The 60,948-nt window shown below is 39.1% G+C and overlaps 1 protein-coding gene across 2 annotated transcripts; it reads right to left on the bottom strand.

The window, feature by feature from the left end:
• Positions 1-851: 851 nt before the first annotated feature.
• Positions 852-50,895, bottom strand: baiap2l1b (BAR/IMD domain containing adaptor protein 2 like 1b). Of its 2 annotated transcripts, XM_042504256.2 has the most exons (15): positions 50,698-50,895; positions 50,484-50,601; positions 46,419-46,494; positions 44,732-44,818; positions 32,903-32,964; positions 30,549-30,620; positions 28,504-28,638; positions 21,920-22,072; positions 20,777-20,932; positions 18,837-18,951; positions 17,448-17,664; positions 13,027-13,089; positions 11,101-11,320; positions 1,928-1,974; positions 852-1,843 (listed from the first exon to the last, which is right to left on the bottom strand). In XM_042504256.2, exons 2-15 carry the CDS (start codon positions 50,532-50,534, stop codon positions 1,771-1,773), a joined length of 1,527 nt encoding a protein of 508 aa, XP_042360190.2. In that variant the 5' UTR covers positions 50,535-50,601; positions 50,698-50,895; the 3' UTR covers positions 852-1,770. The 2 variants fall into 2 exon arrangements, with proteins under 2 accessions (XP_042360190.2, XP_042360189.2); XM_042504255.2 differs by having other exon boundaries at positions 50,484-50,895.
• Positions 50,896-60,948: the final 10,053 nt, after the last annotated feature.

Here is a 60,948-nt window from a genome sequence, read left to right as displayed (position 1 = left end):
TTTTAGATCTCTTCCTGCTGCAACACAGCTGATTCAAATGATTAACTCATTGTGAACTCCTGAGGCTGTTTGATGACCTGCTGATCATTTGAATCAGCTGCGTTGCAGCAGGAAGTGATGTAAAGCATGCAGGAAAAGTGGCACTCAAGAAGAGGTTTGAGAAATGCTGCTGGAGGTAATTAATTTCATCTAATGTTGGTGAAGATTTTCAGTCATCCAGGTCATGGTGGTTTTAAGTCGCAGGCTGGTCCATCCTTTAACAGAGCAGGTGGCCTATGACAGCACTTATCAGCCACTTACAATGCAGCTGAGTTCCCTCCCCAGACAGCTTAACACCCATTCACACCTGGAGGCCTCTGACCCTAAAGACAAACATGTGACCCGAACAACTCTGAAACTCAGAGCTCACACGTGACAACTCTACAGCTCCACACTCACACAGAGTTAAAGGCATAGTTAAGTGGAGTTTTTTTAAATTGGGGTTGTATGGGCTAGGCTACTTATCCATAGTCACTCAGTACACTCATGCACAGTTTAGTCGAGCTATGGTTATAGCTCAGTTAGGCCATTTAATGGACTACTTTTGCATTGAAACGAGCTGTATAACACAACACTTTCCTGCTGGAAACCACTGTACAAAGTACATTTCGTTGCTGACCCACATTCACAACAGTACATTGCTTAGCATTGTTTTTTTCAAGTTTTATTCTCAGTAGCATTTTAAAAAGGTCTTAAAACTAACTTGCCCTAAGCTGAAGACACGCTCTAAAATATACTGTTGCTTTTCATGTAGGCAACATGAATAACATTCAGACAGACACCGTGTGTACATGACAAACTCAACAGCAAACTGAAGAAATAAATCTTTATTTTTCATACAGCAAATTCTGTTAAGGTTGTAATTCGGGCCAACAAGTGTGCTTAAAACACCACGTTTAATGATTAAAGCAGACATGACTGCACTGTCAATGCAAAGATGACACGATTGTCCACAACTTGAAGAATACAACAGGTAAATTACATTTTTACAGTAGTTATGTTTGTGTCATTAAGGCAAGAGTCCTCGCTCCATGATCATCTAGCTCTACAAAAAGTTAAATTAGATGGCAAAGGACAATATTTATATAATCTGTTGTGCAAATGTATATACAAGAGGGACTAAAGATCACTTGTGAGCCTTTTTTGGATGAGTCTGTTAAAAATATTTGCATTTTTCTCTCCGCACGGCAACAGTCAACATCATGTAAGTATCGACACCGGATGCAAAGTTTTCATACGGACCTGAAGGTGAAATGCAGAGGTCCTCCTCTATACAGTACATTCTTCTACTGTCTGTCCTATGGCAACAGAAAAGATTGCTAACAGTCATTTTGACAATGAACAAGCATAAAAACATTGCAGTATTTTCTCTGACCATATTTATTCATCCATTTCTCAAGTGCAGGGAAAGAATGTGGTCATTTAAAACATCACCACCACAAACAGAGGGACAATAATAGACATAGAAAATATATATATATATATATATTAAATATATGACCATCTGTTGTGTAAAATAAAACGGTCCCGAAATACTTCCATGTGAGGGTTTGCAGCAGTGAGGGGATCCCAGATTCAAATGGCCTTTTTTTTCTTCTTCTCAGCAAGTTCTGTGTTTTCCAAACAGACCAGGAGAAGCTGATGGACAGTAAAGGCAGGACAGGGCTGCACGTCACGGGTAGATGACACAAGAAGGTGTGGGAGTGGAGGTTGTGTGAAAATGTGGATAGATCAGATGACCGGTGCGGAGCGGTCGTTGGTGACGGTTGGACGTAGCCGGACTGTGGCGAATGGGTTCCCTCCCCTGTGAAAACGCAGCAGAGATGAGTGATGGGTGTCTGAGTGAGAGAGAGGAAGATCATCGCATTCATGCTCTTATTTGACTTACGCGAGGTAAGCAGGCGGCGGTCTTGAGGTGCCATTTGGCTGCATCGCCTGTTGAGAAAAGAGAATAATTATCACCTCTGAGCCACAAGAACAACACACACATAACGATGACACGTTTGCACTCTGAACCCCAGTCATAGCTCTTTCTGCTGTGTGTGGTGCATTTAAATATGTTTGATGTAAAGCGGAAATGTAATAATTTTCCAAAAATGTGTTAATGTCTGAAAATGTAATGAAATTTGCAATTAACATGATTGAATATGTAATAAAACCCAATAATGTAATAATGTGACCAATAATGTAATAAAATGTCCTGAGTGATATTGACATTATTACCATATGGCCTTTTAAATTGTTACAAATGTATTACACAATGCACAGTGCTGCAAACTTTGCCTTTTCAGAAAACACTGTAAATTAATGTAATTAACCAGGGGTGTAAAAAAGTACCCAGAATCCTCAACTTTTTTAGAACTACAAAATCTATAATTCATTTCCCATTGACAACGCACCACTTGCCTGTTCTAAATTTAAAATTCTACTTAAAGCTTAAAGTTTACAAATCCAAAATATGCAATGGGTGCCAAATGTAAGTGTGATTTCAGCCTCCCAAAAACACTAACAGTAATGTAAATTTTGTATATCGACACACTTTATATTTCTGAGAAAAAAAAAATTCTATTTTCCATTTTATTACATTTTATTTTATCACTAGTTTTGAAAAAAAATTAACACCATTTCCTTATGAGTCAAATGTTATTATAATTTCAGTCAGAACATTTTATTACATTATTGGTCAGGTTACTACGTTACTGGGTTTTCATGCATTTTTTTAATCAGTTTTATTACATTTTCAGGAAATTATTATATTACTGAGTGCTGAAGACCCCTTTTTTATCATTGACCAAACTGACGACCTCTCACTATAAGACATATTATATTTAATGCATAAAAATAACAGTGCCGAACAACTGGTAAACTGTACAATCATCCCAGATGGTAAATGCAATAACTGCAGGAATTTTGTGTAAAATGAGAGATTTGGATGAATTTTGAGCTGATTATTTCCTGTGAATATTCCATCAGAGATGATATTCGTAGAAACTCTTATACTGTGGGTATTGTGTATTTTTTGACGAGGCTGTTTAACAGAGAGTAAAGCCTCTGACTATGGATTATGTTCAAGTCTTCAACACACCCTTATCTTGTGAGATTTTTAAAAAGCTTTTATCTTGAATCATCTTAACTTTAAAAATAATAATTTAATATAGTTTTTTTTTCACAAAAATGAGTGTCGTGCTGAGATAATGTCCAACTGCATATTTAAAAAAAAAAAATCTTACACCCCTTAAAATCATGAAGGCCTCCTGTAAGTTTTTGGTGGACCCTAGTTGAATGCACAGTATGAACCAACACACACGCACACACGCACGCACGCACGCACACACACACACACACACACACACACAGGCACACACATATTTTAAGCTGCTAAAGGATCAGACACACTTGATGAAGTGACGAGTGAGGGAAAGCGTGAGAAAGACAGTGTGCTGCGCCACATCACGAGACGGTTTGTGGAATCTGGACCTTCTGGAAATTCAAGTCTGTTCCACAATCAGCAGCATTAAGTTTTCTTTTGATAGACACGTGTACGACAGAGTTTGCTACTTAATGTGAGGATTCTGTTCAAGGCAGCTGCCATGTCCTAACAGAAATAAAACTGTCATTGAAAATGTGTTTTATGCAGAACTATTATAGATGGGTTACAATGTGCAAGTATATGGATGTGCACTTTTGCACGCATTAGTGTGTGTATATATTTGTATATGTGTGTATATGTGTTCATATGTGCATGCATGTGTATGTATGTATGGATTTTTGTGCAGATTTTGCTTTTATTTAAGGAGGATCTTCCCCTGGCTTTTTTGTTTTCAATTTGTTATTGTGTGTTTGTTGTCCACTGGACACATATGTATCATTTTGTTTTCATTGTTCTATAGAAAGTAAATAACCAAAGCCAAATACAGACAACCCAAAACTGCATTCTCAATTAAATCCCCAAATGAAACATGGCGGGTAAAAGCAAGTGACCGTCCTCACCTGAAATCATCCTAATCATACTGATCTTGGGCCTTATCACAATCATAATCTCTTCCTGTTGCAAGAGTGCTTAGGGTTGTCCTACTGTCAAATTGTCAAGTGCATGACAGCTCAGCTGCAGACATTTTATGCCCTCTAAGCACACTTTCCATAAGTCCGCTTTTCTGCAGTCTTTGCCTGAGGGACATACCCACTATTCATAGCCATGTGTCGTTAAAATTCAGGGTTACTAGTGCAGAAGCAATTAAAAGGAGAAAAAAAGGTAAACATGGCGGACAGTCACATGGGTGTTCAGCCTGGCATATTAAATGTGCACAGAAACTCTACATTGACATCAAGGATTTAAGATGGTCCTTAAAAACACACAAAATCAGATGAATGGAAGCAAAAGCGATATGAAATAGCTAGTTTGCACATCATTTGTATTGATTTTGCTTGATGATGCCGTATGATAAAAACAAGCAAACTGATCATTTGACCTCCACTCAGAAATGTAAACACAGGCTGTGTTCACACAATTGAACAAAAAAAAAAGTACGTTAAAGATGACACAAAACGGCAATAAGTCATAAATGTCAGAGATCAAAGCTATGGTTGGTAACTTTTATAAAAATAACAGTCATCTTTGCAGATGCTTTGACTCCGTCCACAAAGTATAACATGAGACAGAAAGTCTGTGAAAAAAAATTCTTGTTCCTCTGACTCCTGTTGCTTCTGTGGTATCTCCAAGAATTGACCACGATTCACAGAAAACAAGGAGTTAATGTGGAGTCTCTAAAGCGGCTGTCAATCATGTCAATCAGCGCTCGTGAACTGCAGTTTAGCTAGGCAGCGCTGATCAAACATGGATCGAGATTTGGTCACTGCACTGCCTAAACCTTGCCTCAAATGTTTTCAGAAACATATTCTGGTGTACAGTTTTTTTGCTGCTGTTCATTTTACAGCCTAATAGTACAGAAAGATATTTCTGAAAGTGAAAATAAAAGTTACAAACTAAACCTTTAAGTGCTGAAGCTAAACTGCTGATCTCTCTGACAGCACGACCAAACGTTGAGTTATCAACCTGCAGTACCAAAGAAATTCCACAAGAGGCCAGAAGTGGATCGAGTGACAGATGTCTCTGCTCAGAGTGTGTCAGCACTGTAACCATTGTTACTCCCAAGTAGAAGTACTCAGTTAAGTCAAAGTAAAAATACCTACATTACACATGCTCCATTACAAGTATAAGTCCTGAATTTAAAATGTCTCTTTAGGAAAAGTACAGACATATGTAACTGAGGTAGCAAATGTGCAAATTTCACATTGTTATAGTATTATAGATTGTATTGTTACAGTTTTACAAGAATCAAGATGACTTTGTTTCTGGGGAAATTTGTATTAGTCATAAAGGCTGCTGCATAAAAATACTTATTGCAGAAAAAGACAGTGTATTCAAATATGTGTAAAACCCTCATTCACACCCTTGTTATGTCCTGAGTTTAGGAGACTCAATCACGTAAAGTTTTATACTTACTGAAGTATCTCGTCCTTCTTCCTGTATTTTTATGACTAACAAATGCATGTGAGAGCATTTTTATGTTGTTAGATACTTTGTGTACTACTGGGTAGATCAGTAGTACAATATTGCATCATAACGTATGTTTCTTTATGTAAAGAGCATCTACAAATTTAGTAGATCATATCCCTCTGAGATGTAGTGCAGTAGAAGTTTAAACAAACTTTCAGAGACAAAACTTTTCCATGACTTTTTAAGCACCCGCAACCATTTTTTTCTAGCCCCACTTGCCCGACGTTTTAAAACATTTAAGAATCAAACTCTATCCCAGCTACAAGCTAAAAAAATATTTATCTGTCATGTTACATTATGTGGAATATTATTCATGGAAGATAACTGTAACAATTTTATTATACAAAAACAAACTGCATTGCAATTTTCAATGATTCTGAAACTTTCCCAGGCCTGGAAAATTTCCAGATTTCCCATGACTATGGGAACACTGTGTAAAGTAACATAATATGGAAATACTTGAGTAAAGTACAAGTATGTCAAAATTGTACTTAAGTGCAGCGTTGGATTAAATGTACTTTCCACCAGCGACCTCAGGACATAAAGAGTTCAACATCTGTCCTCCTGCAGATGTTTGGATTACAAATCACGCAGCAACAGCAGCTTAGAGGTCAAAAGCGTCTCTGCTCCTTTAACTTTCTCTGTAGATTTCTCTCACATTTCTCTCTCTCTCTGTTTGTCTCCGTTCTTTAAATGTATTCATTCCTGTGAGTCGTTATCTTTTCCTCAGCAAAAGAACCAGTGAGGGTGCATTTTTCTCTCATGGTGACAGTGCATTCCAGGGTAACGCCACCTCCCCCGGCCCTCCCCCGGCTCTCAGGACAAACAGTGAAAAAAAAAAAGGCTTTGCTGAAACACTCCAATTAGTTTGATGGGAAGTAAAATAGCACTGAGGGATTAAAGATGTTTTGGCTTTGGCTTAATGTCCACTTCTGTTTAGAGCATGAGCAGAATTACAGACTAGTAAATAGAAAAACATACAGTATTATGGGAAAATTAGGCTGACTTCCTTCCAGTATCAGCGCACAGGAAATAAATATTTATCACCTGAGAGGCACAAAAATTGATGAAGTACATGTCTCAAACTGACATCAATATTCATGAACGATGCAACAACAAGTCCCTCATTAACCCAACACATGTGCACAAGCATGTGCACACACCAACACACAGCCTCGGCCTCCCACTCACACACTGAGCTGAACATAACTCAGAGTATTATTGCAGCAGCTGAGAACTTTTTTCATTCTGACATCTGTGTGTTTTCTGAGTTAAAGTGGGGTTTTTGTGAGATAAACCTCCCTGGAAGTGACCCTGCTTTACTTTGGAAATGGAAGTAGGGACGAGCAGAGAGAGGCATGCACTGAAGATGGAGATAAAGAGTGCAGATGTGGAGATAAACAGACAAACAACGAATTGAGAAATGTAAAGAATGAAGAGAGGACGAGAAAGAGGGAAGCAGCTGGGTATCGGGTTCATCCAGAGTGGAATTCGACCATAAAGGCGCGTCAGTGGTGGAGAGACGAGGGCTGGACGTAGACTGACAGGCCCAACAGTGGAGACACATGCGCACACAGAAGCCTGGTAATCGTTGTCCCAGTGACTGTATGTGTGCCCGCCTCTGTGGACCAAATAAGCGGTAAATACCGAATACTGTAGAGGCAAGAGAAAAGTATCTCTATTTGCCATCTGACCATTGAACCTCTCTCTGGGTCAAACATCACAGTTGACCGGAATAACCTCATCATTGGCTGTGTGTGTTTTGTTTGTGTAACTTCACTACTGTGGCTCAATCCCAATACACTACGCACCTACCACTTAGCTCTTACGCTGCCGTTTTGTGCGTTCATGTCTAGGGGCAGGCTGTCTCGATTCTTGTTGGGATAGAAGCATGGGGTAAAGTACGAGGGCTACATGGCTCTTCAGCGGCACAATTCAAACGGCGTTTTAAGATAAATCATCGGCAAGACAAATGCAAAAGCAAAAAAAACAAAAAAGGTGAGCCCCTGGGCACAAATCAGCAAAAGACTCCACCACCTGTCCAATACAGGAGCAAGACACACAGTCTTTGTGGTGGTTTTTGTAATCGCTTGGGTCTCTCAGAGGTAATTTTGTGTTATATTGAGACTCTTTTGTGCCTCTTTAGTGTAATTTGCATCACTTCTGGTCATTTGTGTTGCTTTGTAGTCCTTTTGTGTCTTCTTGTGTTTTTGGTTTGTTTTTTTTTTAGGTAATTTTGAGTCCCTTCCTGGACAGTAAGTACTTATTTGAGTGACATTTTCAGGACCCCTGGGCCTGTGCCCAGTAGGCCAGTTCAGTAATCCATCCATGGTTTAATGTCATTTCAATGCATTATGGTTCTTTTCTTCATGACAGGCATTGCGTAAGAAATTGTATATGCTGATGTATTGGTATCTAACTAGCTAGCTAATGTTACTTTGTTATCACTCTTTTTTGGGGGCTTTTTGCCTTTTTTGAGAGAACAGCTTAAGCATGAAAGGGGGAAAGAGAGGTGGGATGACATGAAGCAAAGGGCCAGGGCCGCTGCGGCAAGGACGTGGCCTCTGTATATCGGGCACCCGATCTACAAACTGAGCTGCTGGGCATCCCTATAGTCTTATATTTTGACATATTTTCATGTCACATTCCCTCCTTTGGTGGCATATGATACCTAAGATTTGACTCGCAGGGTAGGAGCAGGAGGCTGCTATTGTTAGCCTGCAGAGCACCACTAGCTGCCTGGTAATCAAACAATAATCTTGATTTTCAACTAAAAGCATGAAATTACATTTTGAACAAATCTTGTGCTTTTTTTCAATTGATGAATGGCAAATGTCATTGTGATAATACCATGACTGACATATCTGTTTACATAAACGCCATTGTTGACGATGATACTGACTATGCATGTCCAAAACGAGGGGTAGGGGTAAAAGTAAAACATGGGATTGGGTCTGTGTCTGACTAAAACTTTCATGTATATAAAAAAGATTTATAATAATCATATTTTATGAAGTGTATTAAATGTAAATTTAGGAACATGAGACTTGATTTGACTCGCAAAACAGTGAGTTACAGAATATTGACCACATTTTCCAATATGTCAGTTCTACACCAGATGGGATATGAATGCAAATCAATGGCATGTACAGTATATAACTTAAATCCCCTATCTGTTAGGGATCAATAAAGAGTTAACGAGTCTCTGAGAAAGAGATAGTTAGTGTGAGCTGTTTTAAACATTTTAAATAGCGAAAATGCATAAATGTGGCAAACATCCCACCATGGCTTAGAGGTGTGAAATGTTTTTAAAAGTCTACATGGAGCTTAAAAGCCGTGTTGTCTGATGTCGTGCAGAGTAATCGTGCAAACAGGGCAGGTGCATTTAACCCTGACGAACCACAACACATTTACATTTAATCAGCACAGGCCAACTACAAAAAAAGCTTTCACAGAGGGAAAACCGCAACTTTGGTAAATGCTTTGCATCGAATGCAAACAGGAGAGCACTCGTAAAGTAATGACTACAGCCAGGTTGGTGTGGAAGATGGCTGCAATAACAACAGCATATCAAATAGGAAGAATTTTATGTTAACATTCATAGGATGGACATATTGAAAAGCTGCTGCTGAGCTACAGAAAGCTTCATTGTTAAATTAGGTGAAGATGTGCTGTGTGTTTACTGCAGACCCAGACTCTATTCTCGTTTCTCTCCCGGTGTCACTGCCTTTTACAGCAGAAGAGACTCTTTATCAACACACTGATTATTGTAACAAAGGTGATCCTGTTTACAGCTGTGCCCCACTCAGCCCCTGCCTTCATCCCCTGCAACCATGTCACGACCGCAATTTTGGAAAATAAGACTGCAAAAAGATTGCAGCACCCTTTATAATACATTCTTTCTTTTTGCTTCCTTAACAAACAGAGTTTCTCTGTCCATGTTAATCTAAGAGCCTGTTTATACCTGGTATTAACAGGCTTTTTGGGATCTGAACACAAGTAGACAGCCAAGACACATCGCTGTATGCACATGTGCTTATCATGCATCTCTAGCTGACCACTCTAATTCAGATTTCGTTATTGCCCTGTGCACAGTTAATTCATTCCACACTTGCTAAATGCTTTGTAGCATGCTCGCTAGTCCAATTAGCACTTCTGTCAGTACAGTTGGAAATGTCCTCGTCAGCAGAATCCTTCCATATTGCAAAAAGATGGACGAAACACTCCAACTCAATCCAACAAGAACTGCGTCAGTAAATAGACACATCAGGACACATTAACATTTAAAATACAAAAGATATGTGGTCATATGAGTCCTAGACCACCTCAGCAAGTGGGTTGGGTGATTGGATTACAATGCATCTTTGTGGTTGTTTACTATTTTATTTAACTCTGTGCACTTGTGATCAAATCACCCAGAACACAAGTTAATATCAAGTATAAAAAGGGCCTAAGGTGGATCTTTATAGTGATTTTTTGGGCAGTCTAAATAGAATTAAAAATCCAGCCTTCTCAAGATGTTTTTTGTTGTTTTGTTTTATTTGGTTTTGTGCTTCCCTTTTCATATTAAGAAAGTAAGTAAGTAATCCTTCTAGTTTGTATAACTACTTGTTCTGTTAAGGGTCTGGGGGCTGGAAAGCACCCAAAATACCCTGGGCGAGAGGCAGGGTATCCTCTGGATACAGAGGACTGCCAGTGCATCAGTGGGCCAACACACACAGACAAACATTTCAATTTGGAATTTCTAAACCAACTGATTGTATTTTGTTTTTTTAAATACAAGTAATCTACTTTGTTAAGGTGTCTTGCAGTTAACCTTTATATTTAATGAAGGTAAGCAACACCTTTGCTGCATGTATATACAGTAAATAAGCAATTTTCTAGCACCTTTGCTCCATATTGAAACAGAAAAATCCCTGCTGTTGACTGCTTCTCAAAAATGACATTAGGTATTTCAATTTCTTAAAAAAAGGCTTAAAGCAGTACAAGCAGAGAACGAAAATACTCATGAAATATACACACCACAGACATTGTAGAAACAGCAAACTCAGTGTTAAACTGCCTCCAAGTCCCAATAACTGATTTTTTACTGTGTATGTCAGCCGACACTGAGAGTGTATCAGAGTGTGTTCAGGTTTCCAAGGCATAAAAAGCTCATCTGACACCACACACAACACAAACACACAAACACACACACACACACACACACACACACACACACACACACACACACACACACACACACACAGGCACTGTCATCAGCAGTCAAGATAAGGCTGCAGAGCTGAGGGTACAGTAGGTATCAGGTGAGACGGAGCTTCACATTGCCAGTTCTATCACAACGTCACGGCCGTGTCATTTCAGCACTGCAGAAAGGTCTGATAGGAGAAAGTGTTCTAAAACGATTAAACGTCTGAGAACAATCATTTTTAACTGTACTAGGTTGAATCGGACATTTTATTGGTGGCTTAAACTCGAAACTTAAACCAAATGCACTGACTGACCGTGTGATCAGACGAGGAGGAGGAGGCTGCAGAGGGCGTTGGGGAGTGCTGGTGGTTGTTGTTTGTGGTGACGGTGGTGTTGGTGTTGTTCTTTATGGCGATGCGCTGCGGGCTGTCACAGTAGTCCGCCGGGGGGAGCACCATGGTCGCCTCGTCCGTCTCCGTGTCCTGGTGGTGGAGGTTGACAACGCTTCGACTGCGGTACGGGGCAGCGGACACACTGTGGACAAGTGGGAGGGGACAGGTTCAAAACAAAGACAAAAACATAGCACAGATAAAAAAAGGAAAAGGATGGAGTGGAAGGAGAGGAGTGAAAAGGGAGAAGACTAGAGGAAAGGGTGAATGAGGCTATTTAAACTAATTTGCATGAGTCTCCTTGCTCCTGCCTGTGTTTCCATCTTCAAGGCCTATTTCTTATAGAAAGGTTAATCTTTAAATTGATGTTTGGCTCATGGGCAAGATGTTTGAAATTAAGGTTTTGGGGTACAAACTAAATATGGTCAGTGGGGGGTCCTCATGAGGACAAAAAGACAAGCATGCGTGCTGTTGTGTCCCCCAGCGCTGGTTATACTTAAACTTTCTGTAGCAGTTGGCTGGCAGCCTCTCTGTGGGAGGTGCAGCACATTAAGATCTAATAAATTAATCCGACAGGGATTAGTCTCTTTGAAGAAAAGGCTGGAGTCGACTCACTGAACCTTCTCTCTCTCTCTCGTCAGCAGCAAAATCTTTTCATCAGCACAAAACATCCTGTTTCCTGATATTTTGCTGGGCTTATGTGAAAAAAAGTCCAATTTTAGATTCATTTCAATTACACAGATTTGATGGTTACACAATATTTAGATGAGCAAAACATACTTGAAAGTTTTTATAGGCTCTGTGAATCCTTAAAAAATACATCAGTGGTTTCATGGATGTTTTCTATAACACAAAACGATTTAAACCGAAATGTTTCATACAGCTAAATGACTGAGGAGGTGACTGAAAATAGAGTGAGATTTAAAGGGAAACTTTTTTGGGGTTTTTTTCTGTAATGTTCACATACACTCACAATAACAACATGACCCTTTCTGTTGCAAAAACAAGCAGTTTTAATGCATGTAAATTAATGGTTGACAATAGCACCTGGGAATTACATTTACTGTAATATCTCACTGTTAACTTTATATCTAATCACGTTTACTTAAAATTTAGCTGTATTTACTTAATTTGCGAAGTTGATGCAACTTAAAAAAAGACAAGTGAAATTCACTTGTTATTTCTTGCAACTTCGGGTAAACCAAGTTAGTCTGACTTAATTTAATCGTGACAAAGAGGATTTTGCAAATGATGAAGTTAAGAGATCTGCAAGTTCTGTTTTAACATGTTTCAAGAAAATACAAATATGACTGAAGAGTTTGCAACCAGCAGAATTCAGATATATAGCACAGTAAACTTGGTTTACTGAAGTTGCAAAAACGTAGTTGCAACAACTTCACAAAAAGTAAATATAACTCAATTTTAAGTAAACTGTTTGATAGATAAAATATAAATTATTACTAATAGTTCTATCTACTTAAATTTTTCAAGGCAACCAGTTGATTTTTACAAGTAAAATCAACTGGTCAGATTTTAAAGTGTTGTAGCCTCTTTTTTTTTTTTTAACTGCTGTGTAGTTACAGCGATCATTCTTAATATTGGACCAATTTCTAAAACTGTTGCATTAATCATTTGACACAAAAAATAGAATACATAGGGTCCAGGTTGAAGTTCCCCTTTAAGCAAAGCAGGAATCAAAGGTTGAGGAATGGGAGAGTCCCCCATAGGATTAGAAAGGTTATCACCCTAACAGGAGTAACTAGAGGAAACACTGCCAACAATACAGCTGGCTGCAACATGAAACCTGCTGGTGTGTGCGTGTGCGTTAGCTGGAACGTGGAGTCTCCTTACCTGTTGTTATTCACGAGAGGTTCGGAGAGAGCACGGCAGTAAGATGAAGGGAACCAGCCCCTCCTGCAAGATGCAGACAGAGAGACAGAGAAGCCAAGTTAGGGATGATTACATCTGTGGTCTCTCCTACTGCCAGCTTGCCTATCAGCTGTCATTGCACAGGAATCTGAAAGCCTCTCTAAATGATTAGGAAAGAGCTCTGCTGCTATGTCCTCAACGCAATGATCTCCAGAATCTCTTAATCAGAAGATACAGAGACAAACATGCTTCTTTTGCTCCACATTAAGGATACTATAGAGTTGTTATTGTTCTCTCTATTGTTGTATATACTGTGTTGATGTATTTCTACAGTAACTATAGTAGCAAAACGCTGGAATTCCTCACAGAAAAGACACCCCTGTGAATGGATGCCTCTGATTCATGAACACAGATCATCAAAGGGTACCATTTCAAAAGCCCCTTTTCCTTTGTATTGATGGATTTTATCTTCTCTGACAGCAAATCCTCCCTGTTGGTCGGGGACTGTTTATATTCCATCTTTTATGAGAAGCAAAGGAAATCAATGTCCTGAATGAATCAAGGTCTTCTCTCAAAGCTGCTAAGCTGACACGATCAGTGTTTTTTGGGGCTTGAATGAATCTTTGCGCTGCTTTAATAAATGAGTCAATTTTTTCCGCAAGACTCCAGAGACCTATGAGGTTTCTGGTGGCCTCAGTAAGAGAAATCAAACAGCCATTTGTTCCCCCCCCCCACACACACACACACCGAAATAACTTTATCAAGGAGTTGAAAAACATAGTGACAACATGACAAAGCTAGACAAATAATTGAATTAAACTAAGGTGCTCCAGCAACTTCTCACCTTGATCTGATAAAAATGGTTTATTTCAGATTGAAAACATATTTAATTTAAATGACAGAGTGAAAAGGTTAACTAAAGTCAGTTCATCCTTGAGTCCACATGGACGTTTGTGCCAAATTTGGAAAAATTACTTTAAGGCATTCTCAAGCTATTACATTCACAAGAATGACACAGATGCATGGTCACAGTGACCTTTGACCTACAACCATCAAAGTCTAATTAGTCCATCCTTGAGTCCAAGCGGACATTTGTGCCTAATTTGACGAAATTCCCTCAAGGCGTTATTCAGATATCAGTTCACAAGAAAGGCCGAAAAGTGACATATGTACACACAAACGGACGGACGGACAACCTGAAACATAATACTTCCTGCCTTTGGTAGTGCTGCGGCATAAAATGTAAAATAAAATCAAACAGCAGTTAAATTAACCTTCACTTCCACACTGCACAAATTACAAAAAATATCTGATATTAGACCTCCCAATTTTTCCAGACTTTACTGTAAATGTAACAAAAAATGCAAAACTTTTCTCCAAATTCTAACTGACTGAGGCAACGGTAGAGCAGCAGTTCTCGTAGTGAGGTAAAAATGACTGTTTTTGTCCATGGAGTCTGGCTTTGTAGAGCGCATACTTAATGTTTGGGAGGTACATTTAACCTGATAAAAGTCTGACGGCCACAACACTAAACAATTTACTTAATAATAACGTTTTTTGCAAGTAATAGGACAGAGTGTGGGAATTTGCTCTTTTTCTCATCTATGGACAGTTTCCTCCTATGCACCTGTCCAGGTGAACATTTGTGCTAAACAGTCGGTAATGTAACAAAGTACTTTTGAATATAGAACATAAGGATTTTTGGGGAGTATTTGGACTTTAATTGAATATTTATATCTCTGTCAACTTTCACTTTTACTCCACTACACTTCACCCACTAATAAGAAACCGAAGAAGGAAAGGGGAAATGGTTAAATAAAAAGTATGGGAGGAAAAGAATAACTGGATTTTTTTTCTTTAAATTTTTTATATTGTAATAAGACCTTGTTTTTCTCCAAGTTAAATGTAGCTCAATTTTAAGGTGGTGTATGCTAAAAAGAAATAAAGTTTTTTTATCACCAACATTTACTTGTTCTTTTACTGCCAAAACATTAATTATCATAAAACTACTTACTCAAGTAAATTTCTTATAGGTGACTTTGACCAAAGTATTTTTCTGTGAAAATATCTGTGCTTTTACACAAGTTCAGCTTTCAGGTGCTTTATCCACCCCTGGTGCTAAATTCCCTTAAGGCATTTGGATGGAAACACCGTAAGCATGATGCCTCCAGCCACAGCGATCGCCGGCCACGGTGCATAATAAAAAAATGAGTCACAGCTATCAGGAGCTCAGGCCAAGGACTGTGTGTCATTGTGCAGTTATGGCACAAGATTGTCTGCAATCAGTATGTAGCTGGTCAGCCTCGCCTTTTCAGTGGAGTAATGTTAATATTTACACATTTGGCCTGGAGAATGGGTGTTTCCTTCATGTACCAGCGATAAAAACACTCTTACTGACTCCCTTAATATTACTCATTAATAACAGCTTTTATTTATTTAGGGAAAGGTTTTCTACTGAGAACAAATGCTTGTTTCCACTGCTGGCTGCAGGACAGGTTCACTCAAACAACATGGCATTGATAAAAAAAAAAAAGCTCAAGGACAACCCACAAGTAGCCAGCGGCGTTCACTTTCCCCTACTGACTTTTCCTGGACAGGAAAGATAAACACTAACAAGCCTGTTTGGGTTATTAAACAGTGGGATCTAATTTATGTAGAAAAGGTGACCATGATAATAACACACAGGCTCACATGTCAGATGCCATTATTTGTCAATTGTTGCCGTTTTGTATAATTTAATACTAGTGCCTTTTTCCCTCACTGTTTAGCTGACATTCATCCCTCCGTCCAATAGTGTGTGTTGGTATCAGAATCAGGCTAGGTGCTGGCAGGGGAGTTGCCGGAAAACACTATCAAAGCTGATATAAGACAAAGAGAGAAACTCAGCGAGAGACCCAAGAGCATCAAAGCCAAAGCTCCTGCAGGACATGAAGCTCTTCTCTTCAGACGCTGTGATCTGATAAACATGATGGTATACACTTTTTAAGCCTTTAGGCACTATAGCTCGCCCTGCTTGCAGCAGTGAGGCAAGAGGACCAAAGTTTAACTGAGGAGCAGTCTCACTTTTGAAAGCAGCTCAAAAATGATTCCTCTCTGCCCTTGATCACTTTTATATACATACATTTGCCAGGTTATTTCCCTTGATAGTGATAAAGATCAAACCTGATGAATGATTTAAATTCAAAAACACACTTTCAGGAGCTTCAGATCAGAATCCCTGTTTAAAAAGTCAGACATCAGAGACCTGCGGAGGGAGGGGCTTGGTTGGCGCCTGTCTGTGTGGGAGAGCAGGTGCTACTCTGAACTCGCTCTGCCTCACTCCAGTCCGCTATCGTACATCCCACCCTCAGGCCATACTTTACTTTGATTTCCTTATCAGCAAGTGCTCCAGCTCAGGCAGCACTTGGCGAGCCTGGAGCTGTGTGCGTACGTGTACATGGTCAGCATCACAACCAGGCGAGGGACCATCTGGCCAGTTAGGACAGTGCGGTCCATCTCATGTCAATCACCTGACTGGTAGGAGGGCGGAGGGACATGACAAGCATGTTTGGAATAACTGATGATAAAGCGGGGTAGGTGCGGTGGTGGAAGAAGGATTCAGATCCTTTACTTACGTAAAAGTACTAATACCACACTGTGAAAATATTATATACAAGTAAAAAGTTCTGCATTGAAAATGTTTACTTAATTAAAAGTAAGCACGTGTATTAAAAGTAAGAGTACACACTGCAGAAAAATCTGGAAAAAAACAAGCAAACACAATACCCCAAAATTGTAAAGAAAAAAAGAAAAAGGAAAAATAAAAGCACTTAAAAAAAATGTTTTAAAAACCACAACACTCAAAACTTAAAAAGAAATTGAAAACAACCCAAAATCTTAAAATTGTTTTAAAAAGAAGAAAAAAAAGACCCCCAAAAACTCAAAATTATTGAAACAATAAATTGAAAAAGAGTGTTTATCAAAATAGTTGGCAATTCATTTTCTGTCCTCGTATAAACTGTTTGGTAATTTAATTTTTAAAAAAAGCATATTTCATAAACTTGTGTTTTTTATGCAAAATCTTAGTCTGTAAAGTAAGGTATTACGATAAATGTAGTGATGTAAAAACTGCAATATTTCCCTCTGAAATGCAGTAGCGTTTAAGTATAAGTGGCATGAAAAGAAAATACTCAAGTAAAGTACAAGTACCTCAAATTTGTACTTAATTACAGCACTTGAGTAAATGTACTTAGTTACATTCCACCACTGGGTAAATTCATGCATAAAAATAAATAATTTCTTAATTACTTAATATTCCCTGAAATATAAGGTACCTGAGAAGCAGCTGAGTGTGTGCATCACACATGTAATCATGTCTCCATGTAAAGTACATGTGCACATGCCTTTCCTTATTCATGACTCACTTTCCATTCTTCTCCAGCTCGCCGTACATCCACCCGTCTCTCTCGTCAGGGATGAGCAGGGTGATGACTTCTCCCTCGTCAAAGCTGAGCAGTGTGCTGTTGTTGCCGGCAGTGTGGGGGAAGATGGTGCGCACACGTGGCCTCTTCACCATATTGTTGAGGCCGGTGGCGACAGACACAGACCTGGCGAGATTGTTATCCTCGCTGTTCCCGTGGTCTGGAAGAAGGGTGAGGATGAAGAGTAACTGTGAGAATATGACATTAGACTGAAAGACTTTTGCACACCCAGACTGCATTTTTTTGTCCCAAATTGCTACATGTTTAAAAATAAAAACAAACTCACGTTGTGTCAATCATGTTCAATTTTCTGCATTTTTTAGTATCTATTAAAGCTTAGAGACAGATGGCACACAGCATTATTTCATAACTCAGATAGCTCACATTCAACAGGTCAGATAGTGATATTCAGGTGGGTGATGAGGAGGAGGAGGATGTAATAGAGGAAGAGATAATTTGGACACAGAGAGTTTGGAAGGTAACGTCAGTGGAGGAAAGCAAGGGAGTATCTTTTCATTTTATCTTGTATTGCAAATTTTGAAAACCAATAGAACAGACTCAGTGTACAAGGTTTCTGAGTTTTGTTGGATGATGGATTAAAAAATGAATACAAAAAAATTAACTTGGTGTGCAAAGGCCTTCAGAGTCTGAACAAATCAACGACCTCACATGCTCACAATGATCATGAGAATCAATGCAGCATTTGCTAATTGAAATTCAACACAAAGCAAAGCTAGAACCGATGTCATTAGTTTTGCAGCTCATAAAACAAAGAACTAGACAGATTTAAAATTCAACCTGAAGTTCAGGGTTGGTGAAAACAACGTGGATCAATGTGATCACAAATCACAGTCTGGGAACTGCGAATGTCTGTACCAAATTGTACGGCAATCCATCCAGAATTTGTCAAAAAACTGTATATTATTCAAATATATCAACCTCATGGTGGCACCAAAGCAAAGTCAGAGGAACACCAAAGTCATAAGATGGGAATCTCCTTAAATATCTGTACCCAATTTCATGACACCCCATTTAATGGTTGCTGCAAACTCCAAAGCATGGCTTAAAACCAACAATCATTTTTTAAAATAAATATAAATTTTATTCTAATAATTTCATCTTGGAATGAATGTATGTAGTAATGACAGGGCAGCAAAACTGTAAGACAAAATTACTACCAAAATCGCAATTCAAGAGAAGCAGATGGTTTTGTTTCTGAGGAGGATAAAGGCCATTCATGTTTTGGGACAGAACAAAGCGCACGCTTCAAGCCTCAACGGCACAGAGGAAGGTGCCTCCTGAAAACCAAAGCACTTTTCCGTGCCATCATACCTATGCTGTTGTTTGTGGTGCTGGTTACAGGGGTGTTGTTGTTCTCCTGGGTGAAAATGGTAGCCAGAGGACTGACCTGAGCCTTCAGAGGCGGGGCCGGCGGAGCAGACATGTTCTGACACAAGAAAAATAATGATAATGTTAGCATGTGTAGAAAGAAAAAGATAGTGACAAATACACTCTATGTAAAGTAATAACACTCAAACAACTGTTTACCAAAGAGACCTAATCAGTTGGGATTCTGTGGATGAACCGACGATAGTCATTCATGAAAGATGTTCCTGATGTATCAGTATAATTAAAGTTTTATGCAGGAAAATGGCCAATGTAGAGACGTGATCAGCACATTCAGAAAATATTTGGTTGAGGTCAATGCTGTAAAATAAGGTTTGACTAGTTACTAGAACGAAGGATTCACTTTCTTTTACCAACCTGACCTCGAATATCCAAGCAGACAAGTAAATAAATACACAAAAACATGCAAATTTCCTTATGCCTCTATTTCAGTCAGCAGAAGCTTGTCCATTATTGTAACTTTGATGCATATCAGATCACATTTCATGACTTCATTATGCAAAAATACAGGGAAATTCAAGAGGTGTGGAGCCAGTGCTAAACAAATAACCTAAAATGACAGCAGACCAGGGGGCAGTTTATAAATAAACAATAATATAAATCAGTATATGTAATAAATGCATTGCTTGTTTGCCAGTTATGTTTGCTACCATCACTCATCTATGACAAGAAGCAAATCCAGCCGCAGCAACACGTTTAGAATTTGAGGACATTCGGGGCTGACCTCTGTCAGGGTTTGGGGGATCCTCCCTGGAACTTTGTTTTGGGACAAACAAGCTCTACTGTGATGCTTTTCTGCACTCTAGCACCTTATTCACATTTAAAGCAAGAAAAATATCCCTAAAATAAATTAATGTTTTTTCACTGTGAATTAGAATATGGTTGGCGGGGGATGCTCGGTGGCTCAGTGGATTGAGCAGGCGCCCCGTGTACAGAGGTTGTGTCCTCGCCACAGAGGCCACGAGTTTGTTTGCGGCCTCTGCCTTTTGCTGCCCCACTCTCTTCCCCTTTCACACTGAAGCTTTCCTTTCAAGTAAAGGCATAAAAGCCAAAAATTTACCAGTAAAAGCAACAGATCCTACACATTGGAAGATCTAATTAAGAGTCATTTTAACTTATTATTGACTTGCAGTTGTCAAGACATAAGGAGTTAGATTAAAATATTCTAGGCAGGAGTTTCCTTAAAATAAATAAATAAAACAAACTCAAGCTGAAATAATCCCTCAAGTCATCACCTATGACCCACTAGAAGTGTGTGGTGGTGTATTTTTCTGCAGAGACTCTTCCCTCTCCCTGCACTTTTCTTCTTAAGTTCTGTGTTTGGGATGTTTATGGGCATGTACACCCGCAGAGCTCAGGTGGGGTGGGGCTTTATAACAAGATAGCAACCAGGTGCCACCATTAGCAACAGGCATCCAGGAGACACAGCACCGGAAAAACGCAAATAGAGTGAGGCGAAACGCCAAGCGAGACTGAAACTGGGGTTGGGCTTTTACTTTCTATTCACTGGTGTTACCAAACAGCTACCGAAAATATCCTGCAGAGTATATCTTTAATGTATTATTAAGCTACATAGTGCTTAAATAACCAGTTAATCTTGATTAAATTCTGAAGATAAAAATAATGTAACATTCTTGATGAAGTATTTATATCAACTCCAATGATAGAGAACACCATTGTCTTATTATTAATATGCAAACTTATACTTGAAAGTGTTCTAAAATCACGTCATCTACTCTATAAGGGGAACGTGTGGTGAAATTTCTGTTCTGCCACTCAAAAGAAATAAAACACTTTACAACAAGGCAGCCACACGTCTAAAAGAGAACATGTCTGTATTTGTCCCTCTCTTTCTTCCGTCTCACCACGCTGTGTCGTGACGGGGACGGAGAGGGCAGAGGTGTGATGGAGACATGCGTGCGAAGTCCCTCAATCATCGATAAGACACTGTCGGGCATGTTGGTGGCGTCGTTGCACTGGTCCTGCCAGCTGCTCAGCTTTGCCGTCAGCATGTCTCTGGCCTGTCCAGCAGGACATAAGAAAAGATATTAAAAGAAAACATGAGTAATCTGTTGAAACGGAGCTCACATTTTGATCACTATGGTAACGTGATGCATTGAGAGATAGTGGGTTTGGGAATAAATTGCTTTATCTGATACTTTGATTAGATTTTAAATGGCTGAATATTTTCTGTGTAAGATATAACCTGATACACTTAAAAGTTAAAAATCTTTATGATATATTTCTTGTTGTCATTTCATGCCCACATTTAGGGTTCCTACAGCCTAAGGGAAGTTAGATTTAAGACTTTTTGAGACTTTTTTGATGCGACACAGAATTACATTTTTAACAACTTTTGTCATACCCCAAATTAAAGAAAAAGAAACTTAAACTGACATCAGTTATTCTGAGTTAGGGACAGATTTTACAAACTTTTATCATCATGTAAAGCATGACAAAATACCTGCATACTCTGCATGCTAGAAACACTGATTCCCAACATACTGTTTGGAAAGTTTGGAACAAAAACTTGCATGCATTGCCTTGTAACAAATTCAGTCGTGCTACTAAATTTTGGTGAAATATCCAATTTTCATTAAATTCGCACCTCAACTGTCTTTCAGGGTGCAGCGCCAGCTAGCGAGCAGACAGCTGATCCTCTGTTCGGGGCATCCCGGCCAAAAACAAAATAAAGGTGTTGGTTCTGATGATCCTAATCAGATCCTAATTATTTTGGGATGACATCATGCAAGGTTTTTTTTAAAAAAAAAAACAACAATGTATAGAACCCTATGCTCCATTCCCCAAACATTTTTAAGACTTTTGAAAGATGGATTTAAGAAATTTCTATACCAATTAAGGCCTTATTGTTAGATTAATTAATTCAATGCCTTTTAAGACTTTTTAAGGATCCACGCTAAGATTAACATAAAGATTGTTTTACACCACAACAGCAACATAGCAGGTCAAGTGTTAAGTCAAAGAAAAGCTTGATTTTTGACTTTTACCTTGTCATGGAAGGAAGCGAACTGGTAGGAGAACATGCAGTGTTTGTCCACCAGGAAACAGAAGCGTCTCTTCTCCTCCAGCAGAGCCTCCTTACAGCCGTCTGCGACAAACAACTGCATGTCCATCTGACGGTTTGTCAACGTTTCCAGGCACTGACAACAAACACACACACACACACAATACAAAATTACAATAAATATACATAAGCCAATTTGAATTGTCGTGAATCCATCTGTTTGTCTTACAAACTACCATTTCAAATATATTGTGTCTTATCTTCACAACCACATGGGCTGAAGCCCTCTAGCCCCTTTCACTGTCGATCTGTACTAAAACCCAACAAGGGAAAACAATATAAAAGGAGCAGGGTTCCCTTCTGAATATCCTAATCTCTCTCTTGCAGGTTGACGGGTGTCATTACACTAGAGTTTACTGTATTGACAGATTTAGTGAAAGGATGGAGCAGCAGGAGAAGGAGGGGACAATCTTATCTACACTGACAGCCTGAGATTATAAAAAGGTCAGAAGGTCACCAAACCGGATCTTAGACTGGTGTGTGTCCTTGTACATGTGAAAGTGAATGCACACTGTCTTTTTGAAATCACTTAAAGGGCCTTTTATGCTTATTTCCATGCTTATATTTGTTTTTTGGGTGTCTACTAGAGCATTTTTATGCTTTAATGTTCAAAAGCACTTTACTTTTCTCATTCTGACTGTGCTGAAACACCTGTATTCACGTTCTGTCTGAGTTACAGCACCTGTCTCTCAAAGCATCCCTCCAAAAAAAGCCCAGTCTGCTCCGACTGGTAACTGTTTACAGGTGCTTCATATCTTGTCATCTCTGCACAGTCACTGCAAATTACCTTCACTGAGAAATACATCACTTTCTATCATGAAAGTCACCAATAAAAGCTTCTAAATCCTCACAACCAGACAAGTCCTAGCAGGAATATGATCCAAATCGAGAAAATTTTTTTATCAGATGCCAAGATTACATTTCCGTGTTGTTAGCATGTAGCTACATGTCAACGTGTAGGCTATATAATGCAGAAACGTGCAGTAGTGTGCATGAGGCAGATGATTATACAAAGAAATCCATCACGAGCCGAGGTCAGCTGTCTCAAAAGTATAAAAACCATTAAAAACAAAGTAATTAGAACCGACTGAAGCTTGATGTTTACCCCTTTATCTTAGTTTATTTGATATTATCATTTTGTGAACAAGAATGAACACAATACTCTTGGTAAATGCAGATACGAGTGGACTGAATTGAGTGATTTCAGAAAAAAAGCTGCAAACATAATGTATTTTATTAATGTATTATTTATGTAAGGTTATTACCATGGCCCTGGTGAGAATATTTGCTAATGTTACCAGAGTATAATTACTGTTTGGATTTGAATTCTGGCTTAAGCAATGAATTTGTGTAATTTTCACATTACACATAACAAAAACCAGCGTGAGTGGACTTCCTTTATCATAATCTTTCGTCCCACATTTCTTGCCAAAGCCACTTGTAACATCCACATCCTCATCCTCATCCAAGTCGCTGGAGTTGGCACGCCTGTAATGGTTGTTATTACAAAGGCCATACACCCTCCCTATTCAGCTCGTACAACCGCCTTCTTCTGATAAAGCCTTAAACCACTAAGGGCTCTATTTATTTACCAGGAAGCTGCGGTGAGTTAAGTGCATTTTTGCGTACAGAGGTCATCTACTGTGTGAAAGGAACAGTTCACCCAAAATCAAAAATAAATATTCCCTCTTAACTGTAGTGCTATTTATCAGTCTAAATCGTTTTGGTGTGAGTTGTTAAGTGTTGGAGATATCGGCCATAGAGATGTCTGCCTTCTATAAAATATAATGGATCTAAATGGTACTCGACTTATGCTCAAAGCACCAAAAAATACATTTGAAAAACTCAACAGCAATATCTTTACAGAAATCATGACCTGTTTATTGCTGTTGAGTTTTTCATGGGTTTTTTTTGGCGCTTTGAGCACAACTCGAGTGTCATCTAGAGCTATTATATTCAAGAGAAGGCAGACAACTCCCACCAAGAAAATCTAGATAGATAAATAACACTACAAAAAAATAGGTGTTTTTGATTTGGGTGTGAAAGGGACGGAAAAACCCAGAAAAACATGCAATGTGGCAGCCATTTGGTAGGGTAATGTTGGGAAGTTAAACCAAGTTAATGTGGAATGCAAAAAAAAAAATAAAAAGATCATTAAAATGCTGAATTCCCATTTGATTACTTCAACAAAATGTTTGTATAACTGTTCCTCTGGGTGTAAAAACTCCAGAGTAAAAACATGCCCTCACAACTCATACAGAAATAACAATACTGCTGAATTACTTCAGTCAGAAAGAATATCAAAAACATAACCAACATGACCTGTGAGTGCACTGAGTGACAAAAACTCAAGTTCCCCTCAGCAGAGACAGCGCTGTCTGTCTGCCTGACCGAATCTGTCTGTCTCCGCTGCCAGGAAGTCCTAACATGAACCTGTCCATTAAGAGTTGTTGATATCTCATTCATGATAACAGGCGTATCTTTGCGGCAGGATGTCAACAAGCAAGCAGATGCAAATTTCTCAAGTGAACACACACACACACTCCTACACAAATAAAAACAGAAATAGCACTCTTCCTCTCATTAATGCCCAGTTGCTTTTCCTTTATTTCCCTTTTGCCGCCTTTGTTTTTTTCCAATAACATCCTGTAATCTCACCCTGCTGCTTTTAGGGCGAACTTTACTGCAACATAATCAATACATGATTATGAAATATCTTAAACTAGGACTATGAGAAACTGTCATATAATAGACCACAGACATACTGAAAACTTGAACTGACCTTTGATGTTGTTCAAAACAAATCTAAAGCATAATTTTAATTTGTTGATTTCCAGAAAGTATTTGAATTTGTTGAATGGAATTTGGGATAAAAACTGACTGACCTGCCAGACGCGTAGCTGTAGAGCAGTAGTTCCCGTGATCAGCAAGATAAAATTTGTGTTTTTGTCAATGGAGTCTGACTTTGAAGAGAGCAAGTTTAACTTTACATTTGGGAAGTAAATTTAATCTGACAAAGGTCTGATAAATAATTTATTTTCTTTTGGCAAGAAATAGGACAGTGTTTGTGAATTCTCTTTTTTTCTCATCTATGGACAGTTTCCTCCTATGCACCTGTCTAATAAAAGGTTTTTTCAACAGTGTGTATGAATCTACAAATTTAAAAAAAAAACATTCTTCGTTTTCAGATTCTTCTTTCACTAGAGGGCCATCCATCCATCCATCCATCCATCCATCCATCCATCCATCCATCCATCCATTTTCTTCCGCTTATCCGGGGTCGGGTCACGGGGGCAGCAGCCTAAGCAGGGAAACCCAGACTTCCCTCTCCCACTTCGTCCAGCTCTTCCCGAGGGACCCCGAGGCGTTCCCAGGCCAGCTGTGAGACGTAGTCTCTCCAGCGTGTCCTGGGTCTTCCCCGGGGCCTCCTACCGGTGGGATGTGCCCTGAACACCTCACCAGGGAGGCGTCCTGGAGGCATCCTAATTAGATGCCCGAGCCACCTCATCTGGCTCTTCTCAACGCGGAGGAGCAGAGGCTCTACTCCGAGCTCCTCCCGGATGACCGAGCTTCTCACCCTATCTCTAAGGGAGAGCCCAGCCACCCTACGGAGAAAACTCATTTCGGCCCCTTGTACCCGCGATCTTGTTCTTTCGGTCACTACCCAAAGCTCGTGACCATAGGTGAGGGTGGGAATGAAGATCGACCGGTAAATCGAGAGCTTTGCCTTTCGGCTCAGCTCCCTCTTCACCACGACAGACCGGTGCATGCAGAGGGCATGCGAGAAAAACAATAATTTCTCTATGTATTAAACATTACATGGAGTGAGTTATTGATATACAAGTGATCATTGAGGTGGTGAAGCATTCCTTTAATATTTAACACTGTTTCCGATGGACCAACTGATTTTTACGAAAACAGCAGAACAGAACAGATTGGCAAATATGTATTCATCACATGCAGTCATCTAACTAATTGAAATGTTTCACAGGGTAATTACAGTTTCATCACTGCCCTCTAAATTATCTACCAAATGTGTCACCTGAATTTTAAGTGCCTTCAATTATTTTTTTATCTATTCTAGTGTTTTGTTTTGGCAAGAAATACCGTCACATTGTATGCCAATAAAGATAATGTGAATGGAATAGAATTAAGGGAGTGACAGAAAAAGAGGAAAAGAGATAGTGAACACCTTTCCAGAGCTGTAGAGGTAGGCGGAATAATTTCCACTAACAAGTGGATGAAGGAAAAAAACAGGGAGCATGAAATGCTATTTCCACAACCGCATATATACACACACACACACAAACACACACACACACTCCTAATCACTTTACATCTGTCAACACTGCAGCGAGCCTGTTGCTATGGACAACCTATATGTCTTACTATAGGTAAAAGGGGTTGCAACAAAGAGAAAAACACACTACACACTGCTTCAAAAATAAATCACTTCTCTTTTTGACACATAAGAGCATTGATACACATCTCATTCTTTGTTTATGTTGTGTACAAAGAGTAAAGCTTGTGCTCACTTTGTTTTGAAGAGCCCTTTAATCAATTGTTTGACAGCTGTGACAGCACTCTCACTTTCTTTCCAAAAAATCCCTTCTCTGCCTTCAGACGGATCGTTTGTTGGCTTTGAAGTGTCTTTGGTGTCTGCTGAATTATGTGCTGCTGTAAACTCCTGCCTCTAAGCCCCTGACACCCTGTCTGTCTATCTGTCTGTCTATCTGGCCCATCTGTGTGTCTGCTGGTGTCTAAATCCTAAAACCTGGCCTTATATCAGATAAGTGAGCTCAGCAGTGAATGTTCGGACGTGTGGCTTGGTGGGAAGGTGAGGGAGAGAGGAGAGGTAAGAAGTAAAGAGTGCACAGAAGAAAGTGAAGGAGGAATAGAAATGAAGTGGTAAAGGAGTGTCGAGGAACGAGAAAACAGAAGAACGAAAGACATAAGGGACATAAGTCGCAGCAGCCCCATAAAGGTCAGGTATGCGTAGGGGCATTTCTAGGATTTGAGGACACCTGTGGCTTAGCCTTGACCTATGTTGGGGGTCTGGTACTTTTTTTTTGTAATATATAAAAAAGCTCTATTTTCACTCTGACAACTTATTTAAAAATACAAAAAAATCCCAGAGTGAATCCAGTTATTTTCATTGTGAATTAATGGTCAGCAGGCAATCCAGCACCTTACAGCAGACCAGATTCGGAACATGGGACTTATGTTGAGTATCACTGATAAAGAGGCTGCAATAAAACTATACTGGTAATATAATTCCTCATATAACTCCTTTTTGGTTTTTCCCTCTCTATCTATCTCTTACTTAACTTTGCCAGGCTTGGGGTTGTGTGGGCCATGTTGACAGAATACACAAACGCTTAAAACATTCTCTCTCACACACACACACACACACACACACACACACACACACACACACACACTCACTCACACACACACACTCACACACACACACACACACACACACACACACACACACACACACACACACACACACACACACACAAAAACAGGCTGCCTGACTGGATCGATGGTAGGGACATTATGTAAGATCTGAGGCTGCTGTGTTGTCAGGGTCGCAGCTTTGAGATTCAACTCTCCTGCAATTATCAGTCTGCAGAGTCACTGTCAGGGTGTGGTGGCACCATGTAATAACAATAACATAACTGGGTGTAATGACTTAACATTCCTGTGATTAACCGTCTCAGGTAAAACACCTGTGGTGACTGTGATAAAATAATAACAACTTATTTTAAATAATACATATTACAAAAGGAATTGGGATAAAAGATCGGATGCATAAATAAATATCTATGTAAATTACAGGGACGACAAAATAGTGAGACCAATGTAAGCTGAAGACATATTGCAGTGTAGTACTTTGTTAAGAGACTCTTCGAAGCATTGAACCAAGCACTGAGCCACATCAGCCTATCCTGCTACTTCTGCACTAAACAAACATGTCTCACCCGTCGACATGGATTCATATTTTCTCCTCTATGTTTGACATTGAAACAAAGTGTTGCTATGAATGGGAAGGCTCATTTTACACATGGAGGGTGCAGCACTCTCTCTGCAAATAACTGTTCAGCTTTAGATACAGGAGTTTACACCCGGCCACCCTGGTCAATTTTTAACAGTCACTCTTGTTTGGTTGCTTGTTTTGTACGTGTGTGTGTGTGTGTATGTCTACTTTCTTCAAAGAGCATGCGGGTGGAGCAAGGAAATGATTGCATGTGAGTGTATTCGGTGAAGGCACAAAAAAAGCCAACAACAAACACAGATCTTGTCCTGCATGGCTGCACAGAGCAGACACTTCACACATTGTCCCCAACTACTGTTACAGTGGCTTTGACACGGTGAGTCTCAGGTGTCGAGGTTTGTGAATGAGTGTGAGTGTCTGTAATTATGTCTATGCACATTGGAAGGCGCCTGTGTGTCAAAGAAAGAGCATCCATTTATGATGTGTTTCATGTCCGTCCATCTCACCTCGCTCTCTTTGCTTTCATACTTGTTGGCGTTCTTGCCTTGACTCTTCCTCCTCAGCTTCTTGAGGTCTGACTGGGATCTCTCCAGAGATTCCTGCTTCATTTTGTGCTCCATCTGGTACCTCTTAAATGTTGCCTGGAGAGAGGAAAGATCCATATGAATGCAGATGCACCAACCTGATATTTGCCAGAGCTGCCAGCAAGCAGAAACCAAAAGCTTTGAGAATCGCCGGCTCAGTAGTGGTTTGCAATTTCAATTCAGCGGAGTTGATATTACCTCTAGAGATCTGGACATGCCTCAGTTTGTAGTCTTGACTGGACATAACTTTATCACATTATGTCTTGGTGTGTGTCCCTCATTTTCACTGCATGATTCGACTCAACTTGACTCACTTTTGGCATCAGGTTCTTTTCTCTATTTGTTCTGCACTTCACACAGTGCTTCCTCAGAGTAGGTAGAGCTGCACACCATAGCGGCGCTGCATGAAACTGCCTGGATATCACCTTCATCTCAGCACTCATTGGATCCTGTAAGCAGCAACCCAAAAGACCAACGTCTCCACTTCCTCAGTTGTACTGTGTAGTGTATGAAGTGTTTTTTTTGCTGGCTGCCGTTCTTTTAAATCTTGCAGAAACTATTTAAGGAAGCTTGGCAGTAAAAAAAAATGGCAAAATTGTGCCGGAGTCACGCAAGTGTTAATTCTAGCGACAATTCTCTCTGACCACTCAGTATATCAGAGGTATTAAAAGAATTGTAAACATTTATATATAGGTGTGCATATGTGTACGCCGATACATGTATGACACGATTAGGATTTCTATAAGGGAGTAATTCATGAGAATTTTATTATTAAGGGGGAAGGTTAAATACGTATAATGTAAATTAAGGCAATTTGTGGATATAATTTATTATGTCTGTGACTCTTTTTGTCGTATTTCACATGTTCAAAACAAAAACATTAATCTATCCATCAATCAATCAGTGTTTTAAAGGTACTGTCTGTAGGATTTAGTGGCATCTAGCTGTGAGACTACAAAATTAAAACTTCTCTCTTGCGCCTAGCGTGTAAAAGAACTACGGTGGCAGACATGAAAACACAAATGGACTGATTTAAAGACAATGTTTGGTTTGTCCGTTCTGGGCTACAGTAGAAACATCATGGAGGACTCCAAGGAAGAGGACCTGCTCCGTTTATAAATATAAAAAGCTCATTCTAAAGTCACAAAAACATAACAATTCTTCTTTTCAGGTGATTATACACTAAACAGAACATAGTTATGAATAACTAATAAACAAAAAAAAGAGTGAGTCGAGTTGAGTAGAGCCATGCTGAAACATGTAGTGGAAAAGCAGCAGTAGTGCTAATTTGGTTCCATTTGCCACTCGCCAAACATGCAAATTTAACATGAGACAGTAATAACTTTACTATGATAAGAAATCAGTATACTCAATAATAATAAAGTTTGTGTAAAATGATACATATTTGCAGCTACCTTTGTGTAATTGTGCAGACATTTGCATCTGTAAGTCATGACCAGTCATGTCCAGACCGCAAGTCAAATCATTAACCATCAATCTAATTTGAAATAAACAACAACATGACTGGTGCAGCGCTTCAGCTTTGTATTGTTGGTAGAGTAAGACCTTGTTTTTCTTCAGTGTTGCACTGCAGTAATAACTCTCATTAGGACATAAATTAAATGCCATGAGTGCCGTCATAATGACAGAAAATTACAGCACTGAATTGCAGCCCAGGATCAGACTATGGTTCAAGTGCTTTAGTGTAAATGAAACTCATATCCTTAAGCTTTCCATCCATTTGACTGCTCATAACAATTATCAGTAATCACATGTTTTACACTGACGCTTTTAGCTTACAGACATATTGATGTGAGTTTTCCTAATGGACAACAAAAACATTACAAAACATACATTATATGGCCGTATGTGTGTCTCAGAGGGATGGATGGAGTACCCCACAAAAACATGTACACACACACACACACACACACACACACACACAAACACGCACAGAATCTACTCACTGTCATGTATTTGACATCCATGTCGGTCTTCCTCTCCAGCTCGGATATTATCTCCCTGTGGAACCTCTTAAACTTCAGGTGAGGAGGAGGGACCGCAGGTAAAGAGAGGGGAAGAAGACACAGAGGAGATTAGAAACTTGATGGGAGGGTGGAGTGTTACAGTTTGTCAGCTTTGCTGTCAGCGGCCAACGTGGAGGTCTCAAAGGGAATAATGGAGAGCGATCATTGAGAGTGTATCTGTGCATGTGTGCGGGGGTGAGAGCCAAGTCCGAGGTTGCGCTTATGAATGAGTCAGAAACAAAGCGTAGGAATGCCCACAGACTTCTCTCCTTTTCTCCTTTTCTCTCCAGCTCTCTCTCATTAGTGTGAGGGTGTCAAAGCGCTTCCATCACCGCGGCCTTGTTGCGAGGCGGCGGCGGCAGCTCCCACATGGGGCGGAACCGATAAATTGGAAGACCCCATAACTGAACACACATGATGACCTTGTCGCACACATAATACACACCCTCATCAAAGCCTGTGAGAGGTTTTCCTCCATCGTTTTCTCTGACCTGATTTGATGCTGTGACTCACCAACTGGAGTCCATTAACAAGTCAACCCACTCACTGATGCTGTTAGCAACAATGCCTCGGAGGAGCGCCTCGCAACTTTCCTGCCCCAAAGTTCAGCTTTAACAGGTTATTTTCAAACTCTGGTATTATTTATTTTCCCAAGCACAAAGCTAGTGCAACATTTTCAGAAAAGTATCTTGTGGTTGCTGTGAGATCTAGAAGTTTTAAGCGAGGGCACTATTAACAATGTAAATGTTACCACAGCAGCCCGTGTTCAGCTCCAGCCTGAGTCCTTTCCTGCATGTCATCCCCCCTCTCTCTCCCTGCCTTTCTTTTCCTTTTTTTTAACCACTTATTGTGGTATAATGCTGAAACTGTGTTATAAGTGGACGGACAGAAAATTGATTAACAATGAGCAGCAATCAGTCATTTATTCAATTAAAAATGGCACACATTTGTATGTTTCAGCTTCTTAAATGTGACATTTCACAGCTTTCATTGACCTCATATAATTGAATTCCTTTAAATTTGTTGTAAATTTGTTTGACAAAATTAACACCTGGAAGTTGGCATCTTGGGCTCTGATGAAGTCTACTGACCATTTCTTCATTTTTGGCTGTGTGAAAGGGGGAGAGAAGGGATGACGTGCCGCAGAGGGCTGTGGGGTGGAATCGAACCCGTAGCTGGAGAAAGACTGTTTATATTTGAAGTCAAGATAAGACATGATAAGACCACACACATTACACATTGCAGCTGCTCCAGAGACAGAAGCAGGAGAAAAAAAGAAATAAGTGATTAAGTGCTAAATAGGATAAAACAAAAACACAAATAACATAAAATAAAAATATTAAATCTACATACTCCACATACACATTTCACTTATACTGTATGTCCATGGTTGATAGCTGCACAGGATAACTGTATCACACACATGGTGAGTAGTATTTTTACTGAAAAAAAAAGTACAGATATATTATTGCATAGTAAAAGGTCAAAATGTTACACAGTCTGAACAAAAACACCCAGACAAACACACTGCTCCTGTCAGTGCTCCTTCAGAAGCTGTAGTAATATCTTCAATGTTATTTACTATCTGTGTGTCTTTACTATCATGGTGTAGATCCGTTCATCGTGGGCAAGGACGTGGAAGATTAGACAGGCCAGTCTGATGTAGCTCAGTCTGATTGTTTCCAGGGCTGTGTATGAACATGATTTTTTTCAGCGCACACACAAAACAGACAGCTAGCACACTGTGAGGAAATATTTGCTGAATTTAACAAAAAGTGTATTGGATTAGAATCGCAGACTCCACTTTTAATAATGAAAATAATAATTATGTGCAGCTACTGTTAGCATGCTTACAACCTAAATTAGGCTGTACCTAATGTACCAAATAGTAGCCGCTCCAGCTGGTGTTTTCACGGGGCATGTCGAGGCCTGCCCCCTGTTTTCAGCACGGAAAGAAATCAACAGGTGCTCCTACAACCCAAACCTGTTGTTTCCCTTCCTAATGCAACCTCTTTGTGTTTTGCTTGTCCGTGGTATTGCTGTAGTTGACGTAGGTGGGGAGGAAGGAGCGGCTGTGTATATCTGTCAAAGGTGGGAGGAGGTGAGAGAAAGCTACTGGCTGACTGTGTGAACCACTAAATGCTGCTTAGTGAATTGAGGCTTCACTTGCGGTTGTAGGTTCAGAGAGTGTGACAAAGTGCATCTGGGTGAGGCGACGCAATTAGGGAGAAATTAAGTTAGACAGGAATTTTCAGGGAGCATGACGCAAGAAGAAGAACATATCGAACACTTACATTTTCTTCCAGCTCGAGATTAACCTTCCTGTGGACGTCTGAGATGTCCATCAGCACTACACCTGCCACACAGAGAGAACAAGAGACGGAGAAAAATGTATAGGTTATATACATATATATATGCATGTTAGACAAGACAGGCCAGCAGTATTCTAATTGTTTGCTTTGTTTGCTTTTCTGAACAGCAAAAAATGATGTTATCTAAAGATATTATGCAACTCTGATAACAGAGAATAATTACAATGAAAACAATGTATATAAGTGAATGCATAGCAAAGAAATGACGTTATTAGCAACCTCAAAAACCATCAAATGTCAGTGTCTGCAGATTACATTACAAAGGATTTGCTTCACTGCGATGAAAGGAGAATAAATGCATGTGCCTGGACCAGAAAAACTGGACCACCTGCTGCTCGCCTAATCAAAAAGAGCTCTGATGGCAGGCAGCCATAAATCATAACCCTCTGTCACTGCACGCTGCTCACAAAGGCAATCAAATTAGGATTACGGAGCACAATGATTATGTGGAAAATAGTAATTAAATGTCCTAATGAGCACTACAGCAAGCACCATAAGTGACTGTAAAGATCATTAAAAATCTGAATGGAATTCACAATATGTTGGGTATTTTGCTTTTCTTAGAACCACAAACAAAATGTTTTGTTCATATGTGGTTTGTTTTGTTGTGACTTTGAAGGCATTTATGGGCATATCATCTGAGTCCGAGACATATTTCTCTACAGGGACAATAAAGTATATGGTATTGTATCGTATCATATAATAACACAAACAAGGAATACAAAAACAAAGTTTAGATTTCTGAACACTTTTCTCAGACCAAACAGCAAACAGTAAACCCATGTAAAATCTTTGTGCAGCATTATGCAATACCAAGAGCAGTAGCAGATGGCCTTCAAGCCAACTTGAGTCTGTTTTCAACATACTGTCTGTGGCCCAGATAGTGCTGTTCACAAATTGAAAAGGTCTCTGCATGTTTGCGTGTGCCTGTGTGTGTGTGTGTGTGTGTGTGTGTGTGTTTATTTACACCCTGTATTTGGCTGGTGAGGTCCCTTGACAAACACCATGTTTTAACACCCCACAGAATACTGGTAGACAAGAAGGAACATTTATACATTATACATTTATAATTATAAACTAAAAGTGAACAGTATATGTTGGGTATCTTTTCTGTGTGTGCAGCAGACATGTAGAAAACGTGACACATTGAAGACTGTCTGTCTACCACAGGATCGTGTTTCTTCTGCGGTTCTTACACCTAACGACTTTTCAAGTGATTTCATTGTCACTCACAAGTTTCCAATGTTACAATAACAAGTTTTGCGTGAGTTGTGGTGCGCTCCCGTGATCTCGAACTTTTGGTGTAATGTGATCATAAAACTCAGTTTGAGTGTCAGTTCGAGCGTCAGTCACTCCTCTTATGTCAGTGTTTTTTCATCTTGATGTTACGAAAAAGTAAAAACTTGTTTGGTATTATTGCAAAAAAAATGTCTTTTGTAAACAGTGAAGCTCAACATAATGCAAACAGAGAAACACAATGATGCGAGCACTGCCAAAAACCAATAGCTGCGCTACGGATGGGAAATGATCTCAAAAAGAAACCAGCTGTAGTCTTGCAAATTGTAACTCTGCAAGATCTCGAGTTTTGTTAAAACGTATAGTCTGTGACTAAAATCTGTAGACATATAAGGGTGTGAGACTTTTAGTTTATGGAAGGCATAAGATATAAAAGCAGGAAATAAATGTCCAGAATGGAAACTTGAATGATTCTTTCCCACACTGAGCTTTTCCCAGAGGCATTGATTTTCTGTGTACAGTAAGTGCACAAGCGCGACAAGAAACATTCTTCAGTAGCCAACAAATGCAGCTGTACTGTACTCAGGGGTGATGACAGTGATGTAGCCTCAGGACATTTTTTAAAGATAGATTTTCCACTGTACAGGAACAGTGGTTTCTGCATCAGAGCACAAGAACAGCTAATTTGTCTGTAACAAATAAAAGACTGGCGCCATGGCAGCAGGAAAGCGTCCCCTCACTGAATAAACAACACTTTGGATACTCAATATTTCTGTGTTCTTTACAGTTTGTAGATGCTGTAGACTGATAGCACAACAAATGTGAAAAGGGGCCATCAACACAAACCTCAGGGAGCGGTTTTCTAAAGATTAATAAAAAGGGAACAGCTGTCCCTGTGCCTTGATCAAATTCAATAAAGCAGCCCTTTAATATAAAAAGATAAGGATATGATTCCCTCAGAGGTGGCGCCTCGAGATAAAAAAATAAATCCGGTGTCTGACGTGTACAAATTTACAACACAAATCCCTGTACATTCATCAGCATGTAAACACTGCCCTTCCCTGCTCTGACTTTCAACACCTCCACTGCCCCACCTTGCCTTATGGCGAGACTGGCTTTTTCACTCAGCGCAGTTCAAACAGCTCAGCACATAAAGGCCAACAGATCATCCCAGTAAATCTGCCCTTTGACAGAGCAGGAGGAAAGCGGGGGAGGAGCCGGGGCAGGAGAGAGAGGACATGAGAGTCTCAGGACCATAAGCACCTATTAAGGGGGACCATTTTCAATGTAACCCAAACCTGCAGAGGGGGCTGAAAAACAGAATTTTTCAAAACTTCAGCAGCTAAACTGATTTTTTTTTTCCCAAACCAATTCATTTATTTTTTTGTTTTCAACCAACAGTATCAGTAATAAAGTAATCACTACCTTCCAATACAACAAATAATAAAAATGAGATCCAAAATAATAAAAATGTAATAAAAATCTTAAGTTACACAAATAGGTTTTCCAAATGTTTAAGCAAAATATTTGAATATAGAGAAAAATTAGTCAGAAAAATATTTTTTAAAAAACCCTCAAAATAAGGGATTTTCAAAGTTTTGATGACAAATTATTTTTCCAGCGCACCAGCATGTGATTGAGGGCCACACAGGAAAGGTTATATGACATTTTTAATTGCATACTATACTATAACTTTTCAACGTCATGTTCCAACACACTATACTATGATTTTTTTGGTCATTTTTTATGACATACTATCTAAAGATTTTTTTACTGATATTTATACAGGTACATTTTTTATGACATTTCTGTGACATTATTTTGTGGCTAGACTGGATGGAGAGTTACATCAGCTATTAAATATTACAAAAATACATTTACAGATTATGTAATCTAATCTGTGCAATCTCAACAGATCTACAAGTGATGTTTCTCTCTCTCTTTGTCTATTTTAAACTGATTCTCTGGGTTTAAATTGTCTTTATACTTGTTTCTTTTTCCAATATTGCTTTATTCATCAATGCACCTATGTGTATACATATATGTCCATCTTTATGAAGCACTTTGGTGCAAAAACCATTTTACTTTTTTAAATGCTATAAATGATAAATGTTAAAATAATGTCAATTGCTGCATATTATAGGAGCATAAAAACAGTCAGAATCAAAACACTGGTGGGGGCCAATTTGCTACTTTCTGGATATTGGCGGGTCCTATGACCCCCCTAATGTACTGCAATCATACCCCAGGTTAAGGAGGTATTTAGTGAGGCAGGGAAATGTAGTATATTGAAGTGAAGACATGAAGACTGTAAGAGTACTGGATGTAGTAAGAGAAGAAAAAAGAGCAGAGGCAGATGAAAGAATAAGAACAGTCTAGCACAGTACTCAGAAGGACACTGTATTAAAAGTAAACAAGGCACTAAAATGCCCAAGCTAACTGCACAGGACTGAAAGTCTGACACATCTGACCTTAAAGTCCACTTATCTTACAATACGAACATCGTAATCTTAAAAACGTCAGCAGGTGTGGTTTAAAGTCAAATGCCTGACAGACTTGTTTATTTGTAGAAGGACAAAAAAAATGTTACTCATCAACATATCACTAGATCGCAATAATGAAATCAGTAGAAATGTGTCATGCTACTGGTTGTGTACAAATGTCTTAGCTACACAGGAACCAACAGTCTCTTTACAGTAGTTAACACTCATTTGTTTATTGTTGTCATGCTCTGTGGAAAACGTTGCCAAGCAACAGGTGTTGCTCGATCGAGCAAGGTGTGAGGGCAAAAGTGTGTCATGATGTGAATTACACCGGGATCAATCCACCGCCATTAGCTAACAAAACCAAGCTGAGATAAACCCACACAATACAGACGGGCTGCCCACAGGCGTGTTTACCCGGGCTGTAAAAGGGTCTGGAGTCACTGTGCTCTGTGGAGCATTATTACATTCCTTGTCACAGGGGTGATCGCTGTTACTCAAACACAAAAGTTCTAACAATTTAGCGAGTTTGAGTGAGAAATCATCTGAAGTCTAACTTTTCACATGGCTGTTAGGAGTGAATGAGTCATACAGTATGCAAATGTGAAACTGTAAAGAGGTTTATGATTAGAGAAGATCACTAGGAACTGTCACCATTAACGCTCCTGTTTCTGCACGGTCGAATTAAGTTGAAAGACAGCACAACACCTACAGTAATTGTGTGCTTGTCCTCAGGGCGCTGTAGTTCATGCCACAGTGTCAATATGTGCTGTTTGAACAATGCTTAGTGATTTAAATCAGTTCCACCTTGCCTCAGGTGAAGGTGTAACACATGCAAGAAAACATATTGTTCTGACACTTCAGGGGGGACAAAAAATGCTATCGATCTATCTTTTTTTCTTCTGGATGGATCAAACTCATCTGTGTGTGTAGAATAGCTCAGCTTCTGTCTACACATATACAGATTATGGTTGCAATGATATACCGGTTTTACGGTATACCATGATATGAAAGTTGGCGATTTATTATACTGTGTACATTAACTTTTCTATGATATTGGAAAAAAAATGCAACTGGATGGAGAATCTCACCTTTATTTTTGTTATTTTCAAAAGGGAGACATGTTACACATACTTCAACTCAAAAATGGTTTCAAGTCTTAATTATATTAATGCAACATCTGTTCAACCAAAACTAATCATTCTGTTTTCATTCCTTTAAGGGTCATTCTGATTGATAATAATAATTCTGTAATACAGCTATATGGTGAAATTATGATATTTTCTGCGGTCGTACCATGAAAATCTCATACCGTTGCAACCCTAATATAGATATTTTTGAAAATGGATATGTTTCCCCTCCATTTTAAAAAACAATTCTGTCCACATTTGTTTTACAAAACATCTCAATCCACACAAAAACACAAAAATAACCCCAAAAGCTTGCCAGCATTAGCAGTTATAAAAAGACCAATGCTGACAAACTGTTGGTCTGCCATCATTGTTGTTGTGTCTAGTGCATGCTCATTACAAAAAACAACAATGGGCATGTGCAAATTGAGGAGATGATGTCATCTTCTACCGAACGCTCCATTTTACACATCTACATGGATAAACAGTAATAAGAGTTTTGAAAAATCTGCACCTCAGACGGCATTTTAAAGAACCTTCATTTTAGTGACCTAAAACTCTGTTTGCTTTCGGATGAGAAATATGAAATATCAGTTTATAAGAAAATATCTGTATGTGTGTACACAGTGCCTCAGCCATGTCTTTATAAATGCAGTCTATGAACAATGTTGACTTGATTGCAAGAGATAACACATTTTAAAAAATTCAATTATGCTCCAATCCTGTAGCCATGAGCTCTTCGGCTACTGTGGAGCAGAGAGAAAGAAAAACAAAGTAAAAAATAAAGTCTTAGAGTGAAATGAACAGAGCTGAATATGTGCAAAATATAGAAAACAGAGAAAAAAAAACTCCCACTTTGAGCTGATTTTGTAAACAACATTTTGCTGGTAGCATGCAAAGCGGCCCACAGTTCTTCCACCGTTTTTGACTGTGGGCAAAATAATCCTGGCATGGGAGAGAGCCACCTGACACACCATGCAAACATGCTTGGATTATGTAAAGTGGGCCTGATGCCATTTGAACAGGCCAGGACCATCAAAGGACGGCATGCGTGTGTGCGTGTGTGTGTGTATGTGTGTCCATGAAGCGTCTGCAAAGCCCTCGTTGCTGTAAAAAGGACAAGATTGGATGAGATTCAATTCCCTGCGGATAACAAAATGCTGCACGGTCATGGTGTCTCACAGGCTGTTAAATACACTTCAGATTTTTTTGGCAACAGTTGTAAGGTCCCTGTCAAAAATTCTCTCTGAGGATACCAACAACATATTTTAGGTTCCAGCATCAGTAACACTTAGTTTCACCTCAAATACAGTTAAGATATAAACACTGAACACACCAAGGCCCAAACATCCCGCTGCTTAATTCTTGCTCCTGGTTTGACCAGAGAAGGAAATGAGTCAGATGCCTGAGTGCTTGAGTGAAAGAGCTGTTGACATTTGAACTCTGGCAGAGGAGGAGGAGGAGGAGGAGGAGGAAGAGGAGGAGGGAGACTAAAGGAATTAAAGGAAGAAGGGAGGAGGACGAGGTGCACCGGTCCTCCAATGCCTCTCAAGAGTATCTGGTTTCTGGTTGGCTACGCGTCACCGAAGCTCAGGTTTCTGATGCGGCAGCTTCACTACGTCCAGAGACGAGATGCAGAGAGCTTTTTATTCTTTGTGAAACACCTCATGTTGCTAGGGAGAAATTCTGCTTCCTTAGAGTTCATATTGTTGTCTTGAAATCCTGCAAACATTTTTTGTCACACGGACATGTAGTGCAGAATCGGGTTATAATGCATTACAGGCGGGCATGTATTTAATCACCCTCTCCTCTACATAATCCCCCATAATGACTCAGACTAAACTGTCCGTCATAAGACCAGAGTGCCTCTGTCTGTCTCTGTCCGTCTCTCTCATACAGGGATTAGTGGGTTGCAGACTGCGTCCACAGGTGAAGGGTGAGTGTGACATCATGACTTCACTCTACATTCAAACTGTTTTGGGACCTATCTTTTCTATTTTTTCTATGTACGCTTTTTTTTTAGATGAGACTGTATATTTAGTTATTTTGATTAAAACGAGTGATAAGTAGGTAAAAAAAAATACTTTTTTCATTATTTAAATGGACACTGATAACAATCAGCAGTTTGTTTGTGTCCATCCCCTCATTTCCTCTCCTTTTCCTACAACAGGATGTATATTCTTAGCTTTACTCATCCCAGAGGGACCTGATTTACTGTAAACTGCTCTAAATGATGCACTTTTATAGCAGGAACACTAACAACTTTTGGGTGCATGTGAACATAAAAGGTACAGCACACATTGCAGGAACTGTCGGTTTGTAAACACTAGGGCGGTACCCAACTCAGATTTACGTCAGTTGAACACATTTAGGTGTTTACGAACATTCAACTATTTGTTCCTTTTTTCCATACTGATTTAGAGAATTTGAACAGGGTTCAGTGGGATGTGAGTGACACTCACGTAATACAGTGAACAAGCCAAATACACTAACAATGGACCAGAAATTTTTGCCAACATTAGATTTTACACAAAAGCACAAGACTGTGTGGTATTAATTTGCTGTGAGCTTAAAATTCATCACCTCTAAGCAGAAGGAAGAAGATAAAGTTATCTCAGAGCCTGACGGGGTAGCTGCCTTCATGTCTGCAGCTGCCTCTGCCGAAGAGCAGCATGAAAGTGAGGAGAGCTCAATTTGCAGCTTAATCTAGGGACCAAAACTACGGCTGTGCCATATCATATCGCTCACGATAATACCGGTATTATTTTTCATATAATAAAAAAAATCTCATCGTGATAACGGCGATATTCAAACTAGTTCACATAATGACATCATACCATTACGCATGGCAACAACAAGCATGGTTGAGAGCAACTTTGCTATTAGTTACTGCTGTTCTCTAAAAAAGGGTTGATCTTTTATATTTATGCTGACACTAAAAACTGTAACACTTATTTTATACATCTATATGTTGCAATTGTATGTTCTTGTAATTAAAAATGAAACATATTTTATATTTTTCAGTATTGATTTCATGTCATGAAGAATATTGTGATCGCAAAAAAAATCCCTAAAGTATGGCGATATTATTTTTGGGCAATATCACCCACCCCTAAACAAAACAACCCCTCAAGTGCACTGCACACTGACTGACTGACTAAAAAAAACATTTGAAGGAATATCAGTCAACTGAGGGGCCACCAACTGATAGACTGAATCTCCATCTTTCAGCTCTAGTAAACACAATACTCAACCTCTCCTCCCTACACTGACTGCACGTACACTGCAAGCTACTATTGTAGGAAAGGTACATTTGTTGCAATGGAAAAGCCGACACATTAGTTAACTAGCTAAGCTATCCACCTTTACCTGCCTGACAGAAAACAGCCAACTCTGAATCACTCTTCATCCTTTCCTTCAACGCTCTCCAGTTAAAGTGAAAGCCCACCCAACATCCACTCATTCTGTAACAAGCTTCGTCCGTTTGGTGTTTCACCTCCTTATATTTGCTTTCTTCCTCCTGGATGAGTGCGGCCACTACCTGACTGCTACCGACCTCATCTTTGCACTGTGCATAAGGCATCCTGAACATAGCAAAATAGGAAAAAAATGAAGAGAATACAGGCAGAGAGCACTTCTAGTGGGTCATAATGATATAATCATCAATAATGATGATTGAGAGGGATTACTTTTGACTGAGCCTTCACAGTGTGTTTAGGAAAAGCCTGCATAGTATATCTTTACATACAGATGTTATTTCCTTTAGCAATTTGGGTATTTTGGGGTAAAAATCCAACAGTGTCAAGCCTTTGTCATTCCCAAAATAGATGTAAAGGTGTCATGACATGCCTTTTTGTTATTTAGAGACTAAGGGTGGGGAAAAAAAATCGATATTTATATCACAAATACAAATTAAATTTTTGGTAGCCTACAAGAATAATATAATCAATAGCTTTTTCAGTCCACTGGATACATTTTGATGTAATAAAAATGACTGAAGTGAGGTGAACAGGCTGAAAACTTTATCTTATTAGATTCTATAGATGCTGAAATTTTTCTTTGGGGACATAGTCTGCAGTTGAAAAAGGTCACATATCACAGTATGTTGCATTATAATTTACTGTGAAACTTAGCATTTCTAACAAGTATAAATTTGCAATAATATCGTATTGTGATTTATGTATTGTGATATTAACATATCAATAGGCCTCTATTGACTCCCACCCCAAAGGCTGAAAGCAAATCTGCATTATCTGTATTATTATGAACCAAAGATGACAAACCCAAGTGTTTCTGCCATGTGATTATATTCATGTATTGGAGAAAATATGTCAGTCTATAGAATCTTAATATCAACTACCTGTAGATTTAGACAAAGCTGATTATTATACATTTAATAGTGGCTGAAAACACAAAATAATCCACTGAAACTTCCCAAGCTTATCCAGCAGAATAATTCATTTCTCAGTTGACCATCTTCTCATATGGTGCAAACACTCAAGTCCTTGCAACAAAAACAATGACTGCTTCCAACATGCTGAACAGATGGAGGAATGGAGAGCTGAGATCTGGATTTATAATCACACTGTTTTGCACAATAACAACGTGTCACCATTAGAATCCATAGCAGCTTAAATGTATTAAATCTAACCAGCCACAGATCTGCATTTAAAAGAAAATTACAAACTCTTATTATTCAAGTCTGCATGGGGTCAATGTTTAATTTTTTTGGGTGGAGTACCACTTTAAGAGTGCCAGAATATTGACACCAGAGCAACACCAGGTGGCACTTCCATTGTGCTGCTGAATTTAATTAGCAGTTTTGCAGCTAATCAGCAGGGGAGTTGAGAGACATACTGAGGTTATATCAAAGTGTGCCACTAGTGACAGTGAGTTAGGGGACCAGACATCTTTGGACTGCAAATGAGCTTATGGGAACCGAAGCCTGGGGAGTTGGTTAGAAACAAACAGAGAACCAAATAAACTTGAAGCCACAGTGTTTTTCTGAGCGCACCACACGCGCATCCATCACAAGCATCCGGCTGGTATTAATTAAAAAATAACTGCTGCTGTGTTCAAACTACAGTGCTTGTTTGTCACAGTGATAACAAAAAGGTACAACAAAAAAGGTACCATGTGATGAAAATTCAGCAGAAAATTAACTAAAGCACCACACCATGAATACACCTGCAAAAATGATTGCCGTACTTTGTAGATTACATTTAAAGGTCAAGTGTGTAGGATATAGGGGAATGTACTGGCAGAAATAGAATATATTATAATAAGTGGAGCCCAGCCGATATACTGGTCAGCCAATTTTATCAGCAAATATTGGCCCATTACAGATATATCTGTGTCGGCTTCTATATTGTCTGATATGCACAATATCAAAAGCTAAAACAGATTATGATGTAAAAAAATGCTTAGAGTAATTTAAAAATGATCAAATTCCCACAGTTAAGTTTATTTTTTCAGTGCACTGACGTCATTTTTGACAATTAAGTTCAATGTTAAACTGTGAACTATCATTGTCGTGAGTATTTGATAACTATATGTGAGGGATAACTGCATTTGTAAAATAATATAATATAATGTTGGCCAATATCTCAATATCAGAATTTTTTACTCCCGAATATTGGTTACTCCGCAATGTTGGTATCGGCATCAGCTCCAAAAATCCATCATCTGTCAGGCTTTAATTATAAGTATGTTTACTTCAGTGTATATACACATGAAAACAAGAATTGGGGGTCTTCCTCCATGGAGTCTGCGTTGTTGCACCGTTATGTTTCTACAGTAGCCCAGAACAGACAAACCAAAGACTGGCCATTTGCGTTTTTGCGTCAGGCACCGCAGTTGGCAGCCTCTCCGTGATAAGCCAAATAGCCTCTGAAAAACACAGACTTTTAACGTGAAACTTCTTTAATCCATAGTTTTAATGTTTTTAATCACTGGGTCCATTTGTTGGAGACGAAAAGACCTCCACTGATATTTCGGCTCCCGGTAAAAACCTCCTGAACGTCTGAGTCTTAAGTTATCAGAGAAAAAAAGATGAGCGCACTATAGCAGGTGCTGAGAAAGAGGCCCCTTTGAGGAGTCAAACAGCATCAGAAAAACACTGACTTTTAATAGTAAATTGCTTTATTCAGTGTTTTTATTATGGAGTCCATTTGTTTTGGAGAGGTAGAGACCTCCGAGTAAAAACCTCCTGAACAATAAACACTGAAGGCATCAGAACCAGGAGAAGTTTCGGCTGGTTGCAATCTGCAGTTCTCACTGCTACAAGACACTAAATCCTACACGCTGCTCCTTTACGGCTTTGCATGGATTTCCCATTGTATATCAAAAAATATATATTATTTATGGTGACTGAGTGTAGCCTGAGATGCTCACTACAGATTTTTCTGTCCAGGCAAAAGAAAAACTTTTTGGAAATGGACTGACATGCATGAGTAACTAAAGCTGGCAGACTTTCAAAATAATGACTGGGGCTATTTATGTTACCTTGCTTTATATTACGTCTATTACTGTTTGCCACATTGATTTTTTTGCTTCAATAAATGTGCAATTTGTGACTCTTGTTTATATTGATTGATTCTTTCATTTCTATTGATTGTGAGGAACTGCTATAAAAACACTACAATTAAAATTGCATTTATATAAAAGGTAAAATGAGAAACTGTTGATGTAGAAGAAATTATCCAGAAAAGCTTCATTAATTTCTTCAGCACATATAGATTAACTGCAGACATATACTGTATAAACGCATCCCTGGAAAAACAATAATGCTTCTGAGAATCAAGTGAGATAAACAACTGTGTCAGGAAAGTAGGAACTAGTGTCTCCACAGTCTGTAGAGTTTTTTGCAGAGAGCCAGAGGACAGGGCAACATGGAAACTTACCTAATTCTCTGGAGACAGGAGACACTGCAGCATTCTCCCCAATCTTAGACATTGCATCAAAATACAACTTTCCCGCCAGGATCATTGCTGGGAAAATGATAAAATTATCATTAATGTTTGTCAGAATAGCTCCCTAATGCTTGTTAAAAACCACTGAGCAATATTCTGTATAACAAGGTATTAAAATGTGGCCTGGTGTACCTGGACCCAAGCAAAACCCTAAACTCTCCCAGCCACTATCAACCTTTTAGTTATAAGCATTTGTTTTTCTAAACTCTAAGTTACGGTGTATGTTTATTAAAAGGGACAGTTCACAACAAAATCAAAAACACAATTTTCTTCTTATATTTAGTGCGATTAATCACAGATTGTTTTGGTGTGAGTTGCCGAATGTTGGAGATATCGGCCGTAGAGATGTCTGCCTTCTCTCAAATATAATAGAGCAAGATGGCACTCAGGCTTGTGGTGCTCAATGCAACAAATAAAAACATTTGAAAAACTCAACAGCAATGTCAAGAATCATGACCCAATTACTCAAGATAATCCACAGACATTGTTGTCATCAGTTAAAAGTAGATACTATTTTCTTTTTACCAAACTACATCCGCCATCTCTGTCACCATGCAGAAAGAAACATGCATCTACTCAGAGACAAGTCGGGCTAGTGCTCATGAAAGCACAAGATGTAAACATTAAAGAGCTGTAACCATAGATTGTAAATAAAGATGGACGACGCGCCCCCACTTTCCCCCACAATGCTGAAATGAGGTAAAATATCCCGGATATGAGCATTGCCATCTTGCAAGTGTGATGTCATTGGGAGCGTCCAACCAATCGCAAGCAGCTGCATTGAATGCGAGTGCACGGATTGGCTGTCACGGCTGTCAATCTTGAAGGAAAAGCCTCCTTTTGCATAATTTAATAACTCATTAAAACCAAACTTATCATGAAAACAAACACTTGAACAAACATCAGGGTGATGAGAACTACCTTCAGTGACAGAGAACATCTTTGGGAAAAATTTATTTGACGTGTACTTCGACTTTTTAGTTCAGCCTATGACCGTTCACTAACATGGAGGGGCGGGTCTTACGACCTGTACTGCAGTCAGACACCAGGGGGCGATTGAGACTGAATAACCTCACTTTGGGGGAGCTGTCATGTCGTCCATCTTTATATACAGTCTACAGCTGTAACATTAGCCATCTCAGTGGTGCTAGGTGAACTAATAGAAGATGCATACTTCTTTCTGTGCTTTGATACTGCTGTTGGGTGTAGTTCGATAGAAGGAAAATAGTTCCCACATGAAACTGCTCACAACAGGATCTGTGGATTATTTTGAGTAACGTTACAGCACAGCTGAGGAGGAAGACATTAATGTTTACATCTTGTGCTGCCACGAGCACAAGCCAGTCATCCATGAGAAGATGCACACTAACTTTTGTACGGTGATATGGTTGGTGGGTATAGTTTGGTAGAAAGAAAATAGTTCCTACATAAAACTTTTTCCAAGAGCCATCTGTTACACTGGAGAGAAGGCAGACATCTCTAAAGCTGATATCACCAACAACTCACAACTCACATCAAACCAATCTAGATAGATTAATAGCTCTACAGTTAAGAGGAAAATATGTTTTTGATTTTAGAGTGAAGTGTTCCTTTAATGTAGTAAATAAAAAATGCTCACCAGCCACTGATTTCTCATAGTTCTTGCCCAGGTTGACCAGATTCCTGAGTCCTGGGTTGAACTGGTCCATCACACTCTGGGCGGGTGGAGACAGAAGGAGAGACATTGAGTCACAACTTCATTCAAGGTTTCAATTGTTGAAACATTATTGACTCAACAGGTGGGTGACTGTCCACCTCACTGTTTGACATTAGACGTCCGGAAGAATGAAATATCTTTAGTCACAGTTCACACGCAGGCAGTCTTGATTTATCTGACGCATGATGTCACAGAAGACAAAAAAGTGTTTCATGGAAAATGACAAAGAGACTGAAGACTGAAACACAATACTGCAACACAAAAAAGAATGAGGAAGAATAAAAAGTACGAGAATAAAAGGAAACAAAACCACCTAAACAATGAAGACATTAGAAGAAAAGAAGATTTTTTTTCTAATACTATTTTGGGTTTTTACATAGCAGCGGGAGCGGAGTCTCCATTCTTAACATTCCTTGATCCATGTCACAAAGTGGCACTCACATTTGTAATCATGTCTTGGACTCTGAATTTATTTCTGATAATTTTACACGATTCATTTTCCGTGTCCTATCTTAGCTTAGGCTCACACCCAAGATGAGAACGCAGGGACTGATTAAACTTTGGGAAAGCCACCTTAAGACACACATGGCAAACAGTGTTTCATGAGCCTAGCAGTGCTCCTCCTCCTCTGATTCAAACCTTTGTCAATAAGTGACACATAAGCTGCAGACACTACGAATCTGATGACTGTATTCATAAGAAATGACACCTTGGATACTCTCATTCCAGACTTCATAAAATATACACAAAAATCTTTGGGGGGCACAAAGAAAACACAGCTTGGCCCTAATTTGCTGCACCGCCACTCATGTAAACATACAGCTGCTGTTGATTATAGCAGAGAGCCAGAGGTGACGGCTGCCGAGGAGCTCACTGTATAATCTTACCGCACAGCACACACGGCCAGCTAAATTATTAAACCTGGAGTCTTTTTCCTGCATTTCATCACACCAAGGAGCTGTGGGGGCTGTCCCGGGAGGAGGCCGGCAGATAAAAGCTGTTCGAGACGGCTAAATGCTTGTGAGAAAAGGAATTAAGTCTCTCTTTTCTTGTTTTACCTCCAGCCTCTCTTGATAGCACCTGTCACCTTCACTTACCCACCTGTGGAGTATACAGACTGAGGCGGCAACTAGTGATTATTTCCATCGATTATTTAATGCATAGGTGTAGATTTTGGGGGAATGTGGGAGACACAGTGGCACACGCCCCCCTCATATTTGAAACCTATAAATTTGTCATACCCAATAAAATATGGAAGTAGCAGAGGACTTCTGTTTTGATGAAATTAAACATATCTCCACTATACATTGATGCAGAAAGGGCAGAAAATGGGGCAGAAAAATTCACCAAAATGCAAAACGAAAACTGATGCTGAGTGAGAACGCCCAAACCTCATCTGTGCTCCCCCTTAATGTCGAAACAAAATACAGTCCCTTATTGTGTATGGCAAAGCATCTTATTTTCACATTTGAGAAGCATGAAACCAGCAAATGTTGGGCTTTTTTGCTTAAAATATTACTAAAACGATTATTGATGATCGAAATAGTAGCCAATTTTTCGTGGATTGACTAATCAATTAATAATTGCCACTCTAATACAGACCTGGCTACACACATAAGTTAAAACTCAGGGTGAGATTCAGGGCTCACATCCATGTATGTATAATTTAATAACTTATAACTTAACTAACTCATAACTTCTTCTGTGTGGCCAGCATGAACTCCAGGTCAGGATTCCTTTTAGTGTTTAATGTTTAGGAAGTTTTTACCGGGAGCCAAATTATTTGCAGAGGTCGCTTCATCCCTAAACAAACAGACTGGTAAAAACACTGAATAAAGCAGTTACACATTAAAATTTTGCTTGTCGCAGACTGGCTGCTAGCCCAGCACCTGCAAAAGTATGCTTTTTTTTTCTCTGATAACTTAAAATCCAGACGGTCAGAAGGTTTTTACTGGCAGCCATATTATCTGCAGGGGTCTCTTCTTTAAATCAAACTGACCCGGTGATTTAAACCTTTAGAGACACTGAATAAAGCAGTTTTATGTTAAAAAAAAATTTGACACTGCTCATTGCGGAGGGGCTTCTGACTAAAGTGGCAGACGAGAAAACGCCAATCGCCTTATCTAGAACCAGTGTTTGGTTTGTACGTTCTGGGCTACTGTAGAAACTTGGCGGTGCAACATGGCGGACTCCGTGGGCGAGGACCCTCTCCCTATGTAGATATAAACAGCTTAGTCTAAGGTAACGAAAACACGATAATCCTCATTTTAAGGTGATTATAGACTAAAAAAAACAAACTTATTATACAATATTCCTTTTCTGCCAAAATACCCCCCAATATCCATCAGGCTGAACCTTTAACACCAATGACGTCAAACTGAAAATATGAAACACTATGAAACAACACTTTGCCTGCTATCAAACATTGCAGCACTTCATTTTCACAGCACCCACTTAACTTTAGAAAATAAACTTAAGTTAATTACAGGATGGCACAGATGCCAGAGTACACTAAAGAGCACTCCAAATGATGCTGATCAACCACGGCGGCACGTTAATGAGGAAATGGCACACCTAGGGTGGGACTATTTTCTTCAAACCTTTGATCCAAACTCACTGACAGTCAGTTAAAGCCTCTGCAGCACTCTGACTAAAATCTGTTGATAAACTGTTTCAGCACTGCAGTCAGTCTCTAATGATGCAGAGCTAAATCGAGACGCGTTTGTTCTAATAACTCAGCTCAGGGATCATTAAGAGCACAAGAAATTAAATGTGAAAAATAACTTGGTCACAGTATTGACACTTATTTAAGACACATACTATCTCATCATAATATATCTTAGCCTGCATTCAGCTACATTATCAGCCCTAAAAAACGAGGGTCAGCTGATTCTAGGTTGAGTTTACTCTTCTAATATGAACTATTAGTGAACGGTTTTATATATAACTCAGCCCAGGGATCATAAGGACATTAATGTTAAATGTTAAAAATAACCAGTTTAAAGCACTGACACTTATTCATGACAATATGCTACTTTATCATAATATATATTAACCACTTATTGGCTATATAATCAGAAAAGACAAAGAAGGTAAACTGATTCCAGGTAGAGTTTATCCTCCTAATGTGTATTAGTGAATAGTTTTGTATGTAACTCAGCCCAGTGACTCAGTGACAGCACGAGACATTAAAAGTTAAATGTTTAAAATGACTTGAAAACAGCTCTGACACTTAGTTACAACACATACTATGTTATCATAATATATATTAACTCCTGTTCAGCTATATTATTAACCAAAAATAAAGTTAACCTGATTCCAGGTTGAGTTTACCGTTCTAATCCACACTATTAGTGAAAAGTTTTATATTTAGCTCAAGCCAGGGATGATTAAAAGCCCAAGACATTACTGTTTAATGTCAAAAAAAGTACTGACAATTATTTAAGACAAATACAGTTTTATGATGATATATTTTAGCCTGTATTCGGCTACATTATCAGCCCCCAAAAAGAAGGTAGATTGATTCTAGGTTGAGTTTACATTTCTAGTCTGAACAAACAATGACCTTTTTTTAACATATAAATCAGCCCAGGGATCACTGAGAGCTCAAGATATTAAATGTTAAATATAAAACATGTTTAAAGTATTGACACTTACTTATAACACAATCTATATTATCATAATATATATTAGCCTGTATTCGGCTTTATTATCAGCCAAAAAATAACATGTTAAAGCAATTCTTGGCTGAGTTTAGCCGTCACTCCATCTCTGCTTGTATTATTAGTTTAATATTCAACTAGCGTGGCTAATTAAAAACACCTGTTAGACGGTCAGCTGCTAAACGTCACCGGAAAGTTGAAGCGCAGCGCGTGAAGCTGTCTCGGCAGTGCTCGCGTGGATGTATGGAGGTATTTTTCTCTCGTGTGTGTGTGTGTGTGTGTGTGTCGTGGTCGCACCTGTTGTTTCCACACTAACGTTACCCACCTTGTATGTACTTTCGGTGAGCTTGTTCACCTCCTCCGCGCTCCTCGACATGGTTAACTTCTCTTTTGGCGCCCGATAATGGAAAAAAAAAAACAAGAAAAAAAACACCGCCGCTAACCTGAAATAAAACAAAGGTCTAACAGGGAAAAGTGACCAAACCTACGGACACATGAAATTCCTCATAGCCAGCAGGAGCCGCAAGACGCACACATACCAGCAAAAAATGATAAAAACTGAGAGGAAGACAGAGATAAAAGTCCAGTGAGCGAGAGTCCGGCTGCTGCTGCTTCTCTGCGTGTGAGCACAAAAAAGCTGAGCTGTCAAACTTGTTGTAGGTGGTGAGTTGAGGAGGGGAGGAGGCCTGTGGAGGTAGGAAAAGGTGGACAGGTGTCAAGCCAACCGGAATAAAGGAATAAAAGAGTATCCGGTTGGCTACTTTCAAATTAAACCTTTGGTTCTCATGATTTTGACCGGAACATGTTGCAGAATAGTTTTTTTTCAGTGGTGGAAAAGTATTTAAATCAATAAATAAAAGTGGCGAAAGCACAGTATAGAAAAATATTCAAAATTTCACGTAAAAGTTAAAGAATATTATCAGGAAAATCTACTTCACCCCTTTGAAACCTGTACCTCAGTTTTCTTGTGCTGTTTTCATGCCTCCCATAAGCTATTTGACCCTTTAAATCCTGATCAAATTGGTTTGATTTGTTTCTAAAACTTAAAATTAAAAAACTATCCCAAACAACTGGGAACAATGTCCAGAAATCTACATGTATAATTATAATAACTATGTGCAAAATTATGCTATAGAACAATATAACAATAATAATAATGCCAATATTATTATTGCCAATAATATAACCCCAATAAATACACTATTTTTCTTTCATTGCACTTTTTAGGTCATTTTCTCATCGTTTTTTATGTCTACTTTTCTTTGGCTCATTTGCAAATTTTTTCTTGTAACTTAAAAAAATAATAATTTTGTTGTTATTTTTTCCAGCCATGTCTTCTTAAAATGCTTATTGCCTTTATCCCATGTTTTTGAAAAAATCAAACCAATATGTAACACATGAAGCGGTGGGTTTAGGGGTCCTTTGCCGGTAAATTTGAACATTGAAAACATTTTTTTTTAACCAATTTCCGCCTTTTCTGCATTCATGTATGGTTAAAATGACTTAAATAAAATGAAAATAAAAGCTCTCTCCTATTTTAATGTTTTTATTTTAAAATATTGAGGGGTCCCCACACCTTGGGCTCTCAACATCTTCTTACGCTTTTATTTTGAAGGCCTTGTTCCAGTGTTGTTCTAAATGCTTCTCTCTGGCTCGACACTTCCTGTAAGCAGGTAGCAAAGGTGGACAGAGTAAATACTGAAGACGGGCGCTCCCTGGAGGCAACTAATCCATAATACAATGAAAAAACACATCACTGTACTGCACACACCTATATGTGCATTTGGATAAAGTTAAATATAAGATATGAGGAAAGCTGTAACTTTTTGTAGTGACTGATATGGACGCATTTTTTTCTCTTTTTTTGAAGCATCTTTCTTGTGATCCATCCATTTTCTTTCTTGTTTTTGTATTCTGGTTTAACCTAATGGAGAAGTGTGTTTATATAAGTTTGATTTCGTTTTCAGTGTTACAGATAACAGCTTTAAATAGCACAAATAGATTGTATTACTTAAAGTGTATTACTAAGATACTGTATCACAAAAATGCAGTGATAAATTTGAAAAAATTAAGATAGAGATTTGGATGCAGGATTCATTCCCATTTTAAGTTTCATCATGCAAAACAGCTGCTGAATTTCTAACACTGGAGGTAACAAGTGGGAGATCCTTTTTTTTAATGATACACAATGGTATTGAGGATGTTTCATGATTTACCACTAGATGTCCCCCATGGTCAGTTAAATTTCTCTCATGCTAAGAGAAGTTTCATAACATTTCAGATTAAAAAAAAAAAAAAAAAACATATGTGCATAACATGCATGTATTTATGAGTGTAAATCCCTTATAAGTTTTTCTTTTAATTATGTTTCATTGTTTTCTTTTTCACTTTTATATTTCATGACAAGCTGACATGATCAGTAGGCTACTAACAAATAATTCAAAATCACATATAGGCTCCCCACTTTCTGCCCATTTTTTCTTGACGTCCTACAAATCAAACAAAGCGATGGCAAACATCACGAGCATCAATTGTGAGAGCAAATATGCAGAGCCTTTGCTTTGTAAATGTCATTTGATGGTAAGACTGTGGAAAGCTTCCCTGCAGCCATGGGGAGCTACAAAAGGAGCTGAATGTAAAATGAGATTGTGCCCTCAGGCTCTGAACACATACCACTGCTATCAGCCCTCAAAACGCTATAAGGTGACACGTACAACGTAATTAGTCTCCAAAGCTGCTGTGTGAGTGGTATTCTATTTTTTTCTCTCTTGCTGTTATCTCCTGCATCACGGCCGTCCTGACAACCTCCCACTGAGTTATGTTCCTGTAGGCAGGAATCAATACTTAAGGAATATAATGCTAAATAAAGAAATACGAGGGTCAATTATAACAAGTCACTCAGATTTCTGAAAGGCTAAAAAGTAACTTCAGGCTGCCACTAACTTTTTGTGTGCTCAAGGACAGACGTGTGGTAATAATAATGTTTCCTATGTAGTTTTAAGGAACGTCTTACATAAAGCACCCTATATTTCAAAGAAAAGATTAGATTTTGAAGCTTTAAAGGGCCACTTCAACCCAAAAACAAACAATACATATGTTTCTTCTTACCTGTAGTCAACCCAGTCAACAGGAAAAAAAAAGAAAGAAAAAGTTTTTATTGTTTTTGTTTGAATTTGCAAACCATGGATATGTTACATTTGTACATTATTTTATAGTGGATATGTTGACACTTATCAACAGTGCTGTAATGAAGGTGTGGATAAGTTTAGGCACAAAATTCATTTGGTTATAGCTGGGAAAAGATTGTGTTTGGCTTAAAACACTCATATTTGGGGGTGTAAAGGCAGCTGTTAAAAAAGGGATACATTGGGGGAAAAAACTCAGGTTTTTGGCAGCTGAAATAGCCCTGAAAAATGCTGCAATGTGATGGTAATAAACCCCAAGATTCAATGCCAGACACCAGTGGAAACGCAGTGAAGGGGCTCAGGAAAAAAAAACAATGTTGGTTTTGTGGTCTGCAGCATGGCAGGTGTCTCAGTAAGGTGATACCATTCACTTTAGCTTCTGATGACAAAAGTCAGCTTCTGTATTTATGGAATTTTTAGAAACATTGATATGATAAATATGAAACATGCAAATGTAACATATTTGTGGTTTCCAGAAACGTATAAGCAAGAGCCTCATGCTCATGACAGCATGAGATGTAAACATTAATGTTGTGCTGTTTAGCTAAGCTGTAATGTTAAATAATTCAGTGGTTTTAGGTAAACTAGCAGTAGATGCATGCTTTCATCTGCACAATGATTCAGCTGACTGGTGTAGTTTGGAAGACACAAAATAGTTCCTACATGAAACTGATCTGTGGTTTATCTTCAGTTACCAGCTCATGATTTCTGGAAAGAGACATTGCTGTTGAGTTTTTCAAATGTATGTTTTTTGGCACTTTGAGCACCACAAGCCGAGTGCCATCTAATTCCATTATATCAAAGATAGACATCTCTGTGGCTGATATCTCCAACACTCAGCAACTCACACCAAAACAATCTAGACTGATAAATAACACTAACAGTAAGAGGAAAAATATGTGGTTTTGATTTTGGGGTGAATTGTCCCTTTAAATGAAAACAACTGGATGACACATAAGGAGAGTGAAAGTTAGAATTTGCATAATAATAGGATTCTGATTTCAGATGAAAGGGCTCTTATTTTTTTAGAGCACACAAAATCTTCAAATTCAGTAGACTCTGCCTCAGTTAGTCAGCTGTCAGTAGTCGTATCCTGACCGAGACTCTTTTGGACTTTGGATATCTGCTTTAATCGAAGTTGAACACTTCCAATCCATTTGGAAAAATTGCATGGCAAAGTTGAACGCAGACACCGGAGTGCGCTGCTATGAAACAGACTTAAATAACATCCCAGTCTCCAGACATTGCCACTTTTACCTCATGAGTGATTGAGTAGACCAGTCAGCCAATCATGATGCCTGTCAAACTGTCAACTGCTGTGAAGAAAGTGATGTTTTTAGCACCAGCTGGGGGGCAAGAAGAAGAGAAGGAAGAAAGCAACATGTTGACGCACAAAATAAAGCACCGCACTGCATGTTACAATCCCTTTGAACAGCACAGTTTGTGTGAATTGATGAAATCTTATTGTGCCAAATCAATAAAATTACAAAGAAACGTTAAAACTAAAGGATGTGGATCTGCTGAGGTTCTGCATGTACTGTACTCACTGCCACTGTCGCACAAGCTCTCTGTGACCTCTCTCTCATTGTCTCTGTCGTGCATGTCTTCTCAAGGACAGCCACTGTGACGGAATAGATAAGTGCACCAAGGCATTCAAAAAAGACAGCCTGCTTATGCTGTGCCAGCAAGGCCACCTCCTTTTCAGGCATGCCATGTTTTTCCCGGCAGAGCTTCACAGAGGCGATGCAGTAGACAATGAAGACAGCTTAAGAATTTGGTTTTCGCCCTTGAAGATAGTACATGATTTTGTCGTTTACAACCTAGCAAGCAGTAGCTGTGTTAAAGAATAGTCTGCAAATATGTTATTAGGTTAAAGCTCAATCTATGAAAGTTTTTATTTATTTTTTCATTGACGTCAATGCTGTGCCTAAAATACTGCAAGGATGGAATAAGGAAGATAAAGATACAAAACTCCTCATTATACTTATCCATTTCAACCAACACTGTGTGCAAGAACGCTATTATTTCCTGTCTGAGTTGCAATTTTGGAGCTCATTACTTTCACCGAGCAAGATCATAAATCTAGTCTTAATCTATCGGGCAAACTGAAGGCCTAAAGCCAAACAACTAATTCTCGTATGCAACATTGTTTTCAAGTAACAGCTTGACCAGAAAGCTAAAAAAGCACAACTGGCTCTTGTTGTGCAAATCTGTGGTTTAATAGAACAACTGCATCATGAGTAAAGCGGATATCCAATGCCATGGTGCATTTAGCAGAAAAACAACATATATCCGAAAGCTTTAGTGATGCGCCAGCTTTAAAATATCCATTACATGAGCTGTCTTCTCCAGCGTCACAGTATTCATGGTACAAATCATCAGCAAACACCAGGCGCCCAGCTTTGACAGTCTCATCGTGATGGTTACAGAAACTGGGATTTTAGCAGCTTTCGGGGTTACACTGTAGCAAATTATCTCCAGAAACATTTTCCAAGTCAAGGCAGACATAAATCTCAGTCTAAAATAAAACTTGAATAGATGATGTGCTGGTGCCTGGAGGAGGCTGGAAGTACTTGAGTAGGAGAAAAACTTCCTATATGAAAAAAGATTTTTAAATGAATAGATTTAAGAGGGTCAAAAGTATTTCACCCTGATTCAAAACTTCATTTTTAAATGGATAGGTTGGATTTTTTGAAGTGGGGTTGTAAACGTGACCAGTGTTACGTCACCCATTGGTTTGTGGACTATTCTGTTGAAGCAAAATTGGCCCTTTGACCTCCGCCATCTTTTTTTTTTTTTGGATCCAGAAATGACCATCTTTGAATAAGACGGTGGAGCTGTGGGGGAGCGAGGCGTGGACCTTACTCTCGACAGACTGTAGCAACACCTTGCAGACAGCCTGTCACTCAAAACGGCCCCACCCCTTAATTATGTTAATGTAAATGGGTGAGATACCTTAAACTTCGCCCCCTTACAGTTGTTATAAGTGTTGAATTTAGCTATAGAGACCAAAACCATTGTTTTTTTGTACTGGGCTATAAACATGTTTATTTCTGCTATTAAGTTGATTTTAATATGGGTGTCTCTGGGCATTGACTGGCCAGCCTGTTCAAGAGACATCAAATACTGCTGTTTTGACAGTACTACAAAAGCCACCTTGTACATCCACATGACATGCCCCTGGATGGCGTCACTTGAGAAGATGGGCAGACCGAATGTTGCGAGTGCACGATACGCCACAAAACAGCGTCAGGTTGAAACATTGCTGGAGCACAGGGGCGCCTATAGAGCAGGTGAAAAGGGATGACAGATGGATCCAACAAACCCTGGACTTTCATGCAGGAGTTCCATTCATTTTTGTTTTTTTCTACACCTTTGCATGTGCCTCCTTCCCCTAATCCTCACCATCATTGCCCTTGTGGCCTAATCCTACCCTTGTGTGGCAGCATGTGCATTTATTGACATCCCGGCGTTAGCTGCCGTGTGCTTTTGTTGCCTAAACAACCTCATGCTGCATCATCCCACCATGTGCTTGTGTAGACATCACAGTGGCGACATCCTGGAATGTAAATAGAAAACGCGGAAGAATACAACTAAACTACAAACAATCAATATCAGTTTAGAATACACTCAAACTGATACTGACTTTTTAAAAATACATTATGTTGCTGCCCCGTCCACAGCAACATTGCTCTTTCTGTAATACACTGACTATGAGTGAGCACCTCATACAATTTCACTTCAAAAGATCCAAACTGTCCCTTTAAGAGTGGTGCGGATAGACAAAATGTTCATTTTGTCATTCCTCAGTTGTCGAGGCATACTTCTTAACTCATTCTTATTCAAAAGTGATATGGACAAAGTTCTGGATTTTTTATTCTTATGAGGAGAAACTGCAGAGTCATCTTTTCAGGTATTCTTCAACATTATATTGAGGAGAGGCAGAGGCTGATTTGATATACAGCATGCCTACATAGAGCAAATAACTAACAGTTGCAAATCACACGTCACTTTTTTGCCATTTTATTTTCCACTCATGCCCAACACCACACTTGTTTAAAGGTGAGCTAGACATTAATAACTAATCATTCTCAGGGCTGAGAGCCAGTCTGTGTTGACCTTGTAAATGGGTGAAATAAATCACCTTATAGCAAGGAAAGTTTGAGGTGGAAGCAGTTTTACTGGACTTCTGAAATGACCGCATTTCTCAACACAGCACATGCAAACAGTCACCAGCGCACACATACATACACATACACACACACACACACAAGTAAACAGACCCAAGCACACAAGGGTACACAGCAGTGAGTATTTGCTCCTGATGATATTGCGGTCAGCAGCGTGTGAAAATTTAATAACACAGTTGATGTCAGGCACCACATCTGACTGGATCAAGCGTGTCGGGTAGAGCTGAAGTCCCCTGCCATGTATGAGCTCGCCCCGCTTCACTGACACCACAAAACATTTAGAAACGGGAAACAGAGCAGCCATGATCCCTGTATCAACAATGATAGTTGGTCTTATTAACCGTCAGAGAGCTGTTTTATATGCTATCGTTAAAGGCCACTGCCAGAAGTTGATTTTTTCAACTGGAATCCGGACTTACGTGAGTGTCATCCTGTTCGTATCAGTAAATGTCACATAGAAAACGTACCCATTAGTGATGAATGATATTAAACAACATGATAACAAACAGGCCATGCAGTCATGACTGACGCAGCCCTATTTGTCACCTTCTGTTGACCTGCAGCTGCAGCAGCATTATGGGGCTAATCATTGTAATTTCTAAAATGCCACAGATCACAAATTAACTTCTTCACTTGGGAGAAACAAGTGGAGAACGAGCCTGAATGTAGCGCTGCCTGGAGCCTTTTGCAGGGTGTTGATTCACATTTAAATTTGCAAATAGTTGCTATTTTGAAACTCACCTCCATGCCTGTTGGCAGCAGGCATTAATACCAACATTGATCCCATAATTGTGTTTATGCAGAACTCCTTTTGGAATCCAGACATTTTTGATCACACCAAAGTCACATCTCAACACTGCAAAAGCTTGTAATGCGGCACTGAGACATCTCGCCCACGAATCTTGTCTGAATGAGACAAGAGCTGTCATTTTTTGCTACAAAGCTCCGCGCTCGGGGACCTTAACTCTGTGTGTTTGAAGGCTCTTTGCACACAAACACACGAACACGAGCACATGCACTAATTGCTGTCTATCATCACGATGCCTTCCCTAAATACTCAAGGTTTGTATCTGGGTTAATTACACCTTTTTAATCCTTCAGAATCTGTACATTACCGTCTGAATCTGCATTATGACAGACAAGAGGAGCTTTGCACTGTTTTTTTTTCATCAAATATATTGCATTTTTTTCTCTGCAGGCACAAGTCATATGGGAATAGGCAGTGTTTATAATTTATATGGGAACATGAGACAGTTTCCACCGCAAGCAACTCAGGCCTTTTTTAAAAAATATATATTAGCTAGATAGATGGATGGATGGATGGATAGATAGATAGATAGATAGATAGATAAATAGATAGATAGATAGATAGATAGATAGATACATACATAGACAGATAGATAGATATAACTGCCTCTCATCGTCAGCTCAATTTTTAGGTGTTTATTCTGGTATTTTCGCTTCCTATGTGTAATAATAGTAATGTGGGAGGCGGAACTAACACTGCGCTTGTGGTCCGCCCGGAATTAATTAAACAAACACCTGGTGGCTGTCGCGCCAAAATACAGCAGAAAACGGGAATAGCGCCAACTAAGCTCAATAATAAACATGTAAGCAGATAAACCTAGAAGAGAGGAGACAAGGACAAGGACAAACAAGGAAGATTCAGCCCCTCTTTAGAGATAAGCAGCCTACAAGGTAAGTTTGACTGTCATTCACGTTTATTTAGTCAAAGGTTTGAAGTAATTAAGAGGTTAATATTACAGTTGTGTTTGCCTGAATGTATTTGCTTGATGTATTTTGAGCAATTTTACAAGTTATGTGTGTGTGTAATCTTAAAATGCAGAAAAAAAAGTTTTCCGAGTGAATTAATAACTTGAAGGCAGGTTAATATGTATGCTAGTTTATACTGTGTGATATCCTGACTGCAGTATGGCTATCTATTGGCATTGATGGCATATATGGCATTAAGTGTTAACACAAGATTTTCATACACGCATTTCATATATTGCATTCTTTATTATTTTTCTCTCTTTAACTCAGTTCTCTCGGGTTGGTTTGGATGGATAAACCCAGTTTTTTTTTTTTATCATGACCTCCTGCCTATCCTTGGAGGAGGCTACAGGATAAATGGATAAATAGATGGATGATATTTATTGGTGTGAGTTGGTACAGCCAGTGCTGTTTTGGTCTTATGTAGTTTGTTTTATTGTGACTATAAAGGCATATCTGGGTGCAGCATTTGAGTCAAAGACACATTTAACCCATGTTCACAAGGAGGATAGGAAGAATACTACCAATTCCCTCCCCTGTTTGTTTTATCAATAAATTTAATATTAAACATGAATAAAGTGGCACATTCTGCCAAAAACAGCAGGGACCCACTGACTTTTAACAGTAATATGTCACTCAAATTAACATGTACCAACAATGAAATGAATCAAAATGCCTTCTAGAAATATGTTCATTTGTTATTGAACTGCTTTTGTAGTTATGTTGTTGGGGTAAAGTTATCACTGCCTGGATTATGCAGGCCCACTGGAAGTGCCCCGGGCTCTGAAGCCAGTTTTCGTAGTGGCCAAAAGGTGGTGTTGCATTTTCCAGGGTCTGTCACATGATGTCATTGGGCCCAAAAAGACTGTCTGTTTTGCTCCTGTGTAGGAGAGGTGGTGGGGCCTTTTTCATATCTGTGCCCAAGGGCCCATTGTCTCATAATCCCCCCATGCTGTGGTCCTTACTATAATGACATCATTGGTGTAGGGATGAAATAACCATGTGTCTTGGTGTGGTGTAACCACCACTGCTCGACTTTATGGTTCAGCAGCATCATCCTATGGACAGAATAAAGATTCTGAGACAGCAGAGTAATAAATTATTCTCTCATTCATTATAAACAAAAGGTGTGTTTGTGTGCGTGTCTGTGCATTTTTCTATAGCTGATTAAACATGAATAGATAACTCACCCTTGAGTGGGTACATATTTACACAGCGCTCCTCAAAGGGCACCGGTTAGCACTGTGAAAGGCAGTGGAAATAATGCAATGTCCTCCAACCCTGTGAGCCTCACACCATGTGGCTCCTGTCCATAAATCCCATAGGAGGATGAGAGAAATGTCACAGGGATGTGATGGTTTATAGCATAAGCTTTATTTGGGAAAACTGGAAATGGGCTTTAAAGCAACAGATGCATAACAGAAATTAAAATACCACTTTGGACTCGCTGTGTCACAGCCATAAAACCACATCCAAAACAACTTTTTGTGCAAACTTCTTAAGTTCATAAACCACATGTCCATATCCATATCCAGCTGGATTATATCCGGAGCTGAAGGTGCTATTAGTGAGGAAAAGAATGGCTTTCGTTGTCTACAGCCTCAAGAGGAATGGCTTGTGTTGTACGAGCCTGCTATCAATT

This window comes from Plectropomus leopardus, chromosome 18, assembly GCF_026936395.1.
Source record: "Plectropomus leopardus strain MGB_pleo_1.0 chromosome 18, ASM2693639v1, whole genome shotgun sequence".
Taxonomy (NCBI): domain Eukaryota; kingdom Metazoa; phylum Chordata; class Actinopteri; order Perciformes; family Serranidae; genus Plectropomus; species Plectropomus leopardus.
This window is presented reverse-complemented; position numbering and strand designations above follow the sequence as displayed.

Bases quoted from the DNA above. Each gene is read 5' to 3' on its own strand.
- baiap2l1b (XM_042504255.2), bottom strand. From the start codon at position 50,534: ATGTCGAGGAGCGCGGAGGAGGTGAACAAGCTCACCGAAAGTACATAC. The intron at 44,819-46,418 runs GTGAGCATTTTT...TCATTTTCCCAG, and splicing joins CTATGAGAAATCAGTGGCTG to CAATGATCCTGGCGGGAAAG. The intron at 20,933-21,919 runs GTAAAAGTCAAA...CCTGCTGGACAG, and splicing joins TCGCTTCCTTCCATGACAAG to GCCAGAGACATGCTGACGGC.